At 34.3% G+C, this 54,196-nt stretch overlaps 1 protein-coding gene across 3 annotated transcripts; it reads right to left on the bottom strand.

Annotated features, from left to right (window-relative positions):
- Positions 1 to 22,070: 22,070 nt before the first annotated feature.
- MS3_00004182 (uncharacterized protein) lies at positions 22,071 to 43,886 on the bottom strand. Of its 3 annotated transcripts, XM_051212080.1 has the most exons (13): positions 43,709 to 43,870; positions 40,351 to 40,458; positions 38,580 to 38,638; positions 37,811 to 37,864; positions 36,617 to 36,697; positions 36,214 to 36,291; positions 35,811 to 35,888; positions 31,088 to 31,174; positions 28,024 to 28,110; positions 25,136 to 25,213; positions 24,243 to 24,314; positions 23,440 to 23,525; positions 22,071 to 22,238 (listed from the first exon to the last, which is right to left on the bottom strand). In XM_051212080.1, the coding sequence occupies exons 1-12, from the start codon at positions 43,841 to 43,843 to the stop codon at positions 23,495 to 23,497; spliced, it is 948 nt and encodes a 315-aa protein (XP_051072218.1). In that variant the 5' UTR covers positions 43,844 to 43,870; the 3' UTR covers positions 22,071 to 22,238; positions 23,440 to 23,494. The 3 variants fall into 3 exon arrangements, with proteins under 3 accessions (XP_051072218.1, XP_051072219.1, XP_051072217.1); XM_051212081.1 differs by lacking the exon at positions 40,351 to 40,458; XM_051212082.1 differs by lacking the exons at positions 31,088 to 31,174; positions 40,351 to 40,458 and having other exon boundaries at positions 43,709 to 43,886.
- Between the last annotated feature and the right edge of the window lie 10,310 nt (positions 43,887 to 54,196).

The following is a 54,196-nucleotide window of genomic DNA, read 5'->3' as shown; positions in this document are numbered from 1 at the left end:
TTCAACTGACCATTATATGAATTAATCGCACGACCTATTCAGGTGCGTTTGTGAAAACTTTACGACCTTTCGCCGTGGAAATCACGAAAGAGCACGATTGAAGTCATTGTGGTTGTTGGCAATATATATCGAAAAGAATGTGCATTATTCAGTTGTCGATTTCTGAACTGCTAACACCTGATTAGCGATCACTCAATATTTGTCGTCAAAATTCATGAAGAAATAAGAAACGGAAACTTGTTAAAATAGTTTTCACTGAGAATTCTCTATTGCTTCCAAAATATAGTTTGAAAAGAGCTAATAATAATGATCAAGGACTTGCTCGTGTTTAATGGAACTACCGTGACCTTTAGATAACATGAAAATCACACTTCCCGGTTGGTCCCATTTTGTCTTACCCATGTAGGATTGATAAGTTGATAACAGTACAACACTATCAATACTATTACAGAAATACATTACTATAAGCAGGTACAAAAAACGAGAAGTGATCATTGACAAATGCACTACCACTAAAGACGAGATAGAACTATACCTGCAAAACCTAGATAAGCGTATACAGGGATATCGATTGAGTAGAAGAACATCTGACTTGACTATAAGGCAAGATAAAGCACTTCATCATTTCGTGTCGGAAGCCGACCCACAAAGAACAAATTCGCAGTTTGAGTAGCAAAAACTCAAAAACTCATAAAACCAACTACATAGAAACTTTATTCGAGGTATTGATAACACACTGAAGCACACTTGCATGACAGGAAAATGACACATCCTGAATTACGTCAATGCATACGAACAACTGCAGACACAAATTTGACTGGAAAAATATTAAAACCTTGTATAGTGGGAGTTCATAAAGCACAAGATGATTTCTAGAAGCTCTGCATTCAAATCAATTAGCAATCAAGAAACTTATTGATGTTGATTCAATCTGTCAAACGATCCTAAAAGTCATGAACAAATACTGAGCTAAGCATCAAATCAAAGGTAGGTACAGTAAGAATAAACAGGCAGATAGTGACAGGTTGAAGGTCAAAAATAAGCAGTTAAGACCGAGGTCTACAGAACATGCTGTGAGTCATATATAGAACAATTCGAACACCTCACTTTTACTTGAAGTTTGTGCTGATGATGTCCTTTAGGATAACGGTGAAAGCTCCACAACCAAACCATTGAACTCAGAAAACAAAAACGTTACTAAAACATCTACCCAAACGGCGAATCTTCTGCACGACTTTCAAACAGTCAAATTTTTTTTATATACATTAACAGAAAAACTTACGGAAATCCGCATTTGGATATTTTCCACACTATTTCTCCGCGAATTAATGCAGATTGTGCCCAATGATGTCTAAAAAAAATTGATGCTCATTTTTGCAGTTGTATTATCCGGTTGTTGATATCAAGAATTAAATTTCGGTCACCCTCCGAAGATGCTTTAATTAATTTTCGATTTTTATGCAAAAAGACAAGTTCCTGTTTGTTAAAGACATTGAATGCACATCAGAATTTATATTCTCTTTACCTAGCAACAAAGGATTCCGGCTGCATAATTTTATTTTAAGTTAGTCTCTTCAGTAAATATTGCAATCATAGCGTTTAAAAGTTATGATGATTACAAATAAATCTCCGCACAAGTTCTTGATTCATAAGTTTATAGGTTACAAAATGCCATTTTTGGTAAGCACCAGTTTTATTAACGAATACGTTTTGAAAGACTTAATCACTGTAAAGAGTGATAAATCAAATAAATCGAATTCTGATTGCCTTATTGCACAGTGAATCATTCGTCTATACTAGGTGAATTATTATGTGACGCTGTGTGATAACCTATGATGTTTTGCTTCACGCACTTTAATGATTTGGCAATTATAATGATATGTAATGTTACCAAATAATGTATACAAAAGTTCATCTGAATAGACTTGTATATAATGCTCACTGATGATCATAATAAACAACCTGTAATTGAAATTGCTTGACCGGATGAAAATAAAACAAAAATTAATCCTCTTTTCAGAGCTGGTCCTGTAAAAATGTCTATCATCAAACCATTTTCTCCAACACTAAGAAAATAGAATTTATGGCAACCGAGTCATTGAAATGACGATTCTAGTAATGTCAGATTTTCTTATGTTTGACGCTACTTACAATACTGCTTATAAGTAGTATGTAGCGGAACATGACGTTGACGTTGTCGCAATTATCAGACGGGGAGAGGAGTTCTAGTACATCGATAGCACGGCGTAAAACACTTATAGTTTGGTCTGCAGAGCACACCGTAAGATCCAAATGTATAATCGAAGGTTGTGTATAAATGTTATATAAATGCTTTGCAATTTCTTAGTAGGAAATTCATCTGGACTCAGTCTTGTTCTACATTCTGAGTTAAGTACACTAGTCTCAGAGTAGTCAACATCATACTGCGTGAAACCTCCAGCGTCTGCACAGAATTGAAAGGGGATTTTAGTTATAGCACAGCCGTTAGAACGTCAGAGGTGACGAACTTTTATCTTTATAGGTTTCTTTGCCTTCCAGTGAATGTTTCACTCAGCTTACACTTGACTATATTGTAATGGATTGATCAATTGAATTTTTTGATGTCTCCGTTTATTTCCTGTAGTTTTCTTGTTTTGTGCCATGTTTTCCATAAAGTTCAGATCAGATAGTAACCTACAAACTTTGTTACTAGGGTCAGTATTTCAGGCACTGTCGAATAAATAAAACAAAAACACGTTTTAAAAAAGCAAACGAAAACTATTGTGGTGGTACGTTATCTTGTCTGACATCACAATAACAGTACTAAGCTGGCTTCATACCAACTCCATTTTCGTACTAATAACGCAGTAAAATGTATTTATTAATTCCAACCCACATAATAAAATGTCTGATATACTTTTAAATGCATTAAAATGTAGGCTTCCTATATGACTTAAACATTCTTCGAAAAGTGTTGTAAATGTACACATGGCATAAATTGCCTACTGTGTGAATTATTTAGTTTATTTTAGCTCATTCTGATAAACACTTATCACATGTGTAGTTACTTTACAGCTAGAAAAATTTACGTAACATACTCAATAGTAATAAAATCTTTTGTTTAAAAATTACCAAATAATAAGAACAAATCAATAACCTTAATGTATTTTTAACGAAGAAAACTGTAAAGACTTTAAAATGCTTTTTAAAATTAACATGAGTCCATCTAACTAAAAGTTTAGTTTAACCCTGAATTCAACATACATATATCAAAAGTACGAATAGTATATCTCGACCTATATCAGAAATCATACTCACAAGACTTGAAACCTTGAATATTATGTAAACAGACTAAACTGCTCGTTATCGAGCTATATACTAATATAAAGAAGAGTAAAACAATAAAGACGTACTAAAAGTATGAAACTACCTGGTTGTATTTAGCAATAAATCACTGTGAAACGACTATGTAAGAAATAGTAAGGACAGACAAACAATCTCTGTAGGTATATGGTGATTAGGAGTATTTAAATTATAGTACGAACTAAGAATCCCAGAAATAACGTAATCGAATCAAGAAGTACTAGATAAGCACGAACGAATGTATTGTATTTGGAATTCGAGATCAAGCATTCAACAAGTACAAAGGAATCATTAGTTCATTCAAACACCACAATGTAGCTTACCATATTTATGAAGTTCGTCATCTAAATTAGGTATGCCATCTAATAGAGAAAAACGTATATAAAATTGGTCAAATCTGAAGTTCTCATCACTTTTTTAAATCATTTCCTACATCTCAATACTACTTTAATTGAAACAACCTAATTAAGATTTCTGAAGCATTGGTAATTTTGATAACCTTGTTTAAAATTTATTTTGATAGAATACTTAAATGTATCATTCATTTCTTTAAAAAATTATGTCATCATAGTGGTTTGCAGATATTTCATTAATTCATTTATATATAGTTTTTCTCTTTTATTAACTTCTATAAAAAATAACTTAGAGACCGAAAATGTTACAATAATATTTTCATATTGTATATTTTCAAAGAAAATAAACAAAAAGTTGATCAAAAAGTACATGGTTACTAAAAAATAGAAACCTAGCGAATAAATGCAGAAATCGAAATAAGCTTACTGATCATGCATTAATAATTCAAAATATCAGAAGGGGTTTTGTGAAGATTATAGTAATTGCAATAGTTGAGATCATGAGTCAGTTGAAGCTAGAAAACCATGGAAAACCTGAAGGCACTGGACGGCCGTTTCGTCTTATTGTGGGACTCCTCAACAGTGCGCATCCACGACCTCTCCCACTGCGAGATTCGAGCCCAGGACCTATTGGTTTCGCGCGCGAGCATTTAACCACTAGACTAATGAGACGGCCTCCAGCGGTGTTAATGTCTACTTTCAATTAATCCACGAAATTGAGAGACATATCCACCATTGTCATCAGCTGGTTACCATCTCACAACGGACCCGGCTAAGCTCCTTTGGTCACTGCTTCTTACTAGAACTCAAGGATATACCTCTTGAAGTTAGTCAGTACTGAGCATATGTTGATTAGCATCAGAAGGGGTTTTGTGGAGATTGTAGATTGATGGGTCTTGGGCTCAAATCTTGAGAGGCGTGATTGTGGATGCACACTACTGAGGAGTCCCACAACGGGACGAAACGGCCGCTCAGTGCTTCCAGATTTTCCATGGTGGTCTAGTTTCAATCGGCTCATGATGTCAACTACTGAAATTACCGAATAGTTTAATAATGATGCTTCAAACATCATTGTCCTCAACATCTATCTGTTTGTTGGAAAAATACTTTAGTTGAAATTCACATAAGAACTGACTAAGTTGTAAGACGATACAATGTTTTCCATGGTGGTCTTACTTCAACTGACTCATGATCTCAACTATTGAAATTCAAATTATTCATAATCTTTATCTTCATCTTAGCATCAACTGTATAAAGTATTTATTAGAAGATTTCACCAGTTAACAAGTACTATTACATCATCAAAGGATTTTCAAGTTATTGAAACTTATTAAAATATCTTACTAGAAAGTATTAAAATTAGGTTAATAGAGTCACCTGATAATATTATTATCAAACCTTTTATCATTTATAAATAAAATCAATTAGATAATTTTCGCTTTAATCTTTATTTTATTATTTTATATTATTAAAAGATAGATAGTATGTTTTATATCTGAAATCATTAAAGAAGTAAATTAATGTAATTCAAAAAGGGTCTTGATGATAAGCTGTCAGTTTATTTTAGTTTATTAAATGACCCATTTAAAATTATCTCATCTATCATATATAACTGGGTTAAAGTAATAAAAATTTAATGATCTAATAATTAAGTTTTTATCATTTCAATGAATACACGAATTAATTGATAAATTTTTATCTGTCTACTAGAATACATAAGAACATTATTGTGAAACGACATATATATGAGATGATTTATGTTGAGTCAGTCAAACCGATATATATATATATATATATATATATATATATATATATATATATATATATATGGACATTAGTTTGTGAAGATTATTGATATTCTTCATGCCAGTTTTAATTCATCCATGTAGTATTCCAAATAAGTTACAGTAACCAATACATAAGCCTTCAGTACGTTAGAGTGTTTAGATATTTCTTTGAAAAACCATGGCAGTAGTAAACTTAAACACACGATAAATCCATGATCACTCTTTTAGGCAAATAAGATGTGCTTAAAAAAATTGATCTTGTCTTGGTGGATAAGAAAAGTGTTGATTACTCACGAACTAAGTAGAAAATATTATTCATTTTGATTAATGAAATAATGGACACGAGCTTCTAAGATTTCTAATTCCCTCAGTTAATGGTCAAACTGTGGGGCGTGCTACTTATATTGATATATGTAGTATATGACGCGAGTCAGGAATGTAATGTCTTGCGGCAGAAGATGGAGAAGATCAAGAAAGGAAGAACAGGAATAGAAAGCAATTAGTATGGAAATGCAAGAACAACGAAGTTCGAGACAATTATTTAACATTTTGCAAATTAAGTATTATAGTATAGTTTTTCTATTTTACCAAGTAATTCTGTAATTTTGTGCTAAATATAATTCGATTGTCCCCACCCGTGTTCTGTTCACTACAAAACGAGTTCACTGATGAATATATCATCCTACACTTTATTCTCTTTACTCTACAGCAACTGATTTCAACAAGTTTATCAACTAACTTTGTAGTCAGTTATTCTTGAAGTGATCTTCACTTATCAGACTATAATGACATCAGTACTTTCTGAGTTGTTTATGTTAACAAGTGTATTTCTTTTAATCACTTATCTACAAAAATTTATGTGACAGACAGTTTATTCTGTATAACACTTCGGGGACCTACGTTCCATTGTTTGAGGATTATTAATTCCCGAAATTTGATAATATTTAAATTTTTCAGTCATCTTTAGATTCGACAGCGTTCACTTAAGTTAATTTTTATAAACCGTCTTTTAATCTGAATACGTATATTGAAATTAGCGCGAACACGGATTTCAGATCTATAAAGCTTGTATAAGCTTTTGCAAGTAAGATAAACGTCTCACTCAATCTATGTGTTGCATCAGGAAGATCATGAAAATGTAGATTTATAAATTTCAGTTATTATTCCATTCCTTGTGGTTTATGAGCACTGATCCTTGTCACGGCTTTTAAATGTTATTACAATATTATGGATTGAATATGACCTAAATTATTTTTGAACACAGACTGTCGATTCTCAACTGAAGACTCATGCAATTTATGGAAGATATTTTCCCCCTTGAAAGTTCCCATCAAGAAAGCTTGGGTTTAACCTAATGTGAACGTTTTCCTTCTTTGCTGATCTGCTTGGCAGCAGATTGCTGAGTATTATTTTTCAGTCTTATCAATTGCTTTTCAAGAAGCCACTTTGATTACTGACTGTCTTTATTATAGCTTAGGTATTATTTCGGTTTGTCGCCTACTTTATCTTGACCAGACTGAAGAATGGATTAATTTGTTTCGTAATGGCGTTCTAAAGACAATTCTTAAAATTTTGCTTATATATGAACCTAGTATTTCGATGTCAAATTGCGAACCACCTACAAACTAAAATGTAACGAATATTAATTTCACAAACTAGATAATAGTTTATTGAACAAATTGTACAGACGAAAAACATGGTGTACAATTCACAAATTTAGCTATTATAAAATGAAAAACAAAGTTGAGTTGATAAATATAATGTCTTTTTATTTCTAACAAACTACTACATGCTAAAGAACCGTAAGGACGCTTCAACACACATTGCTGCTCTAATCAATATGAGAAGTTTGACACAAGTAAGTTAACGAATAAAACCCACTGAATAGCTATTGACAACAATCATATGCTGTAATCGCGTTACAAATGTTTCGTTCAAGAAGACAAAAAACTTAAAATATACAGTTGGTCAAAAATATTGTAACAAAGATAGCTTACATAAATCAATAAAGAAAGGTGAAATAAAGCATTTGACATTATACTTATCAATAAAATGTTTGACTTGAGTTTCGAAAAGTTTTTTCTTCGAAGAAAATTATTATTCTGATTCTCAGGATCAGAGTTCATTTACATTTTAAAAAAACGTAGTTTACTACCGTATAAAAGTAGATATTGATAGTCAAATAAAATACTGAAGGTAGATAACGCAGTAAGTAGTACGAGATTTTAATGAAGGAACGAAAAGATGTTCAACAAGAATACAAAAATCAGTCATGTAGTGAGCTCAACGCAACCAGTTTTGTCCAAAATGGGTAAAATAAATTGTTACCTGAGTGATGAAGTATTCTCAATTTTCGTTTATTCGAATAAAGTAGAATATAAATATACTATATGACATTATTAGAAAGTCACTATAGATTAAACAAAATCCCTAAAAGTGGATATTTAACCAACAGAGTTGTTCATTGATAATCGTCTTTATTCGACTTAGAATATCTTAATAGGATGTTCACATTAGCTGTCTCATTTGAAAGATTTTGTAATAATGATTGTTTCAAGGCCTTTATAGCTAGAAACTTAACTTCAGAAATTTGTTCACAGTAAACACTGTGATAACTAATACCAGATATGACAAATATTAACTCATTACTGAGATAATTAAACTGCAACCTTGTACTTGGTTTACTAACAGTCATTTATAACTTTTGGCATGTTTAAATAGGAAGTAAGTAACATCTTAATAATCTTTTTGTAGTTTTACGAAAATGATATAGACAGGTTATAGAAATCGAATGGTTAGGTATTTATTGTTACACTGACATTATTTTTAATAAAAGTTAAAGAATAGCATTACTAACATTAATGACATTCATTTTATTAGAAATGTGCAGTAGTTGCTCAATCGACCACAAAAATGAACATTTTTAATTCCATTTATTCGCTTTTCCTCCAATTATGTAAAACAAATATACGTGTATTAGTTTGAAACTGAATAACATGGTGACTTCAATGGGTTATAATTGAAAATTGTTTTTACCTCAGTCTTTATACTGACCTTTTATTTTAATTTCAACATGTTCCCTGGATTATAATTTTTAACTGTAGCTTATAATTTCATCCATCTAGAAAAAAATGCTTACATCATAATCATACTAATGTACTAAATACTCACTAACGACACTGCCTCCATGAGTTTCCATAAAATGAAATATTTTGACGTGTATTCAGTGTAAAATATTTTTTAATATACTACTTATTATGTGAGCAAATAGAAAAATCCGGTAAATTATTAAATATGCCGAATACAATAAGTCTAAGAATGGTAAACTAAACGAAGAAAAATCACATGGCGTTGTTTGTTTGTATCTTCCCATTGTTGTTTAGAACTATAATTGATCAGTCCCTTGTTGGCAAATCTGCATCCTTTTGCGGATTGCCTCATTATTGCCTTAAATCATAAGCTTTCAAAGCAAAGATGAATAGTGGCTAGCAGTGGAATTCAGGATGAGCGTTTCGTCCTATTTGGGACTTATCATCTGGTTGTACATGCATCTCACAGTTGATGTTCACTCCGAAACTCGAAACCAGTACCGCTCTCTCCCACTTTGCTAATAACGCCTGTGACTTAAGGCAATATCGAGGCAATCCACACAGAATGCACATATGCCAACAAGCGACTGATCAATTACACTTCTAAATAACAATGGGAAGATACAAGCCACAAAGCCAAGTGAATTTAAACTTTACCACATTGTACAAGCAGGTGGCTATTAGGACTCAATAGTTAAATGGATAACGTGATGGCGTTTGAAGTGGACGGTACTGGATTGGAGTCTCGGAGTGAACATCAACTGTGGGATGTAGGTACATCCAGATGACGAGTTCCAACTAGGAGAAAACTCGCATCCTGCATTCCACTGCTAGCCACTATCCATCTATGCTTATAAAGCTTGTGCATTTTTGTTTTAAATAAATAATACGAGTGTTTTCATGTTCCGATCATTGAATCTAATTCACAAAATCAATGTGATTGACCGTTATACAGATTTTATCCAAAGGTTTAAATAAAAGCCTTGTATGGAACTATTTTTTACTACTAAGATGTTCGCAATTACCTGCTTCTCCGCTCCATCATCAATACTTAAAATGAATACTAGTCGATATAAGTACAATTCATCAAATAAAACAATAAAACTAAATATCTTTACACCAGAAATATTCATATCAAGAGTGTTTCTCATCCTTATGAATTTGTGCTTAATTGTGGTAAATGAATAATGATGTATTAAGTGATGTTCATGCAACATTGTATTTTGATCAAAGTTAAACATTAAAATCGTTGTGTGTCGACTCAGTGGTCTAGAGATTGGACGTTCACACGCAAGACAGAAGTTCATGTGTTCATAGGATATTGTATTGATTAACAAAATTACTTTAGTTTTAATGGAATTAATAAAAAGTTATGATTGTGCTATTGATAAAAGTATTATATTCCAGACTCTTACATTGGAAATCTCTCTCTTTCACTTTGAAAACATTAAACGATTCTTGTATAAACGAAAAATTTTTGTTTTGCAAACAAAGCAACATTTTCACAAAGTAGAGAAAAAATATGTAAAGAAAAAAACAGTTGACTAGAGTCAAGTTGTCAGATAATGGTTTCTAATTATTACATAATGGTTACTACTTTCTTTTCCATGTGATTTGATATAACAATGAAAGAAAATGGTTTATTTTGTTAATCAGGAGGTATTGAATGAAATATCAAATGATTCTCTGATTATTTTTAAAAAAATTCCATTTTAAGCAGAATGATGTTCATAAGCGTAATAATGAAATAATATCAGGTTGTTTTGTGTTAAATTGTTACATAACATGGTATTAATTAACCAATTTCACTGTTCTTTCCGAATGTACAGCTGAAAATGTGATACTTTTCAGATGATTCAGTAATATGGGAAGATACAAGCTAAATAATACCAAGTGAATTCAGTAATATCCCTTATTTTTATTAGTCAGCTCAATGAATTCATCATAATAATGATAAGTTTAATAAGAATAATAATAATAATATTAAGTCAGTATTCAGGTAGTTAGTCTATTTATTCATTCATTTACTTTCTTGTGATATATATCATATGAATTAAGTAGTGATGATAATATTCCATTCTTTCGAATACGGTGTTTTTTTTCTTTTTACACAGATTCCTTCCGTATTTTATGAATGTCATATGTTATTAGGTAAAAAGGAATACATGATATGTCAATGTAATCAAAATAACTAAATTCTAATCAACACTAGTTTCTAGCACAATTAAAAGAATGAATTCTATCTAATTGACAGAAATAGTGAAAAACTTTATCATAATAATATTTCTCAAATACGATAATTCACTTCTATTTGTTAACGATTATTTAGTAGAAATAAGCAATACTTTTACATGCTATTTCGAAACACTTAGAAGTTTTATATGTTAATATTGTAAAACATTTGGTTAGTGGAGACACTATCATGGTGGTCTAGCTTCAATTGACTCATGATCTCAACCATTGAAAGTATTCAAAACAGTTATTTATTTATCATGCTTATTGAATGTAACAAATGTTACTTTTTTATTATTGAGAGATCAGAATTTGGTCATATGAAAAGATTAGATTTAGAGAAATATTCGTGTTAATTTACTTTTTTTTCCATTATTTTTCACATATTCTACCCATGTTTTTAATTAATTTTTCAGTTAAGGCTAGAAAATTATGAAAATATCTATATTCATAAGCATATAATTAGATAGATTAACAGACCTTAATAAAACGATTTATCTCATAAAACCACAAATCTTTTTTTTCATTTAAGCAAAGATAGATGGTGGCTAGCAGTGGAATGCAGGATGCGAGTTTTCTCCTAGTTGGAACTCGTCATCTGGATGTACCTACATCCCACAGTTGATGTTCACTCCGAGACTCCAATCCAGTACCGTCCACTTCAAACGCCATCACGTTATCCACTTAACTATTGAGTCCTAATAGCCACCTGCTTGTACAATGTGGTAAAGTTTAAATTCACTTGGCTTTGTGGCTTGTATCTTCCCATTGTTATTTAGAAGTGTAATTGATCAGTCGCTTGTTGGCATATGTGCATTCTGTGTGGATTGCCTCGATATTGCCTTAAGTCACAGGCGTTATTAGCAAAGTGGGAGAGAGCGGTACTGGTTTCGAGTTTCGGAGTGAACATCAACTGTGAGATGCATGTACAACCAGATGATAAGTCCCAAATAGGACGAAACGCTCATCCTGAATTCCACTGCTAGCCACTATTCATCTTTGCTTTGAAAGCTTATGATTTAAGGCAATAATGAGGCAATCCGCAAAAGGATGCAGATTTGCCAACAAGGGACTGATCAATTATAGTTCTAAACAACAATGGGAAAATACAAGCAAACAATATCAAGTGAAATAATTGTACGAGTTTTCATTTTAATCTAAGTGCACTAACCCAACCTGAACTTTACGTAGATTCAGAATAACGAACGGTAATGAATGTAAAGAAATTGGTGTGGTTTACAGGTCGAATTTTTAAATATTTATTTATCCTGAATAAGACGTATTGAGATGCACGCGGGGATAAGAATTTGTAGGAAATTAAAAAAATTAGTACAGTTATTTAAATATACATACTACAACAAAATGACTGACAAGATAAAATGAGCTAAACTTAGATGAGGAGAATCGACACACTTTACTGAATATCAGAATTTAGTGATAGAGAGTTATTGGAAGACTGGAAATATTACCTATTTTCACTGGTTGTTTAAGTCTTTTCACTGGCAGAGTTGTATGGCAACTAGTATTAGAATCCAAAGTGAGTGTTACGATCTGTTTAGAACCCATCAGCTGGATGCACCTGCATCTCAGAGTTGATGTTTATTTCTTGGTTCGAACCTAGCACATTCTGTTTCAAACGCCAACACTATACCAACTGCAGTTCTTAACATTAATTGAAAAATTCAAACGACCAATTTAAATGAATCAAAATTCATTCAATTCCATAAACCCATAATGATCTGGAATCGGTAATAAAATGGATAAGACGTTGGCTCTTGAGTCGAAAGATACCGTACATCAACTCTGAGATACAGATGACGAGTCCCAAATAGGATGTAAAGTACATCTTGGGTTTTACTGCTAGTCACAATCCAACTTTGATGGTAACATTATTATTACAAATGTATGAATTATATTACATTCGTTGACACCGACGTCATAAATGTAAGCTTGTTTACTTACTGACTATCTTGAATAATTATTAGAAACTGCTTTAAGGTGATCTATGATGTACATTATACTAACTGAACCTGTTAAATAGAAGCCAACAAACAGAATTTCAAACCGACACATAACTAACACGTATGTATAAAAACTATAGAAAACTATAGAAACTATGAAATTATAAACTGAAGGTTGACTACATGACAAATTGTTCGATGAAATAATTCTCCAAATAACAAATCTCTCGGGAAAATTTTATTCCCGTGCTAAACAATCTGAACCCTTATATCTTATTGAATACTTTGACGAGAAATTCACCTCTGACTTAGAAACTATATAGAGGTAGCTAAATGCTTGCTACTAAATTCATAAAACTAAAGTTGATTTCATTTATCATTAATTGATACCAATTCTATACTGATTACATTTATTACGGAGTTCTAACCCATCTTGTTGTGTATGTAGTTACTTACACTGACTAAGCGTTAAGTGATGGTTCATCTCATTTTTACATAGTTTTTTTTAGCTAGTCAAATTCTGCTGGGTAATGTCCAATGTGACCTTTAGTCTTAGTTACTCGACACGTACACGTAAATTGTATTTACGATAAATTAATTTACAACAAATTTCTAGCTGTAATACTGGAGGTTTTTTCCATATAATTATTCATTAAGTATGCACAAAACCCTTTTTCATTTCGGATAACTTCTTCGTCCAGTATATCTTCCTACTAACCCAGTTTCTTTACCCCCAAATGCCCTGGTATGGCCGAGGGTGGGGATGGCCCGCCCTCCCTCTCGAAACGCTCTCACACGGCCACACGTATACAGACGCTATCAGGGAAGTCCTACTCACTGCCTTCTCTTGGCGAGGGTGTTGTTTACGAAAATGAGAGGACGAAAAGCGAATGTTCGGCGCTTTAACCGGATCCCAAACCAATGGTGCACATGAGCTCCAGTATCCTGGAGGAACAAATGGCGTATGATCACTGGCTACCGTGGGACTGCATCTCCTCACGATGCTTTACTGTCTTGTAGGTCAGAACTTTAGGTCAAAGGCTCGGGGTGTAGCCCCCCGAGAAAACCACCTGCTTCGGTCTGGGCACCCGGGCAGTATCACAGCCCACACACAAATAAAATGAAAATGACGATATTTACTGAAAATTCTATTCTCGCTTCGATTTACAAACAATTTACATTTCTTCTTCGTATTATTATTTACTGCGTCATTTATTCACTCTCTTTTATTCCCACTCTGTCTATCCATATTTTTCGACTTATACAGCAGCTCGCCTATGGTGGAAACTCGGTTCTATCTAAACGTTCTCGAGTCACTGTCTGGTTGAAAATTGTATGCTACCACCAAATACGAATACTGAAGCAGTTTTCCTGAAACCAAGTGCATCATTCAAACTAGCTGCCTTCAACGTTCGCACACTTATGCAGGTTGGACAACAGATAGGGTTGGCTTTGTCTTTGGAAAGTCTTCATATCGATGTCTGCTGTCTATCCGAGACCCGTATTCAAGACTCTGGTGAAGTACTACAAATTCGCTCTACATCTGTCACTTCAAAAAGCTTGTCTTACCTGCGCTTATCCGGGGACCCTGTGGCATCTTCGTTTGGTCTTGCTAGCGTTGGTGTCGCACTAAGCGCTAGAGCTGAGGCACCACTAATCGATTGGATCTCCATTAACAGTCGGTTATGTGCTGTTAGATTAGAAAGTTCCATCAAAGTGAGAAGAAATCGGCGTGAGAAACGAAGTCTTTTCGTCATCTCCGCCTATGCCCCGACAGATTGCAGCTCGGATGCAATCAAGGATGAGTTTTACCACCAGTTATCTGTTCTCCGGAAAGTGCGTTATTGTGCGATATTGTAGTAATAGCCGGAGACTTGAATGTTCAGGTCGGGCGTCTAGGCACAGAAGAGAGTCGTTTAGGTGGCCGATGGGGACTCGTTGGTCACAGGTCAGATAACGGGGACCGTCTACTGCAACTGTGCACAGACCACAATCTGTTTCTGGCTAGCACTAACTTTCGGCACAGTCATCGCCGATGTGCCACCTGGCATCCTCCTTCTGCATCTCAAGCCTGGACTCAGATTGATCACATCGCGATCAGCTACCGCTGGCGTGGTTGTGTACAAGACTGCCGCTCCTTTTGGAGTACTTATCTGAACTCTGATCATACCGTGGTCTGCGCCAATCTTACCAAACTTTTTAGTGGCCAACGAAGTGACCGCCACCAAAGGATTGATGTAAGCAAGTTGGTTGCAACTTCTGTTGCTAGTAAGTATCGAACCGTGCTAACTTCTAGGCTAGCTACCATTCCACCGAAAAGTTTAGATGAGCATTGGTTGCAATTGCGTGACGCCATGAAAATGGCGAGTGAAGCCGCTTGCGAAACGTCCCACTTATATGCACTAGGTTTCTTCAGGCTCCTTACAACTCATTGAAGCCCGTCGGTCAACTCCGGGTGACCAAGAGTTTGACCACGAAATTGGGCAAAGCTTGTGTGAGGACCGAGAAGCCTGGTGGTAGGAGTGTGCTAATGAGCTGGAAGCAGCAGCTGCATCTGGTAACTACCGGAAGCTCTCCCAACTCACCCGAGCCACTGGCAGCAAGAAGTCTGGTGTGAGCGAAACAATCCACGAGGATGACAGGATGCCAATCACTAACATCCATCGACGTGTTGGATGATGGGCAGAATTCTTCTAAGGACAGTTCAACTGGCCCGCTGCTCCGGCAACATCGGTCGGACTGTCCTGCCCTCCATGGCCGGTGACGACTGATCCACCAAATGAGGAGGAAGTCCGCAAGGAACTCCAACTCTTGAAGCGCTACAAATCACCTGGCCCAGATGACATACCTCCGGCTCTTTTTAAAGATAGTGGTGACTTTTTGACTAAGGAATTGACGACGTTGTTTACAAAGGTTTGGGAGCTAGAGAGTGTACCAACGACATGGAATGAGTCGATAGTTGTCCCTATCTTTAAAAAGGGTTCACGTCGTTCCTGTAACAACTATCGGGGGATAAGTCTACTTCCGATTGCGTCCAAGCTATTGGCTTCCGTCATACTTCGTAGGTTGTTCAAAACCCGAGAAAGACTGACTCGTGAAGAGCAGGCTGGGTTTCGTTCTGGTCGAGGATGTATTGATCATATCTTCACCCTCCACCAAATGTTAGAACACCGCCATACTTATCAAAGGCCAACAATTGTAGTGTTTCTTGACATCAGGGCTGCCTTCGATTCGTTGAATAGGACTGTTCTCTGGGATTGTCTATTGAAGAAGGGTGTGCCTGAGAAGTTTATTAACATCTTAAAGGCACTATATACAAACATCTCAGGCAGAGTGAGGGTATACAATCACCTTTCTTCATTGTTTCATTCGAGCAGTGGGGTTAGACAGGGTTGCCCAGTCTCACCATTCCTCTTCAACTTTGCCACCGATGACATTCTGGAAACAGCTGTGATGGATGTAAGTAATGGCGGCGTGGATCTGTTGCGCCTTCGTGATGTCAGTCTGGCTGTAAAAGGTCGGATCTACAACACGTCGGTGAGAGCAGTTCTGCTCTATGCTTGTGAAACCTGGTCTCTCCGAGTTGAGGATGTTAGATGACTCTCTGTGTTTGATCATCGTTGTCTCTGAAGGATTGCTGACATCCAGTGGCATCACCATGTTAGTGTTCGGGCGCATAGACGATAATCCAATTGGTATCACCATCTTGAAACACCGACTTCAGTGGCTTGGACATGTTCTACGAATGTCGTCCCAGAGAATTCCACGTCGAGCATTATTTGCCGACTCTGGGACTGCTTGGAAAAAGAGGAGAGGTGGTTAGTGTATGACATGGTGTCGTGGTATGAAAGAAAGCTGCGAAGGGCTAGCTTCTGTTGGTCCTTCATGACTCCCTGGTTGGAGTCTGAGAGGGGGTGCAACAGAGTGGCTAGAGACGCTATCAGATATGGCTCAGAATAGAAGCCAGTGGCGATCATTGTGTAACCTCCTTTTACTTTCTTCATAAAAAGTGGTTTTATCTCCCTTACCTGAAAGAATTCTTCTGGCTGTACCTTTCCGTTTCCCCCATTATTATTATTATTATTATTATTATTATTATTATTATTATTATTATTATTATTACACCACCTTACACCAATCTGTGGTCGTTATTGTTCTTTTTTTCTTATACGCACCTTACCTTCTTTTTTCTCTTCCCATTCTGATTGTTTTGTGTGGCGTATGTATATCTGGTGCCCCCTTGTACCAATATTCATGTGCTCAAATAAATAAATAAATAAATAACTCAGTTCGAGCAGGCTGTAATGACGTCTTCAGTAGCAGCACAATAGTGTTATTTTATAATTCATTGTGCATAGCAAAAAATCAACACCCGTAGTAGCAAAATTTCAAAAAAAAATCGCATGTACTACAAGTTCTATCTACTTCAAACAATAACGTTTGCCTAATAAGTGTGTTATCGATCCCCATTTACAATGTATATTTTATCAAATCCTTATCAATTAATTTAGTGTTGAATTCCCGAGTACTTAGAATCTTTCTCTTAAATTAATTAACCAATAAATAACTAAGCTTTCACTAAATTGTGCCTTAAAAGATAACTGTTTATAAAATTTAGTCTCATTTGCCTGCTAATATTAAAAAACACTGTCTTCATCACAAGCATTAAAATAATTTTCATGAAGAATCATTTCGATTCTCGCTATAAAATCCGGAGGTGTGTTACCGTTAAATTTGTCGTAATGCCGAATGAGTAAAACAGCAACAAACATGTCTATTCACCCCGTTTTCAATGTATTACGGGTAAATATTAAGTGAGATTTACTTCTACAAGTGTTCTGAATCTAATTATTTTCTTATTTTAGTACATAAATGTGAGAGACCTAATACAACTACACATTTCTAATAAATGTCTTGATTCTATCGGTTGACTAAAATTTCTATGATAACAGAATACCTTGATATCTGTATAAACTCTACGAAAGGTAGTTAGATTAAAAACAACAGAATTCATGATAAAACAAATGAATATTTCCCACTTTTCACTCACTTACTTAATAGCATAGTGATGGTGTAGATCCAGAAATTATTTATACTATTATTAATTCACAGTAAAAAAATTTAAAAATATAGAGCTTATGTTAATATGTCACACTTCATTAAAATTTCAATACACTTCGTAGGTTAAATATGCAACGCTGAATACTGACTAAAAGTCTCAACATTTGCTGTCTGCACGTGTTATCTTCAATTAAAGAATGGATCTAGTGCCCGTTCGTAAGTAGCAAATGTAAACCGGCGGAAAATGATAGTTCTTCTGTTTTGTCTAGGACTCTTTTACATAGTTCACATACAGTCGCTTTATGGACTGGATCCATAAATTCTAGCCACCTTGGCTGACTCTCTACAAAGGGTTAGAATATAACTATTCGCTTGAGTAAGTTCGCGATGCCTTATGACGATAATCTACCTTAGAGATAATATCTTATACGGTTTCAACTACTTTGGACTCTAATAAAAACGACTTCACGTCGGAATACCAGAGCTATAATAAAAACGTTAGTTACTAGCTGACAATCAATCATTGTTTATGTGATTAGATGTTGATATGGGGTGAATTCATGCTTTGGTTTTGCTACAGACTGATTTAAGATGGTAAAACCTATAGCACTAACGTCATGTAAAAGCGAAAACTTTTCCAACTTTTACCTTTTCGCAAATAAAGAATACAGTTCCTCTTGGCTTTTAAGTGATTCCGGAGACACTTTACAAAGGCTTATTGTATGTTGTTCTTCAAGCTAATCACTGTCTATGGTTTGTGAGTTACAACGGTCAGGTTGGCTTATAGAGATGTCTCAACTATGTGTAATGAATAATGCTGATCGATGGTTAAAGACTTAATAATTTAATATAACCATCAGATCAAGTATTAATTTCTTTTCAAACTTTCTGCTTATCTTAGCAATCTTATGACTAAACAAGATGGATTAGTATGACTTAAAATTTGCCATTAAAGTAGATATATATTCTATTAGATCGGTGACTAAGAAATCTATGCAAACAACAAGACGTATTAACAGGACACTCTAACATTTGCATATTTTAAAATAATGAGTTCATACCAAGTTTGATCTGTAAATAACATGTTTTTGGATAGGTATACACACCTCAGTATTATGATAATAAAGGCAGGAAAAACTAAGACAGTATATTCTTTCTCAGTTTATTGACGGATCGTACGAGCATTTTGTCGTATTTGAGGACATTAAGCTTGCATGCGTACATGTAAACAACTGTATATTTGTATTACTAAAATCCTTCATCAGCTGTGAGAACGAAAGTTATGTTAAGTTTTTCTTTTATTACTGTTATATTAGGCCGAAATGGGTTGTGTAACTCCAGTTAATATGGTTGTAACTATACAATTACTAATAATTCACAAATTGTGGTTGACAACTACTGAATTTAATAGAATGATATTTTAATCTATTCATGGTTATCTGTAATCGATTATCTGTTACAGCACATCGTAATGCGGAAAATACCATTATTTAAACAATTCTTCAAGTGCTTGTTAGAAAAATATATTACATCATAGAAATTGTTCCAAACATTTAAGATGTAAGTAGCCACTACAACTTGTTTACTGTATACCCATGATGGATCATGGGTTCAAACGATTACTTGTATTCACGGTAGAAATTGAATTTCTCAACCTCACATCTAGTAAATGCACTTTGAGGTTGTTTAAGATACTTTAAGTAACCATTATACTGGAATTTCGTGTCAGGTGTTAGAAATTGATGAAAATTGTCAATAAATATATACCATCAAATTCGTGGCTCATAAATGTACGGTTGTGTACATAGTTATCTTTGTAATATGTGGTGATTTATTCACGATTTCCTTGATCTGTCGAAAATAGTGATGTTTAATTGAACTAATAAAGGAATGAATGAGCTATTAATTCACGAGTTGATTCATTCCATCCTAAAACAATTGAATATATATTGTATTCAGCAAAATATTTCGCTTATGTGTATATAATTCTTTATGACTAATTCTCTCATTATTTCATTGGCATCACGTGCTTGGACGCACTAGATTTATCTGTATATTGCTTTTATAATATTTGCCTAAGTAAGCTGGTACATATTACAATATCAAAAGGGATATTATGATATGCAATATATTTGATTATTTCCTAACGTTGAATTGCTAAAGTAACTGTCATCTCACTGATAACAGAAAGATTTCCAGGATTTCACAGCGCATGTATATTAATGATAATAATAATTTAAAGAAAAAACATAGTTACTCAAAAGACAGCTGGATTTTTAAGTTACAGTTTTGATTATTTCTACAGAAAATTATCATTTTAGTTCTCAGTGCTAATTCCCACCATTTTCCTTAACATAACTATGTCATTCTTTGCTACTGCATCCTATTTGTTTTATGACTGAAATATTTAATTATGTCTATCAGTTGACATTTAACGCTAGGTACAATTTTTAACGATATTCTATGTCATCATCTGCTTCATGTTCTATTCAGAAAGATTTAGAAGGAGAAAAAAGTGCCGACGAACCGGGATGAAGGTCACTTCATCAAGATGCCAAAGAAGATCCGAACAAATGTAAGACCTACAGAGGTATCACACTATTATCAGTACCGGCAAAGGTTTTCAACAGAATTTTGCTAAATTGAATGAAAGATTCAGTGGACGTCCAGCTCCGAGATCAACAGACTGGATTCCGTAAGGATAGGTCGTGCACAGACCAAATCGAGACACTAGATCATCGTTAAACAATCAACTGAATGGAACTCATCGTTATAGATCAGAAGGATGAATAGAAACTAAAAACAACTGGAAAGGGTCACGCAGAATAGAGTACGATAGGTAATCCTGGTCAACGGTCTATGGTCCTTTACGAGGAGGGTGACGTGCATAAGTAAGTACTATGTTATAATTTACTATTAAATTAATTTACTGACTTTTGGTTTTTAACTTTTATGTTACTACTTTCATGAACTATTAAAATTATATTTCCAGAGTTGTTTGCACTAGAAAAACTACTCTTTGTAAAAATTACTTTCACAAAAAATTTAATTTATGATTACAATAATTGCACTATTCTACTGAATAATTCTCTGAAATATTACCTTTCAACTCAGTAAAGTTTAGATATTGATATAAAATTTTAAAACAATTGTGTTATGTTTCGATAATGATATTAGAAAACGAAGATCATCAGAATTATGCGATATATAAGCGCAATACATTTCGAACAATCTGGTCACACATATACTTGTTAAGAGCATTTATATATAAAAATAAAAGGTCAACTAGACAGGAAACGGGGTAAGAGGAGATAAGGATAATGATAAGAGTAATAATAATAATAATGTGAACACAAAGCGAAACTAATCACTCTGGATAATAAGTCAATATTACCAGGGTAGGTTTAAGGTAAGAACAAACTGTTTTTGAACACATAAAGGGGGTTTGAATTTTCGTATGGCTAAGGCTTCAATAAACCTTAGTATACGCCCTTTTACACTTTTATACAGCACTACAAAAGCTGAATTTAGATCAATCTTGTGACCTGTTTCAACTATATGTTTAACAATAGAGGATGATGGATGTTTATCCTCTGCTCTTATTGGGTCACTTGATTGTATTTGTTTCTGAAGCCATTTAGGTACATGTTCACTCACCCTAATGTTTAGATCACGATTACTCCTCCTTATGTATGTATCTTCGTCTTCTAATATCATTATCGAAATTTATCAAAGGGACTAATTGTTTTAAATTGTGTTATGCCTCGATAAGCATAATGAATGGTAACTTTTGAGATCAATTATGGACCAATACTATGCGTATATTGTTAAATAACTAAACTGTTCATATTGGTGTCCCTCTTATAATAAGCTTATTTTGATCTATGAACTACTATTATACAATTTACCATTCTTGAATTATGCCCTGTCTATTAATCACTACCTTCCACATTCAGAGCCACTTTTGGCCAAATCTTGTTCAAATGTTGTTTTCTATATATGGTACATTGTGGTCTGTTTGATTGATATATAAACTTAGTGTGTTTGAAATATAATGATTCATATCACAGAGGCTCAGATTGGTGTTCTGGAATCAACTGACTGGGTTAGTCAGGAATCAGGATCGATAAGTATTCTAGACTGTTTGTACGGGTTTTACGCGTCATTGATCATTGCTCTCTCATTGGCGGTATCATTACTTTATACATTAACAGAGCATACAGGCCACAAATTAAAACAAATTGATATTAAATATTTTTCTATATTTAAAACAAAATACAAATAAATGATTAAATTAAAATCTTATTTTACATATAACTAAAAAATATTAAATATTCTTAAAAAATAATTTGTCTACACTCATATATAGTTTATCCATAATTTTATGATACTACTGTGTTATTTGTTTCAAATCTGAAATTAAAAAAATAACAAAAACAAAATGAAGATTCAAATAAACAACAAACTTAAAAATTACAAAACAGAGTTTCTAAATGAAAAAAAAACAAAAAAAGAATGATCAATCATTAAACAAGAAATTAAAAAAAACTTTTTACGGGAAATTTGATTGTAAAGTGTGATCGATGAACGAACTCGTCAATGATAAAGTGAAACGCCAACCAACTTTCTTTGACCTTGTATGACTATGTCTTGTTTATTTATCAATCACAATTTTATGTTCATGATAAAATAATATTTGCTATGTTGACTCATTTTCCCTATCCTCTAGTTACTGTTCAGTATGTTATTTATGTCTCTGTTTTTCTCTGTGTTAATAGACTGTACTGTTTGTTTTGTACACTAATGGTGTTAATTTATATTTTTAAGAAACAGATAAAGTTTATCAAGCCAAATAGTTTACTTGTTCTGACTTTGGCTAAACCAAGACTCTGTGTTCGACAGTCTAGAGAATAGCTTAGAGTTACACCTGTAGGAAATTGCTTCCTACATTGGAATTAAAAACTGATTGTCACTATGTAAATGTTAGTTTTTTTTATTTATTTAATGAACATTATTTGTCGAGAATTTTATGAGTAATTTCTTAAATACTATTTAAAAATTCGTTGTTTTTTTTAATGGTTTAACATGATTTTAATAACCAATCATACTATTCCACAAAACATGATCTTGAATAACTTAAATGATTGAATTCATGAATCAATTTAAGCTAAACCTTCATAGAAAACCTGTATGCACTAGACGATCATTTCATCCTAGTATGAGACTCTTCATTAGTGAACATTTAAGATCCCGTTTAAATTGATTCATAAACATTCAACCATTAAATTACTAAAATCTCCACAAACGCCCTATTCTGATATTAAAAAAATTTATCTAGGCGTTACAAGTAAATCAACTTCAATGAAATTTATTTCTCTCGTTGAAATCATGAGTCAATTGAAGCTAGACCACCACGGAAAACCTGGAAGCACTGGACGGCCGTTTCATCCTAGTATTTCTGTTATCATTAACTAAAATTTTGATAGAGTATAATCTCACAATTTCAGTGTATTTTCAGTGTAAAATGAAAGTGTTTCTCAATTTACAGTTATATTTTGTATCAGTTAATAAGTATTATTATTATTATTAATATTATTAAATATATATTACTTACCACTATTATTTCCAGTGTATTTGTCAAAGTGATGAAATGAATGTCATGTTTTATTCTAATCCATATATCTGTTAAATGTATCCTCTCTAGAAGAAAACAATAAATTGAAATTAGATTATTTAACCATTGGAAATTTGTAACTTTTTAATTCAAACTAAATAAGATTTATTGGTGAGACTATAATTTATGGACGACCTTTGAGCAACGCTAGGCTAACCTTGAGAGTGTCCACCTAAATACTAGGGCTAACTGAGGGTTATAAAGCAGTTTGAAGAATAAGGATTATAATTTACAGTTGATGGTTTAGGTTAGGAATTAGATTTAGGGTTTTCATCACGAACTGACATCAGTTATAATGTCATAATTCTATTTAGCCAAATGGGTGAATGAATTTCGCGCCAAAATCTAAGACTTGTTGACGTAAACCTGATTGGTTCGTCCATAAATAATCATCTCGCCGATTTATTAATGACACTATTCAATAAATCATAAATTTATTAGTGTAACATATAATAAATCATCTATTATTAACTAATCTTTATCAATTTGGAACAAGCTAGTTGACATGGTAAATACTAAAGACGGAATAAATAAATAAAATAAAAAACAAGGAACAATTTCAATCATATGCTTAAAAGTTACTAAATTACAGAACTCATTACAGAATTTCTATGGTATTAGTTACAATAATTTTATCTATGATACTAATATACTTTGTTTGTTTGTTTTGTTTTTCACAATAAGCATTTTACTGCATAATAAAGAGTACCAAGAAAAAAAATTATACCATCAATTCAACTTACTCGCGAACTATTTTCAAATTAGGACGTTGTGGAATAGAGTACGAATATGTGTTCCCATTACTAGAAACAGAACTAAAAAACTCGTAAAAACAGAAGAAGAAAATAAAAAATAACCAATGAATTATTGCTTGATAAACAGAAATATCAAATAAGTAAAACAGCCGGTACCGTACATAGTTGTATAGTAAAAGATACTCCGAAAAAGACGTTTAAAGGAATTATAAATACTGAAACATGATACCAAAATATAACCGCAAATAAAAACACAATATAAACTAACAACAATGTACCAATAAACGTTTCAACAAATTCTATTTCAATACAATTAAACGAAAGCAGAAAACATATCAATCAAACAATCAGACACAGTAACATTAAGACTTAACTAAAAACACTACGATAATTATCATAATTTAATACATACCAATAAATGCATTGCATCATTGAAACTAATTCACTACTGTCAATCTGAGACACAGAGACATGCATTCCAAAACATAATCTGATATCCAAAACAATCGAGAAATTCTATTTTCTAATATTCTTAAATAACACCAATTGAAGTAAAACTAACAGATCTACCACAATAAATGACAAAGGTATCACTGACATGTTCATCAAACAAATTAATAAGGTCATGAGCAACAATTAACGATTCTCAATAGGATACAGGAGAAATCAGTTCACAAAACCGTGAATTTCAAGTCATACAATCACAAAACTAACATCCACAACAGATCCCACAAACTACATCATTTCTTGTTCAAAAGGAAACAATAAAATCCAAACCATATAAAGAGAACAGAATGCAAACACATTGCACACAAATAATATATAGGTCGAAATTTAGTACTACAAATCTTCCGTGTTTATATGCGCATGATACCACTCACCTAGGTACTGGTAAATCACCCATTAAATTCCCTGAGTATGAAGAGGCGTTTCGTGGTTCGAATCCGTCTCGAATAGTTCTGTATTGAGAAATATTTAGAAACACAACGATATAAATCATTTGAGGAAATCATTGTATCTAAATTCATTAAAAACGAATAACTGGTTTAAGTATGTGTTTATATTCGGCTAACACGTCGATAATATTTTGTGTGTTTTCGTGAACCCTTAGTGGTTGTAGGAGTTTTTTGAAATATTCAATTAATCGAAACCATCACAGTTTATTTTAGAATTCAGCATAAAGTCACTTTTATAATGTCCTGTATTTGTATGTAGTACTGATTGTTCGATGGAAAATTACTGACATATTGAAAATTTTGATTTCGCAGAAACTTTTTAAAATTTACTCGGAATTTTAAATCGCATTATCTCAATTCCAAACGTCATGTATTATATAGATATTATAACACTCACCTACTTGCTGGTAAAGCACTCTTGAAATGGTTTGCGTGTATATGCTCACTAGTGTATGCATGTTTTTCGGATGGAAAAGTTACGTGGAATTGAAGTAGGATCATATTCTTAGCTATAGTATACAAATCACTGTCTTTAAACACTTGAAGTGTAAGGTATGTCTTCATAACTAGGAAAAGCTGAGAAATAATATTTTTTACATATTTTTAAAGATACCGTAACAACTTTCACTGTAAAAGGATGTATTTAAGCATTCTGATCAAATCACATGACCACTTAGAAAGTGATTCTATGGACAGAATAAAAAAACAACTAATATTTGATTTCCACTATCCCAAGAGCACAAAGTCAATCCTTGTCCTCAAAGTATATCATTATCGTACCAAACAACATTCTATAAATCTTAAGAGTTTATTAACTGGCAATTTCAGATGTTGTGGTCTCAGTATGAGTGACGCAGACAAATATCGTTAATGGCTATCTAATACACGGACGTGACAGAAAAGTAGGTCAAAGGCGGCAAAGAATAACGGATATGAGAATGGCTTCTAACAAACATTAAGAGGATCTGTGTGACCTAACTCCATTTAACCAAGCGTTAATCAATATTTATAGTCAGCGAAAACAAGTTACAGACATGTGATGAGCAAGACCACAAATGCACATACATACGCGTATATAAAAACAGTGAGGTTGATATTGATAATAAGCGACATGGTAGAAATGTGGTTAGAGAAGAATGAGTAGATTGATTTGTCAAGAGGCTAGAATAACCATTGTGATCTTGACATAATACCAGCCCCTACACCATAAAAGATTTCTGATGTGACATTATTCATCAGTTAGATGTATAATTTTCCAGTAAATCATCAGTGCTCTAATCTCTTAATTTTTTAAGTGTTTTTAATGCATAATATTTAATCATTAGTCATTCTTTATTGTGTTTAGCACTTTATTCATTAACTGAAATGTTACACTCAATGGCAATTAGCTGACTAAAATAAAACAACTGCAAATAATAAACTTGAAATAAATGATAATGGTTAAATCACAAACTGAAAAGCAAAACCACATACTGATAGAGTCCGATCGTATAAATCATGTATTATTAAAGAAAATAAGCAGAAGTGGTCAAATATTCTCAGACAAATATATTAGTCTATATTTTGTAATTTAAACGATAGGAATTGAGAGTTTCACCTTAAATTTACTCTGAAATTTTTCAATCATTTTGTTTACAAACTTCTCCATTAAAACAGTTATTATTTGATGAAACCAACTAAACTGTGACCGCCTGGCAAGAATACAGATTTTCCAACTAACTTATTGACAAGTGAATGAATATGCATTTATGTATCTTGAAAATGACTAGTTTTATTATGATAAAACTATTTAAGCATAATTTGTATTTTATACCAGCACAACCTGTATCACCGACATATGATTCGTTATTAAACGGCCAGAGAAAACGTTTCTTTGACCTCTTGATTCTGTAGTTTGTCTTGCAATACCATGATTTTACACAACAGCTTTGGATAACAGTATGACAACAACCTATATATGAGTATGACGAATAATAATCATCTGCTCACTAGTAACTGACTTCAAGAGGCATATCCTGAAGTTCTAGTGAGAAGCCGTAACCAGTGGAGTTCAACCAGGTCTGTTGTGAGATATCAGCTCACTGAAGACAATGGTGTACGGTGGCACAATTTCATGGATTAGTTGAAGTTAGACATTAACACCATTGAATACCAGCTCAGTGGTCTAACGGTTAAGCTCTCGTGCGCCGGACTGATAGGTTCCAGGTTCGAATCTCGCAGGGGGTGGGATCGTGGATACGCACTGCTGAGGAGTGCCGTACTGGGACGAAACGGCCGTCCAGTACTTCCAGGCTTTCTATGGTGATCTAGCTTCAATTGACTCATGATTTCAACTATTGAAATGATAGACTCAAACTTTTGACATTATTCAACCATCTGATGAAACGTGAACGTCTCCAGGTCAGTAGTAAAATTATTCAAGTTATTCTCATTCAGATTTTGTTTATACTGTCTAAGTTTATTGACTTGAAAGGAAATGTGATTTTAAACGAATATAAACAAGTGCATCATGTAGTTATTGATAGACTTGGCATACGTAAATATTCATTGTGACCTATGTTTAGACACTAGAAGCTCGCCTGTAGTCTACTCTAGTCACTTTCTTTTGATTATACTAGGAAAATAAGTTGGGTAAATAATTTACAACAATCATATTTAAATTTAATCGCAAAATACTATGTGAATCTCAATAACGAATAGAACATTCTCTGAAAAAAATGTAAATTTAAAAAGTTGTTTCAATCAAATGGAATATTTATTGAAAAGCAATTTTTATAAACCATTATTATTTGTGAAGATATTATATTACTGACCTAGGTTCTGACACATTATTCATTAAATTATTTGAACGATTTAATTTCACAGGAATATAGTGAGGTTCATAAGTTTCCCGATTATGTCTGTAGTGAAATGAAAAGAAAGGAACAAACCGAAATATAATGACACAAAATAACTAACTGTTATAATCACATACATAATGTAGACAGTTGGATAGCAAAAAGAGGAACGAAAAAAGAGAACAAGAGCACTAGATTAATCATGACCACATTCTATAAGAAAAGTTTATATAAACCAAATTTTAAAAAAAAATAACTAGAAAGGTAGCTACAAATAACATGTTATTAAACAATAAAAAAAGAACTTAAATCGATAAACCACATATAAGACATTCACTACAAGTCAAATGAGTAAGCTTTGGTGGCGTAATTCCTGAAAATGAAATGATATCAACATAGTAAGAGAATATAATAATAAACATACTTTGCAATTGCTGTAATTACTAGACAAACGATTTCTTAAAATAAGTAAAAACTGTGGTTTGTACCATTCAAGTGAGAAAATAGTTATTGATGTAGATGATGAGTTATTCCATCTTTTATAGCACATCAACAACTTAAACCGACATTCTCAGTTACGTGTTGATTTTACTCCCATTTTTTATGAATCAACAAATATTAAAAATGGTAAAAACATATTAAATTGTTAGCAAGAAGTTGTGGAGATCGTTGAGTTGCATTGAAATCATTAACCTATCAATGATAGACCATCATTGAAAACTTTAAAGAACCTAAAGGCCGTTTCATCCAAACAGGAGACGCTTCATGGATACACACCCACGAGCCTGGGTGGGGAAATCGATTACAGGATCTCTAGACTCACACACAACCGTTTAACCTCTGGGCCAATTAGTTGACATCCATCACATCCCCATTAGTGGCTAGCTTCGACGTGAAATTTCCGGAGTTCTAGTGGAGAGTGGTGATCCATGGAGTTGATGCGTCGGTTGTGAAACGGTGAGGTGTCTAGTACTATCTCAAGTCCATATTGGGTTGTCCTAACTGCCAACAGACCAATTTATTTATTCTTCTTGAGTTTCATTTTAACCTTGTAAATTATTCGCTTACAAACCATAACTACTTTTATATGAGCGTATGTGTGTATCCCTCACGCTATTCATCACAAGTATTTGGCGTTTCTTTATCTGGTTATAAATACTGAGTCAGGTTTAATGAAACCGAGTTTGCACACTTGCGTTCTATGATCTGCTTCTACGCTTCGTTTCGCCGCTTGTTTGCTTGAATCAACGAGTGTATGACAAATATTTGTATTCGAAATTCATTCTCGTATTTAACTTATTTTAGCCCGTCATTCACTAACGCAAAGTAAGTCGATAGTAAGATACGAGGGTTGACTGCATGTAGATTTTGGTAGGATCATCAAACGATTAAACGAAGTCCGCTATACGAACCACAAAGACAGTCTCCCACTGAAGACGGTGGAAAATGGCCGCGTACTATCGCATATCCATTGAAGCTAGACATAAAAACCGTTGGATGCCGTTTCAATGGTCCAGATGTTAGACGTTCGAGCGCGAGCCTAAGGGTCCTGTGTTCAGTTTTCGCATACAGGTTCGTGTATGTTGAGGCTTCTCATACTAAGACAAAACGGCACTTCGGTTCTTTGAAGTTTCCAATGATGGTCTAACATTGATTGGTTCATGGTATTAACGAAATACAGTGATTATTACGTAATCAATCATGCCCTATCTTATGAAAAAGAAAATCACACTAAATCAATACAAAATATATTATTATTTTGAATAAATTTCGGATCAAAGTAAAACTATTGCTATACTTAATAAGACACCATACTGACTATGAATCAAACATTAGACTAAACAATTGTCCGGTTACATTGAAAATGAAACTAATACTGGACAGAACTTACAGAGTGAAAAATGTGACCCCATCCGTTCATCGTTTTCTAACAACTTCTTATTCTTTCGAAGCGGATTAGATTTTCAAAACTCAGTAAATCCATGGTTTTAACAGTGGTGATAAGAAAATAATTTTAATATACTTTTCACAAGTAATACGGTCAAACCACTTCTCTAACTCATCAACAGCAAAAGCGATTAGAAGACTAGGAACAATAATTAACGGAAATATCGTCTGTAAACTATTATTACTCTTAAACTGGTAATTTATCAGATGAAGTAAATGCAGCTTTGAAGTTTGTATTCAAGCTTTATCTCAGCTTAAAATTCAATACAGTTCCCAATGTTTATTATGGAAGAAATAAAGAGCTGTTTATGATTACTTTGGCTAAACCGAATATGAGTTCAAAGGCTGATGTTCATCTCAACGAATGGAGTTCAAGCAAACTTCGTTTTCCTAAGACAATCACTTTTAAAAGTAATCTGGGAGTTTTTTCCAGTTTTAGCATTTGTTTTAGCTGTCCAAGGTTATCTAATAAATCTGATAGTAACTATGTTGCTCATTTGTATAAGATGAATGGCGAATCCAGGAGGTTACATATTGTTTCAATATATAAAGTTCACTTCAACTGTAATATATTTATATCTAATGCAAACAAGGTTTATCAAATGCATAACAAGAATAATCATTATTTCATTACTATGTGAGAGGAAAACTCAAATAGATTATTAAGCTAAAGCATGATGTTGAACTGGTGAAACGATGAAAAACACGAATATTGAAAAAGATTCTGTTGTCAAATTAACTCATTAGACATTATGTCTGAAAGAAGAATATAGTGTATCCATGGTACTTCAGAGACCTTTGACAGTTTAGAAATAATTACCTCAATATGTATCACTTGTAAATAAGTAATCAAATAGGAGTGGAATCAATGCATAAATGAGAGTATTGATAAAATTGTTAATGCGCTACGGAAGATGAAATAAAACACTCGACAGTGTTGTACTATCAACTTTAGAACAACAGTCTTCCCGTTCCGATTCTCTGTGAATTTAAGACTATTTCATCTATTTAAAAACAGATTTCACATAAATGACACAATCAGAAAATTAATATTACAATATTTCCTTATCTATGCAAACATTATACCACTCACTGAACGTCCGGCAAATCTCCCATTAAATTATTTGGACGACTGGCATATGGCGATAAGCGGCGCGGTTCATGTGCAGTATGAGTGCTTCTAAATTAAAAGTTATTTAAAAGATGCAAATTTAAAATGAATTATTCGAGAAAGTTGTTGCAAGTTACTCGACCTGAAGTATAGGTCCCGACCGTTGTTGCTACCTTGACGTGGTGGTCGGGCTTGCCTATCGTGATGAAGCAACCGAGCTATACTGGCTGGAACAACCGTTCCTCAAGGTCCTACCATGTCAGACAGGTCGGTTGAAGAGCGGTAAGACTAAAAGCAACAAACCCAAGGTCCGAAGGCGAAGTCGCACTGCTGACTGTACAGAGGTGTGACAGCAGTAAGGTGTTTCCTTCAGACAACCAGCATGACAGCGATGCTGCCTTCCCACAAGCAGGGGTGGGGTTAGAAAAGGTCGACCCTAAAAATGCACACCTCACCTTACCTCACGGATTTCCGTCTCCGGCGGTAAGGCCCTTTGAAGAACGGAGCTAACACGTCAAATACATCCCACGAAAAGGCCGTGCGCGACCGGCCTCAAGCAGTTGTCCCTTGGGCACTGCGGTCACGCTCTCAGGTCACTGAGACCACCTCTAATCCAATTTCCTTTTCAGGTACCTCCAGAAGAACCATTCTTCGGTGTGGGCAACCGGGAAGCGATAACCGCCCTCATACCTCTAACAGCACTCGAGACCACTGTATTCATAATCAACCTTCCTCTTCAATTCCTATTATTCCTCCTACATCGACTTCCAACTCTAAACTTCCTCTTTCGGCTTCCTCCTCAAGTGTCACCATAGCCAACGATTCTAGTGCTCAAAACTCTGTCCCCGGTCTACTGAAACCTCGCTCCAAACTACACATTGGAGCCTTCAACGTACGCACCCTATGTCAAATCGGTCAGCAGGCTTCCTTGGCTAAAACCCTAGAGTCTCTTTCCATTGATGTATGCTGTGTCTCCGAAACACGCATACAGGATTCCAATGTGGTCATTCACTTGACCTCACCTCGGCAACACGGAGAGCCAACGAGATACACCCTCCGTGTATCTGGTGACCCGATGGCCAGTTCTCGTGGACTGGCAGGTGTAGGCATAGCACTAAGTATGAGGGCGGAACAAGCACTGCTAGAGTGGATCCCCGTCGACAGTCGTCTATGTGCTGTTCGGCTAAACGGCTCCGTAAAAACTCAGAAGGATAGGGACACACGTCGTTGCCTTTTCGTCGTTTCTGCCTACGCTCCCACTGACTGCAGCTCAGATGAAATGAAAGATGAATTTTACAGAAAGCTTTCTGAACTTCTTCAGAAAGCTAAACGCTCATACATAGTACTCATAGGGGGTGACTTTGATGCTCAGATAGGTAGCTTAAACCAAACAGAAAGGCATTTAGGTGGATATTTTAGCATTCCGGCACAGCGAACAGATAATGGTGACCGTCTGCTGCAACTGTGCTCAGACAATCGTTTATTTTTAGCAAACACAAATTTTAAGCATAAGGAGAGACATCTTCTAACATGGCGACATGGAGACCATCAGTCATCGTTGGAGAGGGTCGGTAGGAGATTGTCGCTCATTCTGGAGTACCTGCTTGGACTCCGACCACGCTCTAATACGGGCACGCATCTGCTTGCGCCTCACTGGACGCAAAAAGCCACAGTAAAAAGACCCATTCGAACCGAACTCAGTAGCGAGGAAACCAAAAGTAGGTTCCAGGAACAACTGAGGTCACGATTAGGTAGTTCTGAAAACGAGGTTGACCCAGTTGTTGCTTGGAAAGCCAGACAAACAGCTGTGGAGACAGCAGTGACACCTATTAGTGATTTAAACCACAGGGTTACAAAGAACCAATGGATTTCTTCAAAGTCTATCACACTGATGGATTCTCACAAACTCGTCCCATCAGGTTCCGAACATGATAAAGAGCGACAACAAATCAGATCTAGGTTAAGAAAAAGTCTAAGAAACGACCGCGAGCAGTGGTGGGCAATGAAAGCAAAAGAGATGGAAAAGGCGGCGACTATAGGGAACACAAGACAGCTTTACAGACTAATAAAAGAAACTGGAATTAATAAGTCAAGTGTAAGTGAGATTATATCGGAAAAAGACGATACTCTCATCTGCTCCCAGTCCAGACGTTTAGAACGATGGGCGGAACATTTCAGAGAACAGTTCAACTGGCCTTCAGCTACTCTACAACTACCTTCCATTCCCAGACAGTGTGAATGGAACATTGAAGTAGGTCCCCCAACTCTTGCTGAAGTTCAAAAGGCTATAGTTAATCTGAAGCGAGGAAGGGCAGCTGGTCCAGATGGATTGGCTCCAGAGGTCTTTAAGGATGGTGGTCCAATTTTAGCGACTAGGTTGACTAATATTTTAGCTAAGATCTGGGTGTTAGACGTTATCCCATCTAACTGGTCACAATCACTTATCGTCCCAATATATAAGAGAGGGTCAAAATCATCCTGTGACAACCACAGAGGGATTAGTTTAACTAATATAATATCTAAAATACTAGCTTCGATAATTATCAGACGCCTAACTAAGACTCGTGAACTGCAAACACGAGAGACTCAAGATGGCTTCAGACCTGGTCGTGGCTGCATCGACCACATATTCACCATTCGTCAGGTTCTAGAACACAGGCATACTTATCGGCGTTCGACAATGGTGGTCTTTCTTGACTTAAAAGCAGCACTTGACTTTGTAGATCGCGAGATTCTGTGGCAGTGTCTGTCATTGAAAGGCGTACCACAGAAGTACATAAACCTTGTAAAAGCTCTTTACTCGAACACTACTAGTCGAGTCAGAGCTTATGGCGAACTGTCATCTACTTTTGCAACCTCAAGTGGTGTTCAACAAGGCTGTCCGCTTTCCCCATGTTTGTATAACTTCATCATAGATCTACTGATGGAAATAACTTTCTCGTCGACTGAGTTCTCGGGTGTTGATCTCCATCCAGGAGGTCCACTTATCGACTTAGAATACGCAGATGACATAGTCCTGTTTGGTGAAGACGCTGATAAAATGCAGAGTCTTCTGGTAGCACTGAGCATCAATGCCAGAATGTTTGGAATGCGCTTCTCTCCCTCTAAATGCAAGTTGTTGCTTCAGGACTGGTCTGCGTCAACACCTGAACTAAGGATAGGGAGTGAAGTAGTCGAACGCGTTGGCAACTTCACTTATCTTGGAAGTCTGATCAGCCCTAATGGGTTGGTATCTGACGAAATCTCAGCACGGATTCGAAAAGCTCGCTTGGCTTTTGCCAACTTGCGTCACCTATGGCGAAGGCGAGATATCCGTCTATCAATAAAAGGACGAGTATACTGAGCGGCAGTTCGTTCTGTTTTACTTTACGGCAGCGAAACATGGCCACTAAGAGTAGAAGACACTCGTAAGCTATTAGTATTTGACCACAGATGCCTTAGAAATATTGCTGGCATCTGCTGGGATCACCGGGTAAGTAATAGTGAGGTTAGACACAGGGTATTAGGGAATGGTGGTAAATCAGTTGGTGAGGTTATGAATCTTCATCGACTGAGATGGTTGGGCCACGTGTTACGTATGCCTGAACACCGACTACCACGACGTGCAATGCTATCCGGTATTGGAGATGGTTGGAAGAAAGTTAGGGGCGGCCAAACCAAAACGTGGCATCAGTGCTTGAAGTCACTAACTTCTAGTCTGAGCCATGTTGGTAGATACAGACTACTTGGTTGGGGTCCGCGTAGCTATCGTAACCAATGGTTGGAGACTCTTGGTGACATGGCTCAGAATCGATCACAATGGCGTCGGTGTATACACTCCCTGTCTTCCCTTAAACTAAGAGATTAAAATCACTTCATATCTTTCCTTCTACGAACCAATTCTTTCTTCTTGTACTATATCTCTATATGCAATCTTTCTCTTATATATTACCACCTTTGACCTAACCACTCCTATGAATCCGGTGTTCATCTCGTTGTGCTGATGCGGTATGGCGACCTGGACCGATGCACATATGTGCCTGGTCCTACGTTGTAGCTGACTGACTGACTGACTGAAGTATAGGACTAAAAATAGTACGAATGAAGACATGTAGTCGACACAAAGAACAAGGGGTATCGAGAAACCTTTCAACACAATCTGACAAAAGACAGAAACATATCAATCAAACAATCAGACACAGTAACATTAAGACTTAACTAAAAACACTACGATAATTATCATAATTTAATACATACCAATAAATGCATTGCATCATTGAAACTAATTCACTACTGTCAATCTGAGACACAGAGACATGCATTCCAAAACATAATCTGATATCCAAAACAATCGAGAAATTCTATTTTCTAATATTCTTAAATAACACCAATTGAAGTAAAACTAACAGATCTACCACAATAAATGACAAAGGTATCACTGACATGTTCATCAAACAAATTAATAAGGTCATGAGCAACAATTAACGATTCTCAATAGGATACAGGAGAAATCAGTTCACAAAACCGTGAATTTCAAGTCATACAATCACAAAACTAACATCCACAACAGATCCCACAAACTACATCATTTCTTGTTCAAAAGGAAACAATAAAATCCAAACCATATAAAGAGAACAGAATGCAAACACATTGCACACAAATAATATATAGGTCGAAATTTAGTACTACAAATCTTCCGTGTTTATATGCGCATGATACCACTCACCTAGGTACTGGTAAATCACCCATTAAATTCCTTGAGTATGAAGAGGCATTTCGTGGTTCGAATCCATCTCGAATATTTCTGTATTGAGAAATATTTAGAAACACAACAATATAAATCATTTGATGAAATCATTGTGTCTAAATTCATTAAAAACGAATAACTGGTTTAAGTATGTGTTTATATTCGGCTAACACGTCGATAATATTTTGTGTGTTTTCGTGAACCCATAGAGGTTGTAGGAGTTTGTTGAAATATTCAATTAATCGAAACTATCATACTTTACTTAACACTTCAGCATAGTCACTTTTATAATGTGCTATGTTTTTATGTAGTACTGATTGTTTGATTGAAAATTACTGACATATTGAAAAGTATGATGTTGGAGAGACATTATAGCACTCACCTTGTTGTTGGTAAATCACCCATTAAATTCCTTGAGTATGGAGAAGTGTTTCGTGGTTCAAATCCGTCTCGAATATTTCTGTATTGAGAAATATTTAAAAACACAACAATATAAATCATTTGATGAAATCATTGTGTCTAAATTCATTAAAAACGAATAACTGGTTTAAGTATGTGTTTATATTCGGCTAACCCGTCGATAATATTTTGTGTGTTTTCGTGAACCCATAGAGGTTGTAGGAGTTTGTTGAAATATTCAATTAATCGAAACTATCATACTTTACTTAACACTTCAGCATAGTCACTTTTATAATGTGCTATGTTTTTATGTAGTACTGATTGTTTGATTGAAAATTACTGACATATTGAAAAGTATGATGTTGGAGAGACATTATAGCACTCACCTTGTTGTTGGTAAATCACCCATTAAATTCTTTGCGTATGGAGAGGCGTTTCGTGGCTCAAATCCGTCTCGAATATTTCTACTTTTATAAGTAATTAAAAAATGTTTTCAAAATTAATCACATGGTGAATTTATTATATCTCAAGTAATTATGAGTTAACTGGTTTAATGTTCTTATGCAATCAAATATCATGCACCTTTTTATCCTCAATTACCGTCATTTTCCTAACAACGTGAATCAATATTGTCGTTCCAATTACTAATTATTATTTTACTGGAGATCTATATGATGTTGAAGTTATGCCCAAATTTAGTGTGTGATGCAATACCTATATTTTAGGAAAACGTATTCTTATATCATGTATTTTCTTTCTCTCTTTTGTTCACTAAGAGAATAAACTACATATTATTTGATAGGACAAAGCCTTTGACATGTCAGCTAGTTGAGATACCAATTCTGTTTGGCCTTGTATCTGCCTATTTATGTTTTTACCCATTTTATTTTAGTCGAGTTCTTTTCATTTTCATATGTAGAATGTGTTACTGATTGTAATGAAAACTACTACGAATACCTCAGGTAAACCAATATTTGTTAAATTTTAATCTTTTTCAGTCAGTACAATCACAATAACTTACTTACTGGTTAGCGTTTTTTAGAGAGTTAGTTAGTTTTCTACGGGTTGGGGTTGCTAACCCCATGCCCAACCCTCCTTTATCCGGGCTTGGGATCGGCAGCAGCCCCCCCTCCACAATAACATTTCCCATAATTCGTATTTCAACAAGACACTTGATGTTTTATCCTGATTTGTTATCTTTACTTTTAATTTGATAACCTCTCTCTGATGGAAGTCAGGCTTCATTACTATGCATTTAGGGTTGTTCTGTTGCTGTTTCCTCTTAGATTAATATCTTGCCTTATTCGTGAGTTTTACTGTTTCAGGGTCGTTGTCTAACCGTTGTGTGTCAGTAGCAGTATTGTCCTGTTCGTAATAACGTTGCATGTTAGGGAATCTATATCACTCTTAACCTGAATTACCATAGGCCTAACTGAGCTGATTTCAAGAATTAAAAAATGAGAAATAAATAAATATTGTAGGGAAACAATGAACGAACAGACAGCTTTTTGCTAATCTGTTTCTAAAAATTCAATTCTGTTTGATAATTATCGAAACAAGAACTGATGGAGTGCTTTTACCTGTACGAATCGATTGGACGCGAGCGATCATAATCATTCCATTTTGAATACGACCTACAGTGGAATGATAAGAATAAAAAAATAGCTGGTTGTTCAACTCGTTGTATTAGGGAATAATCACTTTCTTTATCATAAATGTAAAAAATGATTATAAGCAGTATATATTACTGAATGACTAAAACGTTGAGGTCTTCAATCTTGATTGATACTATAATTTATGCCAATCTCATAGGTCTACTTGCACGAAAATGAAAGAACGATCAAATGTGTTGTATAAGTAAACAAAATGTTTGACAAAAACTACCCGTTAAAGTGAATCCGAAATTCATTTCTTTAGTACCTATGGATGCTATTTGTAATTTGGAAAACGTTACCACAAACCTGTCGGTAAGATTAAAGAAACACAGATTAATCGCCAATCACGATTTATCTCTAGGCTTTTCTTACAATAACTATAATGGTAAGGGATATAAAGAAACAGTATTTCATCTGAAATGAATTTACCATTGATCTTTATTTGTGGAAAATAACAGGTTGGGAAAAACAGTGACTAAGTTAATAAAAGCAGTTTTTATAATTAAAATAACTTTCAAAGCGTACATATTATATTTAGTGAAAATAAAAAAGTATTTTATGTTGCTCTGTGTTAATAATGTTTATATTGCCAAAATAATTGCAAAAATAACTGAATAGATCACTAATTTCACCACGTTGATAACGTACAGAAGGAATAATTGTTAGGATGCTGTTAGTGAAGATAATTTATTACCTTGCTTTATTTGACATGTCGTTGTACATATTTGACGGTTTCATACGATCATACGCATCCTACAACATTAGATAATGATAGAAATTCAATATCAATGTATGATAGTGTGTACTTTTTCACTTGTTCATTGAATTCATATTTCAGGATACATTTTAAATATAGCTGTCCCAAAGTACAGATAATCGGATATATACAGAAGTAGTATAAAAGGTATAAATGACTACAGATTATAATGAGTTGCATAATATGTTGATTTACTCAATTCACCGGCATTGTACGAATATATCCTGATCACTAATGAAACGCACTTATTCGGTCACTATTTATCTCAAATAAATATAAGATTTCTATGCAAACAACAAAGATAATATTGACTCTGAAACTGAACAGCTCAAAGAGATATTCAAGAGCACTTAGTGAGAGTATTTATTTATTTATTTAAAATACCAGTTTCCTAAGGTAACCCAAACAAAACCATTCATAAGAATATTTACTGTTCTAAAATGAATGTCGTCTATTTTCTCAATAGTCCAAGTTGTTGAATTTTTAATTACGATTACGATTCATTTTTTCTTTTATTTCATGAGCCTTGTTCTGTCGTCTCCCAAACCGATTACTTCACATTGTTTAATAACTACAGATTCTGTATAAACTGGTGAATTAAATCTATGAATAAGAAAATTAAGTATTGGATATTTCAATATTACTGACTCTTGTGTTGTAAGAAATTGTTTGCCTACATGTATTAAATTTGGTTTGGATTCGACCTAGGACATTATCTTATAGTAATAATCTGTATTTCTATCAAATGCAATTCAGGATCCTTATAAATAAAATAACACAATACCTTAGTTTGTTAGTATCAAACCAGTAATTTTGGGGACTTTATCATATTAAAAGTATACATATCACTATTATTATGATAAGAATTGTTATTTTAATGACCATGAAAAAGAATCCCGTTTTCATCCAATTTTAAACGGGTGTGCAGAAGCATTTTAAATACTTATATGAAAATAATTCAACATGATGCCTGAAATATGTAGGCTTTATTTTGCAAAAGTGGCATGAATCAACATAAAGCTGTAAACAAGTGAACATAGGTTTAAATTAAAATGGTGAAACCTTGATTTCCTAGTCAATTTATTTTATAGCATATATTGTGTTCAGTGGTAGTGTTTGACAAAAACGTTTTTTACTGATTAGAGAGTCGTAAATAAAATAAATATATTTTATAGTCTTGCTTCATAAGTTGTATAGTATGGATATTAAATGAATTTATAGAAACATTAATCAGAGTACAAAATACCTTTGCCTCCAAAAAATTTATTTTTACAGCACAAATAATAGCTTACAAAAGTTATGTTGCAGTTTTGAATAATAACGGGTACTCACAAAAGTTTGTCTTCAAAAGGTATATCACCAATATTGTTGTGATTTATGATGCCTACTATACACAAACACTCTATAAATCATCCAAACTGTTATGGATTTTGATAATTACACGAAATTTTAATACCATTTTGACCTCACAAATGTAAAATGATAGTCTCTATCCTACCGCTCTTTTCGTGTCATAATACTAGTCAAAGTCCAAATCTACCTCAATTTAAAAAACACGGCCTGCTTCAAAGTTATGATGACAACGTAATGTTTAATAGTCTCAGGGCAGAAAAGAAGGTAAAATGTTAACAGAAAAAAGCAAGCAAAACTGTAGTGCATAGAAAACTAGCGAGTGCAATCGGAATGTATCTCGTTAAAATGAATTTACCATATAATTATTCATGTTTTGACCCTCAGTTGGCTGTCCTCTATAGAAACGTTGTCCATGTATTTGTTCTTTCATAACATTTTCTGGCACACCTCTGTAAAACACCTGCTGGATAAATTTCATTCAAATTTTAACGAATCAGTATCAATATCAAAGTTTTATCGTGATCAATTAGCCAATTACTTAGCTAATCATATGATCTAACCAGGAACAAAGTACTCTCAGGAACTAATATTCAATCCTCTTAAGTGGCCTACCTGTATAGCTACTTAGAACATACTTCTAAATGTTTAGGCGTAACTTACAATGTATACATCTGAAGTGCGTGTTCAAATAATTAAGATGACGATTCGAGCAATATATATTGACTTAAGTACTGTAAGAGACTACATGCAAACAATGCAGTCCGTCGATTTTAATTCATTGTACAAGTTATAAGCAAGGTTTATAGGATCAGACGTCCAATCGGCCAAGCAATAAAGTCTACCGTGTTTGAATTTAGAAAAAGGTCATTATTCACATACCCTCTAAAACGCTTGCAAGACTGATTTTCTTTTTACTGCACGTTCGATAAAGTTATTGAGTAAAGCAAATCATTTTCTTAAATTTATGGGTACTGATTTTAAACCTATAGGCTGATGTAACAATGAGTTGTATGTAAACAAATAATTTAGCATCAAATAAGGTAGCTTAGATCATAATTCATATTGAATAAGCAATAGAATCCAGACTCTGGACATTTCGAGATGTTTTGGTTTAAAATAAAATTATTATCTGTAAGTTTTATTCGCTTTGTTAGAGGGGGCAAAAATCTCACAAAACTTTTAAGCACTAACCACTAAGTCAGTATACAAGATCGAACAAGATACCATTCACTCCTTTATTTCTACGTTAGTCAAGAACACGATTAAATGCAATCACCACCAACAGATGTTTTCGGAAAAACAGTTCAAAAACGGTGTAATTAAACTTTTTTACTTCAAAAATCATGTCCAAATACATAATAACGTACAAATATTCGTCATTTTATCCAATATAAAGATTTCTAATGTATCGTTTGTGTGCTCTGTTTTCTTCAACTACATAATACAAAAGACTATTGTCTTCAACTAGTCTGAGTGCCTTTTAGTTCTGTTTATACTGCCTACTTGGACATCGAAACCACCAGCACGATTATTACATCTGATTATTTAGCTTATCGAAGTAGGATAAAAAGCCTTCCGTAAAATTCGTCTTTTACCTAATCCGAATGTAATCAGTGAGCGACTAAACGAAGATAGCGAACAACCAACGTCGTGTGTCAATATCTTTCTGAATTCTCACTGTCCTGTTTGGTCGAACAAAGCACAAGCGACGGCCTATCAGAATCCATCCAGAAATAATTTGTTCGGCACTTTCACTTCATACTATAATTACTTCAAAGAGAACACGGAAAGTAACAATGAAGACCTCGAAGACACGAAGGATAAGTCGTGCGGGTTCTTTATACTGACTAGGTGGGGTCAAATGATGGACTATGCTGCTTGCTGTTGGAGTAGGCTAGAAGAATACCAAGAGCGACCGAACCATGACGTGGCACTAGTTCTTGGAGTAGCTAAAAACTGGTCTGAGATACATGGATAGGTGTAGACTAACAGAATGAATTTCAAGTGACTATCACAACTCGTAGTTAAAAGCTTTGGGTGACATGGCTTAGAATCGCCTTCAGTAGAGCAGGTAGGTTTGTTATTTCTCTTTCCGTGAAGTTTGTGTTCTAAAATATCATGATACCTTTGAACCGATTTTTTGTCACCCAAGTTCTTCTTATAATCCTAGCATCTTTCTTACCTCTACTACTCCGGTATTTGTTTAGAAATAATTTTAATTAGCAGCGTTAGTGCAGTATTAGAACTTGAACCAATATATAGATATATGTCTATCAGGTTTTAAGTTACATATGACTAACTGAAACTAATCTATGGATTTTCAAACACAGGTCTATGTTTAAGACAGGTCACAGATTCTATAGATTGTCATTTTGGTATCATACAAGAACAGACAAAGTGGATTTAAAAATTAAGGTGATAACTAGACGAATAAATGAGTTAAGTGCTTAAAGCATCTACGTGAAGGTTAACCAAATCTCAAAAACATTCTGTAAACTCAAAGCGAATTCTGTTTCTGAATTACGTTTTTAACAAACTCTGCGCCGTAACCGAAAATACGATAAATGGAAACAAAGTACATAAACTCCCAGTTCATCAGCTCAATATAAGCCCCAATTAAAGCTTCTGAGAATGTTGTGCAATTGTCAATGTTAATTCTTTAACAGGTACACAAACTGTGACACCTTACTATATTGCAGTTTCATGTTTTTATAAACAAAAAAGAGAACTGATTTAAATACCAAGGGTTTTCATAAGACACACTAAATAAACACTCAATTATCTGACGAGTGAGCTAAAACTGAGAGCAGTCACCTTTCTAGGTAGCAACACTTATGTTAAAAAACGGAATTATTCGTTTATAAGGATTGCAAAACTCTGAAATTAAGTTGTCTTAAATCACTGCAAACTGCTTTAGAATCCTTCGTGTTTAGAAACTCATTCAAACTGACAAAAATGAGGAGTGAGTTGAGTTTACATTATACCGTTATTACAAGTTAAAAGTTTTATTTCATGAATATCAGATAAAAGCATCGATTACTTTGATAAACCCTAAAAACCAATGCAATGCAGATAATGTTTTCGTATGGACGAGTTACAATTAGCAGTATGTATTTTTAAGAATGAAGCCATCTTAAATCCCAGAAGCCAAAATTTACTGTCATATACAATGGAAGATAAAGAGCTAAAGTTCTTGACTTTCAGTCATATCGTATACTAATAACTCGCTCCTCTCAATTTAATTTAGTCAACCATGTTCTGACACAGATAGACGTGACTATAAACCTGACGCATGAATCAAGATTCATATTATGAGCAAAATTCAAACTATTCATTTCTAAATCATGTGATGCTTAATTCCCTTATGATGGCTTTCCCAGAGAAGAGCACTAAGTGTTGAATAAATACCATGATGAATTTGAATAAAATTTCGGAATCTTGGTACTCAAATCTTTCTGAGCAAAGTAAAGGGACTTTGCATTTTATGATTTACATGTTCGTTGGACGACAAAAGTGTAAAAAATGTAGTATGCAATGTAATATGTAAAATGCTTTTCCTATAAAATAATCATGACTAAAACGTTTTGTCTGACTAGATAAACGGTTGTTCCCAGATTTAAAATGCTAGTGAGCACACAATAAACTGAAGCTTATCCAAATACATCTCTAAATCTGAGATAAAAAATGAAGTGCAGTCATAAGTATAAGCTTACTTTCATGCGATCGTCAACAGGTTCCGAGTAATTGCGCAAGTTATTTTCTCCTTCTCTAATAAAAGAACTTCTAACGTTTTGTACCATATCATCAGTCCTGTAAGGAATCTTTTTTTCTTTACGACAGCGTGGCATACTGAGTTACCACACGTTACTCTCGGATACTTAAAATAGAGTTATAACATCACTTGAGCTCAAGGTCACATTTTGGTACACTCAAACACAACAATAGATAATCCCTATAATGTTGTACTAATGGTAACACTATATCAGATACGACATGACTGAAACAAAAGCCAAGATGATTTTTTTAGCCTGACGAGATGCTTATTGAAAAACAGTTTAACAGTAGTTCTACGACGATTATATTTGATTCATTAGGAAGGAAATTTTTTTGCAAAATCTCAGTGAAGGAACTTTCATTAAACTCAACGCTTCAGTTGGCAGTCTGGTGCGAACTTTCCGAGGAAATCTGATCTAACATTAGACTAGTGTAATAACTTCCCAATCAAACGCTATGTAATGGATGAACTTACCTTTCATCAGATTTACGTACTCATATCTACACAGTTATTTTAGCACACTTATTTCACATTTGATAATCCTGATGTTTTGTTGAATATGCATGGACCGGGGGCATTGAGAGTACTCCAATTCCAGTCTCAACTTATTGCAAATATAGTTTTTCCTAATTTTAACACTAACTAGTGGTTTCCAATTTTACCACTATTAGAAGAAAAGCTGACTACAGAGAGTGGACATTACCAACGTAGGTTTTCTGTGTCAATGGTTGAAGGCTTACTCGAGTGTAACGTTAACGATGTGAAATTCCAGCTTACGTGAAAATACCACCACATCGTTAATTAAGTTGGATTACCCTTTCGTCATATCCACGTAATATGGCTGATGGCCATGCAACACGAATAACGTTATCACAGAAATATATCAATAAGAGTAGGTACAAGGAAAATAGTGAAACCACTTTACTACCGACCGGTTCATGGTGTGCAATTTTTTGATGAACGTCGGTTGACCCTGATAGGGATCAATTAAATATTGAATATTAAACGGCAGGAATGGCGAATCTTTTAGTTAGGTCCGATGAAATTTCTCTGACCATAGAAGAGTACAGACCAAAGATTGTGCATGTCGTGTTACCTAACTTACTGCAAGATCCATTTTGAAGGTTTTCTGTGTAAAAATACTTCTGTGCGTACAGTTGTAATTTGTTCCTATTGTCTTCTTCAGTTGTACACATTGTTAGTTTTTTTATTACATTTAAGATGTTAGTATTTGCATTTTGTTATGGTTTTTATTTTTCTTACGCCTTCACTGAGTTTCCGTGTTTCTTCCTGAACTGCGTTTATGTTATTTTAGTTGGTTCTCAGTCTTGGAGGCTGCCACATTGATATGAGTTATTTGCATTGACTCGAATTGTGCATTTGTGATTGTGAATTGAAACACTCTTCCAGAATTGGAAACACTCTGTGTTATAAAGTAAATAAATACTATCTTTCAAATGAACCTGTACGTGACCAGTCCAGAAAAGATAAAACAACATTTATTTGTTGCGAATGGTTTGCATACTATTCGAACAATTATTGGTTGAATAACTGGGCGAACCGTCATTGACCCAATCACCTTGTTTTGGTTTCAACTGGGCAGTAGCGCGTATTTAAACTACCTAGACGGTTATTCTTCAGTCCAAAACTTAGTTTGGATTCCAAGGTTACTCAGTATTTGAAAATCACAACGATCATCACATACCTGACTTCCGTCCCTACTTTAAAAGCTAATAGCTTATTGAAGAGAATTAAGATTTTAAGTAGAAGAGTTTGTATTTGCCCAATACCTCAGTAGGGAGGTAATTTAACCTATCCATATCAAGTATTTTATCTGCGACATAACTAAATATTTACTGCCAAACCTCTGAATAGGCTGGGAAAAAGTACTTCTAGTTAAAGTACCTCTGGTCCGAAAAGTGTTTTAAAAAGTTAATCATTGAGATCATTATAAGTAACTAATCTCGCTTAGGCGGATTTCTTTGAATGCCATTCTATGGAACGATTTTGTTTAAAAAAGACGATATCTAGTATTTGGTCAGCTTTATCTGATAGATGATTGTAACAATACTGCTCACTGAGTGCGTAGTCATCCGACGACGATGCCTGACTGAGCGCCCTCATCTGGTAATGTCCAGTGAAATCAATAACGCGTGCAACAGTTTTGAAGAACTACGTAAATATTTATTTAAAGGGCACATGTTAAAAGCTACCATTCACATATCTGTTTCCGAAAATTGTTTATTATTAGTACATTTATCTTTGTTACCAAAATAACAGACCCAATCTCTAAATTGTAGATTTGTCATGATGTTACCAACTAATACATAAGATCTTACGTGGAAGAAATACCATTACCTTTACTGTCTCGGCCTATCGTGACTGTCGGCAATATGATGTTCAGAGCCCCTGAAGGACACATTTGGGCTTGAAATGTAATAATATAAATTTAATTTGGATAGAGATGAGTTGCACAGAACAACCACGCCTATAAGTCTGAACCACATCATACAAATCAGCTACTCCCATGCTTTTTAGTTTTGATCTTTTCTATGTGTTACATGTTGAAAGTAAACCTCTTCAGTAATTAAGTGCTCGTCTTTAAAGATCATGTGGTTAGGAGCCGATATCTGTACACATCGATCACTATCATTCTCAGTACCTTTGTGTAGGATGTGACATAATACATTGGAATGATTAGCAGATTTTTAAAGATGTTTCTCACTATACACCCTCGCAATCCTCTACACCCGCTACTGAATTGTGACATGAATAATAGTTTCAGTTACATGCAGTTTCAAAAGAATCTTAGATTACGTGCTTAAGATTCAGGTCTATTTTTAGAAGAATGAAATGCTGTCCTGGACCTCTGAAAAAAATAAAATGACCAGAATCTAATTAACTTGCCCCGTCATACAACAAGATATGGCCAAATCTATTGCAACTTACTGGTTTCGGCAGTTACTCTGACAACAATCTAGGCTTTCTGCCTTGAGAAAGTAGTCACATAAGTGTATTTGAGATCGTCATAAGCCTTGTACTAACTGACAACTGCAAAACGTCTATTTTCAAACTGATATATGAACGACTCGACCGATTGCTAAATAAGAGGACTTTATCAGTTGACGTATATGTTCTTAGAGTAAAGGAGATCAACAATTTCTTGTTTTTTGTATCTTGCTTTGTTTTTGGCGTTCAGGAAAAACTGCACCAAAATATGGTCCATTTGAAGAGGAATCAATTCAAGAAAATAAAAAGGAATCGAAATTGATCTTAATCTTTCCATCTTATTTCCCTTATCACAGGTAGGTCAAAAAAGTTGGATTGAATATATGACCCAGCAATTCTCTTGGTTTTGCTTGTTTTTATTTTTCCCTGAATCTGTTAGCAACACTGCGATACGAGAACAGCTATTTAACGAATAAAGATAATCAGAAATAATGTCAACATATACGACGGATTCTTAGGGATAAATTTACAGATCGTTGCACTGCTTTGATAATTTAAACCAAGTTCTAATTTTATACTATTCCTTTTGCAAAATTGTTATCTACCGGCACAAAAAAGTAAAAAATCTGTGCCTGCCATGCCTTACGTTGTATAAATAAATTTGACTGATCACGGTTTTTGTTTTTACAGATTCGCGGGTCATCTACATTCATTCTCTAAGCAGATAGAAGAAAACTAGTGAAATAAGTCTATATGTATTTATAGTTGGGTGAAAATCCTACAGAAATGCACTTTATATGGAAGTATCTCTTTGTTTCTTTTTGTAAGTACCGTTTCTCTTATTGTCCTCTGTATTCGCGTACTTTAAATCAGACTTTTGTTTGTTTTCATGCTACTATAGTCTCTCCAGATTTCTGTGGTTTTCTTAGTACAGTTCCAATTTTCATGCGTGAACTGATCGCTCATGTACAATTTTCTGAGACTGAACCAAGTTCATTGTATGTTAGAAATACTCATTATATTATTATTCATGCATTTCTTCGATATTTTTTAGTTTACAGTTGACTGTCAACTTTTTAGGGACAAACTAAACTAAACTGTCTATTTTCGGGTAGCATCCTTTTTATTCATTAATAGCAATTACTTTATTATTGTAGCAAGTTGGTTTGATGGAGTGTTATGATAAATTTCTCCTGTAACTGATGAAAACGTACTGTTCTTGGTTTGTCTTATTTCGTACTTGCATACCACTTTTATATATTTTTATGTTTTTAACTACGTTATTTCAAAAACTTTGTTGATCATAATCGTCTCTGTCTTCCATTTGGACTCGGGGTGGTGTCACTGAAAATGCATACAGCATAGACATTTTGAAATTTCTCGAATTCTGAACTTTGTGGCTACCTTTACATCCTAAAAGTAATAATGTAATTAGTAGAGCAAATACTCCTGTGCGTATAGCTTTCATACTGTCTATTATTTTGTTAATTAGAGTCAAGTGTAAGCGTTAGCCAATATCACTTTATCACAGCCAGATGAAGAAAGCCATATAGAAACAACAATCGATCGACAGTTCTAGTACTCCAACCTTTTGGATAACACCTGTCGTTGTTGAAGTATTCCCGTTCAAATAGAGAATGGAACACATGTAGTCAACTTTTTAACTGCCAAACCAGAATTAGTACACGAACAATGACGCAGGAATCGGCTTATTCAACAACAACGAGAAAATCATTCATAGTTACAACAATATTGGCGACAATGTCATCTAAACCTGTCTAGATAATGTAGATCACCAACGTAGATGATCTATGTCGAATGATTGGAGGTCTACCCGAGTTAGACGGGATTGGTGTGACGAATCAACTAACGTTGAAGTCACGCCTCGTGGTGGGCAACTCACACGAACCACCCCACTGATGTATCAAAGTACCACAACTACTTTGAAGACTGTACAACACAGAGGATATTCAGTGATCCAACTGCCGGATGATTTGGCTAGGGCTCAGTGACATTTCACTGACCCTACAATAATAATAATTAGATCACGTACCAACCATACCTTTATTAGAAACATTCGCTGACTCTGAACCACTATCACCGGTTACAAAACCCAGACACAACGCAATTCACAAACAGATTCCTAAAATGTAAACTCTGGCACCAGAAAACAAAATTTTAGTGAGATCGAATAAGATCAATGGTCATGAAACTCCAGCTATCTTGAGATTACCCAACGTTAGGTATTGTTCTTAGCTATCAGGTCTAAGCCAAAGATGGAGTTAAGATAAAAGCGTTGTTCAGTGACTTAAAATCCAGAATCTCAGCATGCGTTAAATTTTAAGTAGTGATACCATATCCATTGCACGTGTGTAGCGTCTTCTACCATGTCTGGCTTATGTGGATTATTTCGGCTATGGATAGACGAGTTAATTTTTCCTGTCTAATTAAACATCTACACATATCTTGACCTTGTCAATTTTTTCTCCGGTAACTTTAAATGTTTTAATGTTAAAATGCGTGTCTACATTGGTGACTGTATTCATCACATATCTCCATTCTGTTTTTCTGTCTGACCAAAAACAGTGAGTTGTGCTTTACTAAAGAAGATAACTTACTTATTTTCCCGCTTCTGTAAGCAAACGAGCTCATGGGGCAAATTTATTCATCCTAATTTTACTTGGCTCCTCATTATTGCCGTTGCTCAGAAGGGGTTAGCTTATTTAAAAAAAGACGGAATTGAACGGAAAATTAATGTTCATAATATATTCGTTCGTCTGTTCAAATCAGCCAGATCTCAGACCACGGGAGTGTTGAGCCACAGAACGTGATTATAGTATACAGATGGATATGTTTTGAAAATATAGTGTATTTGAAACAAACATTTTGAACAATCCGATTAAGCATGCACTTGTTAATATACTGTTGCAAAAGTCAATGAATTACATTCCAGTAAAAATTATAATAAATATAACAATAATAATAACATAAATTTCTGACAGAACAGGTACACGCCATTTTTACAGACATGATCAATAATTTACAGTATTGGTTAACAGATAACAAACTACACAAGTATGATTAATAAATTGGTGAAAAAATGAAAAAATACGACAGTATATCCGTGCAAATATACGACAGAGATAGTAATAAGGTTGGTGCGTTAGTTTACAGTATTTGAGATCTGTTCAAAAATGGCAACAGATTCAGATTGTTTCCTAGGAAATCACACATCAGGTTTCTATTCAGCATTTGCATTTTATAACTGTGATGCTACTAACTATTCATGTAATGAAATTGCTTATTAAGTTTGTGGTTATTGTAAAGAATATATTGGAAAACGCTGGGTATGACCTTTGACCTTGAAGAACGCTTACGTTGAGTTTGTTTCCAGTGTGTTACAGGAGTAACAATAACCTTCATATCTGTGCCCTGCGGACATAATGCTAAAAGATGAGAAAGGCGAAGAAACAACAAAGCACCAGGATACAAACTTCTAAAAATACCAAACGGTTTGTAGTGCAACGGTCAAACATGTTGTAATTTGGTAGATAAAACCTATACTAGATGCTATTACCAGAATGTATTGTAGTCAGAGCGTCTCCAGATAAAAGAATACGGTAGTAGAGAGCAACAAGCTTTTGTGTGTAACAGGGTGGAATAGGTACGAATGACTGAGGAAAAGTCGAAGGCTGAATCAATAAGGCTGTTGACTTAAATCAAAAGTGCACCGAAAGAGAGTGAACACTTAAGAAACGATAGTAACTACATCTTTTATTAACTGTTATTTTTCTTTACTATTCTCAACTTTTCATCTAATCTCAGTCACCAGGCTATAATGTAAATGCATGAGTTATCAAGTTTTAAGTCATCTTGATAAAATAGCGAAAAGATAGGATAGATATAGCTATAATACTCTTTCATACCATTGTAGTGACTTACATTTATCACGAAAACACGATTGACTTAATGAAAACAATTATTATTCTAACCAATTATATCAGTGACTGTTTTAATGTGCTTTTGTTTAACTGTGCTAAAAACATCCATTATACTCACTTTGATTGTGACCTCGCGCGAATCCGGTTACATTCTGTAGCCAAGCTTGTATCCTGGCACGATCTCGGTGTTCTTTCGATACCACGAGATCGCCAGCAAATATATCTCGACTCGGTCCACTAACTGCCTTCTGTTATTTCGCTTCCGTGGGGTTTTATGGATATCCTGGCACGCGTTCCTTTGTAGTGGTGTTCATAGTCAATTTCGACTCAACGCCACGCTACACCATCATGATATTGTAGTGAGATTAAAATTACCGCGACAAGTTCAACATGAAAGGAAACTAACTTTATTCATTCAGAGATGGTTCAATTTTTTCACTTACCAGAGCTTCCATACACCCTCAATCTTGAAAATGTTTATATGTATCATTAAGAACTATTGCAAAGTCTTTAACGGAGGCATGTTCCTATGAGGTTTAAGTTAAGAAGCACATTTCCTTCACATCGTGTTTGTCATAACGTGTGCCTGCAATTGACTCTTTAGCCATCCAACATAATTTTCAATCCTTCAAGTTGTAAAGTTCTGTCAATTCCAGTAAATGTATACCTGGACACATACTTCTGCAGCAGCTTCTCCATTATAACGTCTACGAAAGTGATTATAGCTTGTGAATAAACTAATTAATAGCTTCAGTCATTTTATATGCTCATATTTGATTCTGTTGACATCCAAGACTTGGAAGTTTATTCTTTTTATTTGTGTGTATGTTCATACCTATGGTTGAATCGGTTGATTGCAACCTCCCACTTTTATACTCACTCGTTCAATAAATACAATGACCCAATATAAACTAAATTTACTGGTGCACTAGTTTCAAATTGCTTTTACCTAATATAATTATCTGCTCAAAGTTGAAAGTAACAAATAAACGTGTTGTCAATAAATTTCACATATCAGAGTGCTTACTCAAAGTTTTATTTATGTGATGTCCCAGTGATAAATTACAAAAACAAGTCCCCTATACTTGGGCAATTGTAAATTACACATTTTGTGGCAAAATAACATCACAGATATTGCTCACCAGCTGTGTTTCATATGTGATGTTCAGCAACGTTAGTTAGAAATATGATAATCAAACACCTTTATCCGTCGTTTAGTGGTCTGTATTGTTTAGAGATTTACTTAAAAGGATTACGAAGAATGAAGATAATACAACGTAATTTGTACACCGGTTTCTCAACATTATTTCTAGTCATTCAGTTATTCATCGCAGTTCAAGTTCCATAAGACGCGCCTACTCTTACATTATAATTCATGGCTTTGCTACCAATAAACATTTCCTTATGCACAAAAATACACTTCTCTATTTCTATTATGAACGCATCAGCTTAACTGATGATATCAATAATAAATTCTGAAAGATTTGTAATATTTGTTGATATTTCCTATAAACTGGTTTGCTAGGTGTAACTTATTGTTATCCCAGATTAAGTTATTGTTATTGTAATGCAAATTTTCCACAGCTTTGCAACCCAAACCAACAATGAGAAAACTAAGAAGTCCAAGAATCAAACAGTTGAATATTATGAGTATATTATTCTTGTGACAATTACAGAAGGAAAATTAATCACAAACCTTCATTGTTTAGGTTTTCCAGAGTCAAAAATCAAAGTGACAAATCAAGAGCCAAAAAATTAAAACTTTCGAGGTCATGACCATAGACAATCCAATTTCGAAAACTGACACATACAAACTTATCATGGATGTTATATCTCTATATTAGATAGTGGCACTAAATGCTGTCGTCATGGCAGTGACAATGAAATTCAGACTTTCTGTCACAGAAACCTCTAAGACGGTGTTACGGCAGCAATATCTTTCGTCACTGGTGATACCCCTTCAGTGAACAATGTGATATCGCATAATATTTTATGCCGATTACACGTAATTCGCATTTTTTTCGACTCATAGGCTCGCTGAATTTAACTAGTAATTTACCTGTAGAATATCTTGTATGAAACATTTTAATTATTACTTTGTATGAAAAAAATGCTGAACTATAAGTACAAATCAACTCCAGTAACATAAATTTATGTAGATTCGATTCCTACTAAAATACCGACAATGATTAAAGTTTAACATTTTTCCAATATTTACAAATTAAACTTCTGAGAAAAAAAGACGTAAAGCAGAGTGCTTACACAAAAGTAATTTTGTTAGCAAGGAGTAACAAGAAATTCATGGAACCAATGAACAGGACAGTGATGTGCAACCTAAATCGTAAGTGTCCTGTGTTTGGTCTATTTATGGGAATACAGAAAGCTAACATGATATAATACCATGATATTAATCAGCTAGATTTTGCCAAGTAATCAAGAACTCCGGTTGGTCGTCGACATTCTGTTTCACATTTTATCTGTCTGCATCCTCCACTTTACTGGTCCGGTCCAAGTACGGGAACTGTATTCTCATTTTCTATTTAACTCACTTGATCATCCGTCTGACTGCCCTAAAAACACTGTTTTTCAGCATCATGGAATGGAATAGGTGAACGACAGTAGGAATAATTCTTTCATGAATGTAGTCGTGGATGCAACTACATTAAGTAGTGACAGAAAAGACACTACACAGTGAAAAGCGGTAGATACAGCTACATAATGTGATTCCTGAGTCTAGTTAAAAATCCGATGATAAAAATGTTGTTTTTGAGGGATATTATTTGTTCCAAACAGTGGTAATGCTTTTGACGATTGAGTGAGATTTTACAGTTGCAGTACATTTAGTCATCTTGTTTACCCATCAAGCACGGTTGAGCGTCACCTTTTGTGAGTGGAATGTTGCGGTTATGACATAGATTTATCGATTCTGTAAGTGGATAAGACAATAATATAATTTTTATTGTATATATCAATGCGTCTTCGAAGGGAACTCAGTATATATCTCTTTAGCAAAGTGATTCTATAAGCTTCGCCTTATTTTTTGTCACTTGCTTTATGGTTTCTACATAAATAGCTAAGCATCTACTAAATCAGTATAGTCTACAGTATTAAAATGGTGTACTTTACATGCCTAATAATTAGCAGGAAGATCTACGGAAGTAAGGTTTAGTCCTTATTTTATGATTGATAATTTCTATAGATATTCTGACGTATTCACCACTGAGATGAAGATAATCATTAGTTGGGTTAATATAACGTATCATCTTACTGATTATATTATGTTTGAGATGGTTTTCACAACCAACTTAAGTTCATTTATATCCATCAATAAATATGAATTATTTGACAGTACAGACTCGTAGATTTTTAACAATTATCGATTTGATTGGTATTCGTACTTTTATTTATAAGTTGCAAGGGGATAAGATATCAAAATTAGTGAATATTTGAGTGCGTAATAATGATGACATAATTTCCCAAATATAATAGTATGTCTGAAAAATCCTCGTAAATGTACTTACACCTTGGTGATTATA

The sequence above is a fragment of the Schistosoma haematobium genome, chromosome ZW (assembly GCF_000699445.3).
Source record: "Schistosoma haematobium chromosome ZW, whole genome shotgun sequence".
NCBI classification, from domain to species: domain Eukaryota; kingdom Metazoa; phylum Platyhelminthes; class Trematoda; order Strigeidida; family Schistosomatidae; genus Schistosoma; species Schistosoma haematobium.
The sequence above is the reverse complement of the archived record's forward strand: the minus strand, read 5'-3'. Positions and strand labels throughout refer to the sequence as shown.

Excerpts from the sequence above, each read along its gene's own strand:
- MS3_00004182 (XM_051212080.1), bottom strand. The coding sequence starts at position 43,843 with ATGCCACGCTGTCGTAAAGAAAAAAAGATTCCTTACAGGACTGATGAT. Across the intron at positions 36,698-37,810 it reads CGTCCAATCGATTCGTACAG|TAGAAATATTCGAGACGGAT; the intron begins GTAAAAGCACTC and ends TACTTATAAAAG. Across the intron at positions 35,889-36,213 it reads GGTGATTTACCAACAACAAG|AAATATTCGAGATGGATTCG; the intron begins GTGAGTGCTATA and ends TTCTCAATACAG.